The sequence below is a fragment of the Ictidomys tridecemlineatus genome, chromosome 2 (genome assembly GCF_052094955.1).
Source record: "Ictidomys tridecemlineatus isolate mIctTri1 chromosome 2, mIctTri1.hap1, whole genome shotgun sequence".
Classification (NCBI taxonomy): Eukaryota; Metazoa; Chordata; class Mammalia; order Rodentia; family Sciuridae; genus Ictidomys; species Ictidomys tridecemlineatus.
The window spans coordinates 100,717,295-100,789,383 of record NC_135478.1 but is presented as its reverse complement, the minus strand read 5'-3'; the positions used below and the strand labels follow the sequence as shown (position 1 = coordinate 100,789,383).

General features: G+C 44.4%; 1 pseudogene; it reads left to right on the top strand.

The window, feature by feature from the left end:
• Positions 1 to 18,359: 18,359 nt before the first annotated feature.
• Positions 18,360 to 21,874, top strand: LOC106145467 (transmembrane protein 132B pseudogene; annotated as a pseudogene).
• The last annotated feature ends 50,215 nt before the right edge of the window (positions 21,875 to 72,089 follow it).

The window sequence follows — 72,089 nt, the reverse complement described above, 5'->3', positions numbered from 1 at the left end:
ACCTCACCACAGAGCATTCCCCAGGCTGGTGGCAAGCTTCTGTCCAGCCCCCTGGCACTGAACCAAGGCCCTCACTGGCCTTCCTCTATGCTGCTGTGCTGGTGGGAGGAAGAAGAGGCTGCTGCAGTTCCTGGTTTAATGCACCCAATCAAGCCCCCATCACACAGGCTGAGCCTCGACTCCACCAGCAAGTCTGGCTCCAGGGCCATGTATTTCACCTCCCTTCTGAACTTCTGCTGAAGTGTCAGATGTGATTCTAGGGCCCTGGAGTCACTGGGGACCAGAAATGCACCTGTGTGTTCTGGTGAAGCTCACAGGCCCATGTTTGTAAATGTATAAAATGATAACAAATATGCTCTATTTAGAATTACAAATTCTGAAAATGCCATATAGGGAAAGACTGGATGCTAGGAGACTAATTTGGGGGACATTTAGCAAGGACAAACTGAGATGGTTAACTCTCTACAGTTCCCTGTTTTGGACTGTGTCTGGTGGGGGAGAGGAGATTGCTGGAATGTGGTGGGGAATCCTGAGGTGGAGATGTTTATATTCTGTGATTGGCCTTCCTTTATTTTGTTTTTGTTTGTTTGTGCATCTGTGCTTTTAAGTCTGAGCCAAAAACAGTGCTACATTCTACTCTATTGTAAGCTTAGCTGAGCAGATGGTCATTTCCAAAACAAATGTTCTGGAGCCATTTTGAAAAGTGTTAAGCAATAAACAAACCCAGGCTGATTGTGCGAGTGGGGCGCATGTGAGGATCGCAAGGCTCCGCAGAGAAGGTGATGGTACGTGCAGCAGGGAACCGGGAGCACCCCGTGATCACCCAGACAGAGCAGCCCCTTGCGGCCATCCCAGGTCATGAGGGGACACCATCCAGGGGCCATCGCTGGCCATGTACTGTAAGCTCAGGGACTTCACACACAGATGATCTTTAAACGCAAGGTGGGGATCAGACCATGTAGCCCCTGTATCAGCGACCCTCTCCCCACCAACCCCGAAGCTGCTAGGCTGCTGCCGTGCACCTTTCTGTTCTTTTCAGGACATGGGTGTTTCAAACGGGGTCAACTATCAAGGGAAAGGCTATTTGACTCTCTGAAGATCCTGGCCACTCGGGGAGTTGGCTCTGCTCTCAGATCAGGCTGTGGCCCAGGACATGGTCTGCACATCACCTCATGGCTCTGCCCTTTCTCAAAACTAGGCTGACTCAGCAAGCCCTCTGAGGAGCTGGGACCAGGTTGTGACCTTGCCCAGAAGAGATGATTGACAGCAGAGACTCTCCTGGATAGGGTGCTGCTGCTCCAAGCTGCCTGGAAAGGGGGCCCTGGTCCTTCATCTTGAGCAGCAGGAGCCTCCTGTGTGGCCCTCCTGATGAGGAGAGTGCCCACCCTGTGTTCACAGCCATGCCCCCAGACCCTCGGGCTGTTTCCACAGGTGATGTGCATGTCTGCTTTCTTGTTAGTTTTCTTTAACTTTTTAACTTAACAATAACCTTTAACTTAATTCCACAATCTTAAAATCCCTGGAACAATCAGAATCAGACTCCTTAGCTTTCCTAATATGTTAAAATAGGGGCTGGAGATGTGGCTCAAGCGGTAGAGCGCTTGCCTGGCATGTGTGTGGCCCGGGTTCAATCCTCAGCACCACATACAAACAAAGATGTTATGTCTGCCAAGAACTAAAAAATAAATATTAAAAAATTCTCTCTCTCTCTCTCTCTCTCTCTCTCTCTCTCTCTCTCTCTCTCTCTCTCTCAAAAAAAAAATATATGTTAAAATAGACAGCTTATTGATATGGTATCCGTGTCCTCACTTGACATTAATTTGAATATTAACACACTTCCATCTTGCCATAAGAGCGTCTGGTGCTTCTTGATTCTGGCTGACCTGGTTCCTGTGTGAATTCATTTGCATGTGATCCACAGTTCTCTAAGATTCTCAATGCTGTTTGAATCGTGATACTTTGTGTTTCTGCCTATTTTTTTAACACACTGGTTGGTCTTTTCTTTGTGTAGCAGAGAACTCAGAAGTGAGCTTTCCCAGTGCAGAGTGGAGTCCTCAGAAACAGCCCTCCTCCTTCAACATTCAAAAAAGCCCCTTGGGCTCTATCTCGTCATTCACCTTAGAAGAAAATACACCCAGTTCTGTGTTTCTGTACATTTCAGCTCCTCTGCGCACAGTCGAGTTTAAGTCTGCTTCTTTCTCAAGGACTTAAAGGAAGGCAGAAAAGCCTTAAAGGTTTCTCCTTCCATAGAACAGATCTAAGAGGGGTTAATTTCTACCCATAGGCTAACGTTAGGGCTGATGATTTAGGAAGGTGACTGCTGCTTAAGCTATAGTATTAAGGCGAGATTGCAATAAATCACCAAGTCGATCTTAAAGCAGGAGATGGAACTTTTTCTACTAGCTGGTGGTCTAGATCCACCAGCTGGTGGGCCAAGGGGCAGGCTGCAAGTCTGCACCCTTCAACCCCCTCCTGGGGTCTTAGTACACCTATTTTAGACCAAACCACATTAATCATAAGTGGCTGTTGCTATGATTCAAAACCATAAACAAATGTCATGAGATCTAATATCACAAACAGAAAAGGGACTGGGCCAAATGTCCTAGTTAAGTACAAGTTATAGAATGGTTACTAACGTCTGGACAATCAATCTCTAGACAAGGTACCTTGTCCAGGAAATATGGGATCCAAATAGAACACTTTTACATTGATTAAAAATTGCCACTTTTGTTGCCAAACCTGCCGAGCTAAGCCACTGTGGATGGGCACAGAGGCGGGCCTTCCCACAGGAGAAGCATTTCTTACCTAACGTGGAGTCTTGGGGTAAGATGGGTAAGATGGAATCTGTTTGGTCATTGCTGGTACAGCCTGGGTCATAACAATAGGGTGTCTTGGTACAGAAAAAAATGATCTTTCACAATCAATACTGAAGAATAATTTTACTTGGAAACCCCAATTGAGCATGACATGTTTTCTTGGTTGTTGTGACTTAACTTTGTCTTGGGACAAAGGTGAACTAACTCACCAGCTTCCTGGAGTCTCCATGAAGTCTCCATATCACTGCTGGCCTTCCACAAATGGAAGGGCTTGAAAATGAACCAGGTTCCAAAAGGTCTGAACCAGACTGCGTGAGGCCCTCTGCAGAGGTGCAGAGGCCCATCCACCTGTGGTTAACTAGTTGTTCTTGGCGCCATGGGAACTTACCTCACCCGAGGTGTCCCCTAAAGTTCCTGTGTTAATGTCAGAAGTGACATTGGTGAGTAACAGAAGTGAGCAGTGAGATCCTGAGGTTGAGGAGAAGGTACTACACTAGGCTTACTGTGCTGGGACTTCCTTTCAAAAAAACAATTTACTTGCAGCTCTGCCCATTCTAAGACAATAGGATACACTAAATTCCTCAGCAAAAACATATTATCTGCACAAGAAAGCAGGCCTGACGGGAGCTTTGGCACGTGCCTCTCATTCCATTGACTCAGGAGGCTGAGGCAGGAGAATCACAAGTTCAAAACCAGCCTCAGTAACTTAGTGAGGCCTAATTAACTTCAGTGAGACCCTGTCTCAATATAAAAAATAAAAAGGGCTGGGTATGAGGCTCAGTGGAACAATTTTAGACTCGTTATTCAGAATAGTAGGTTCAGTCCCCAGTGCAAAAAAAAATTCCTAAAAGAAATTGAGGCCTGAAAAGTTCTTTTCTGCCATTAAGATGAACGTAAATTGCTCCAAGGGAGTGAATATTTTATGACTTTTACATACAAAAGATTCCAGAATTCAGGCAGATATGATAATTAGAACCAGTCAGTATGGGTCACAATGACCCAGAGTTGCCTGGATCCTCAGCATGTCAAATCCCCCCTTGTGGGGTATGGCCATGTGCAGTGGGGACTTGAAGTCTGAGACAGTCCTGTTGTCAGTCAGAAATCAAGAGGTGGACCTGAGCAGGACTCTCCAGAAACTTCCCTGGGCCTCATTAAACCTGAAGAAGAGGTTTCCCTTTCATCTCCAAGAGGACACACTTTCTCCCTTGAGACTGTCCCTTTTTCTCTCCCACCTGATACTCAGGCCCACAGCTCTGAGCGCCACAGCTAAGCTTTCCCAGTGTGCTAGCAGAACTGGGGTCAGGACAGCCTCAGCAGCCTTGGCTTCACATTGGGCTGTTGCTCTGTAACAAAGTGATCTGCCTTGGAGAACTGTGGCCTCGTAGGATCGTCCTCATCTGAGTGGACTGACCGGGTGGCATCTGAGGGCAGGTGAGTGTGGCTGAAGTGGCGGGTCATGGGGACTACTCTGGACCTGTGGAGTAGGGCAGATGGACCTCCCCAGGCAGTGAGCGCCCTTAGTCCTTCCTGGTTGGCTACAACAGAAAGGTGAAAGGAGTTCACACTGACGTTCTCTGACTGCCTGGGCTCTGACATCATCTCTTGCCCTTGGACTTGGGCTGATGCCGTTGGCACTTCTCCTTCTCAGGCCTTTACTCCGCACTGGAATTTACACCACCAGCTTCCCAGGTCTCCAGTTAAAGATTCTCCATAGTCACCACATGAGCAAATTCTTCATAATCTATCTATCTATATGTATGTATATATATATATATATATATATGCATATATATGTGTATATATATGTATATATGTGTGTGTAGGTATGTGTCTATTTATAATTGTTGATACATAGGCTGTCCCCAACTTATGATGGCTCAATATTTCAACTTTATGATGGTATAAAAGGAATATGCATTCAGTAGGAGCTGTACTTCAGGTTGTGAATTTTGGTCTTTCCCAGGCTGGCAGTAGTATCTCAGTGTTGGGCAGCTGTGTAGAGCTCTGCACAATCATGAGAGTCCACACCATTCTCCATGGAGCATCATGGAGACCCCTAGGTCAGGTGTAGCAAGCACATCTCAACTTAGGTTATCTTTATGTCCATATTTTGTGGATGTAATCACATTATAAATTGAAGGGAATCTATTTATCTATTTGTTTATCTTTAATACACCTTGTTTCTATAATAGTCCTCCCTCAGTGTCTATAGGGAATTGGTTTCTGGACCTCCACAGACACCCAAATCTACAAATTCTCCTGTCCTTATATCAGACATTGTCATGTTTGCACACAACCCATTAGCATCCTCCCACATACTTTAAATCATGTCTACATCACTTACACTACCTACAAGATACAGAAGCTGTATAGATCCTTGTTATGCTATACGTTAGGGGATGAGGACAAGAAGGGAAAAAAAGCTATGTTCAGTATGGAAATGGGCTTTTATTGGTTTATTTTATTTATTTGTTTTTGCTTTTCTAAAAAAAATACTTTGGATCCACTGGTTGTTCACATCCACAGATAGGAACCTGAAGAGCCAAGGTCCAAATGTGCTTCAGTGTCTCTTGTGAAGCCTTGCAGATGCCTCACTTCAGAAGACAACAGCTCTTGCCTCCTCCCTTGTGCGCTGCATAAAAATGGGGTTTTCTTCTCAGCAGTCAACCTGGTGCTCAGAGGGAAATCCCCGGGTCTGTGGACCATCAAGTTCTGAGCATGTGAACACTCTGCTGAAGGATGCCCGATTGCAGACCCTGGGGCCAGTGTCAACGGAGAGGATCTAATTAATGAGCCACCTTGTCAACACTTTAATGTCCACATTGGTGGCACAGTATATGTGATGACCTGAGCATTGGGTGGGGTCCTGTTCCTCTTTGACCTCTCTGACCCCATCCTGGGCTCCTCCAGGACTCTGAGGTTCTCATCAGTGTCCTTGAGAAGGTCCACTTTTCAAAAGTGCAGCGACTGTGCCCCTCCCAGGGAGGGTTCTAGAGGCTGAGTGTCCCTGCACAGCCCACATAAAGAGAGGCTGCACGCAGTGGAGATTTGCACATTACTCAGGGAGGAAGCATCAACAATGCCCATGTCAATGGCAGTAATGGGAAAAGTGCATCTTTTGTGTGGCCCAGGATTATAATCCTTTGGGGTAACAGAAAAAGACATTTTAAGAATCCACAATTTGGAAAAAAGATTCAAAAGTCTGGGCTGTTGAGCCTAATTTGTAAAATCAGAAGGAGAGAATGCAAAGTTCAGGAAGCAGGTCCAAATAGAATGCCTTTGCAGTGTGAGAAGGGGTTTTGGGAGCTATTATGGAGTATCTATAGCTACTTCCTAACCCAGCTATCATCTAACTCATGATTTCAATAGACTAGTATTTATTGAGCATTTATTATGTGCTAGGCATTATTATACCAGCTATCATCTAACTCATGATTTCAATAGACTAGTATTTATTGAGCATTTATTATGTGCTAGGCTTGATACCAAGTTGTTTTTTAAGGGTTGAATTTATAGAGAATTTATAGACTGAATTAAACCATCTAACAAGCTATTAAAGGACCTAATACTTCTTATCACACTGTTTATAGTTGAAGGAACAGAGCCACCAAGAAGCTAAATAACTTACCAACGTCACACAGCCTGCTTTGCTAGCTCCAGAGCCAACATTCTTGACCACTAGGTATTAACGAAGTGCCACTTATTGAGCACAGGCCTTATTCTTATGAAATGGGAACCCAGTGTCTGGTTCCAAAGGAGCTCACAGCAAAATGCTTGTCTTTCCCCAGCTGGGCATTCAGAAGCAGATGATTGATGGCTTCCTTGTCTTTACAGGAAGAAGAAGCAAGATCCTGACTTCCATAATGTGATGACAATGTGTTATACGAACATGGACTTTCTGACTAAGAGGAGGGCTCATGTGTTCATGTATTAGCAATCGTATTGTTTATCAGCAAATCATGGCATTCAGTGTCTCAGAAGCCTATCATCCCTCATTAGCTGGGGACGCTCTCTTTCATTCTAATGGAGTGAGAGAAGTCCACTCCTGCTCACCTTGGCGATGGCATCTGCCAGTTTATTTCTGCAGTAACTTACTTTCTCAGCCTTCACAATCAGCTGGAAGAGGCACTAATGAGGTGCTCAAGGGCCTTTAACGAGCACCAGCATCTTCAGGCCATCCAGCCCCAGGAAAGCTGCTTGTTTCCAGCTCCATCTGTGACAGGTGAGGGGAGGCAGGTGTCTTCTGATGGATGTGCTGCCAGAGGACATCTGAAGTTGCCTGCTGTGGGCTGGAAGGAGACTTCATGTGGCCTTTGGTAAAGCATCACTGGCTTTGAGATAGCAGTGGATTTCCTGGGTTAACCTGTAGCAGCTTTAAGAAAGAGGCTTGGTACCAAGTTGTTTTTTAAGGGTTGAATTTATAGAGAAGATCTGCTAGAGAGCCAGAGCTGAGCCAGTTTTGGAATCCAACTCCACCTGACTCCCAAGTCTTCCATGATGAATGGCATCATCCACTGGCACCCGTATGCTCACAGATGGATCCTGTAGGGGTCGGGAACACATGCCTTCACCTCTGATGGTGTTTAATTGAGTATGCATAAATTATATTCTAAGTGCCAGGCAGGGTGACAGTGATGGACAAGGTCCTGGTCTCCTAGACCTGCCGTTTTTTGGATAAGGAGAGATCAGCAGAGTAATCAATGAGCACACCTACCTGGGTGAGAGCAGCAAAGCCTGGCAGAGTCTACCACCGCCCGTGGGATAGAACTGGGCGGGAAGAGGCAGATCTTGGGGAAGGAAGCCTGAGCACCCCGGGCCCCTGAGCACGGCCATTTTGGCTGGGAGAGTGTCCTCCACACAGGTCATCAGTGCATGTTTTCTAAGAATGTTCAGGTCACTCGACAGATGCTTTGGAGGGTATTGATGTGAGAAAGAAAGAACCAAGGCTCCCCAGAAGGGCCAGGTGTCTCTCTGAATTGCTATCATATCATTGTGGTGATTGTTATTGTTGAGTAACTAGAAGGTAATTTAAGAATTACCTTCAAGTGAAGCAGATAAATACCATTTCTGTATGGTACAAATAAAAAGAGAAATAAATGAGAAGGTAGACCTCATTCTATACAACTTCCTGGCTGTATCACAGGGGACACACACACACACCTGCTCTGGTACTAGAGTTTAATAAACTGAGCAGGAGTGGGGTGGCAAGGAGTGATGGAGAGGAGGAGGGCCTTGCCTCGACTTTCTGTCATGCCAGGAAATGAGTCTTTGTTCTAGAAACTTGCTCACAGTTGGAAGAGGACTTTCCCCATCCACCTATGTGCTGCTCCTATGCAAATATGCACACACACAAGGGGCTCATGCTTCTTGGGCCCCCAGGAGACAAGCCCTGAGCAGTCCTCTGTCCCCAGCTCTCTGGCATTCCTGAAAACTTGTCTGCACTCTGCCTCTTGGATGTGAATTTCAGCCCATAAATTCACAAGCTGCTATGACTGGAAGACTTCCTTGGCCCTGGACTGAAATAAACCCTTCAGACAGTGGTGTGATGGACCCACAATTTAAAATCTCCTGAGCACAATATGATTATAGGGAGACCTGATGTTGTAGGTCAAGGTCCTGTCTCAGACTTTCTATCTGAGTATCTCAGGCCCCTGATAGCCATTCCTGGTAGCTCCTGTATCTGCAGTGATAACCTCTCTTCAGATGCCTGGATAAACTTCTTGGCAAGTGTCACTAAGATTAGTACACCTCCAGCTTCCACCAGCCCCGAGGCCAAGGGTGCTGTCTGCTCCCATCTGCAACCTGAAGAAGAGCTCTCCCTGTCTTGCCCTAGTTGCCTACCTGGCCTCCCTCCAGTGTCATTAGCAAGTGTCTTGATTGACTTCCTTTTCTCACAGACTGTAAAAGTTTCCCTGGGGGAAAATGTCATGACTTGAACCCATGGTAACTCAAATCATGTTCTGGGTCATGGTTACTCGCACTTGGCTCAGAATAAACTATTTCCTTACTTCTTTTCAGGCAGATCATTCTACTTTTACATTTCCTTATGGCAAGAACCCCGTTCAGTATTTCCTCTTGTATCTCACTTGACCCTTCAAATCCATCCATCTGTGGGTCAGACTCTAACATCATTCACATTTCCCAGAGCCAAGAGATGACTGGGGCCAAGTAATTTTGGATAGTTCCAGAGGTCACGGGTCTGAAAGTTAGTCACATTGGCCTCATATTAAGTTGTCTGCAGCCCGCTCCTTCCCTGGACTGTCTGGGGAGTGTATTTCCTCATCTTTCCTCGCTTTGGTAGCAGCCCAGATTTCCTGGCTCATCAGGCCTTTCCCCACCCTAGAGCAGCACAGCCAGGGGCTTCTTGCTCCTGCCAATGGCCCTCTGCTAGTCTATCTTCCCCCTCTTTAGCCCACTTGATAGACACCTGTGACTGCACTGAGCCCACTTGAAAAAGGCAGGATCAGTGTCTTCTGATGAGGAACCTCAGTCTAGTCTGCAGTCTCAACACCCCAGGGCCTGGAAACAGCATTCACATCTCCTGGAGATTGGGACAGGAGGTAAAAACCTCTGGGTGGGGGCCAGAGGGCATTATTCCATGTGTCACAAGGAGATAACATAAGAAGTCTCTGGAATTCCAGGGGCAAGCAGAGCAAAAGAAAGATCAGATTTTGCTAAAGTTGGAAAAAGTGCACAAATGCCCCTGGGCTTCCAGCCTAACCACTGGCCACCTGCAGGGTGCCTACCAGTTGCATCCCAAGCCCACGGGTACTACAAAGGCACACTACAAAGAGCAGGCCCGGCTCTGTCAAATGTCAGCTAAGGCTAAGTCTTGAGCCAGGCCAAAGTGAGCTTCCTGCATACTCCCTAAATACACTTTGCTCTCAGCTTTGTAAAAACAATCTCCCTGTTGAAGAGAATAGTCTCCTAACAGAATCCGCAAATACCCAGGCACTGTTCTGAGGGGCTGGCCTGCCATATTGCTGCTCCATGGCCACCTAAAGTGTGCCCTTCAGGTGTCTGCTCTGCAGCTTCCTTCAAAGCCCATGTGCAATTTTGTGCCAGTGCAATGGTCAAGAGAGGTTTGACATTTCTGTAGAAGAGGTTAGTAGCCCCTTACAACAGTGTGTAAAAGGAGCCTAGGGATATCTGAATTAGCTCAGCCCTTGGCTCTACCCAGTAGTGAGGAGAAAAGTTGCTTTATTCAAATCACTTTGGAAATTTTCCCCTGGTGCAGTGAATGGACCTTGCATCTTGGCATCTGAGCAGCCTGATGAGGACCTCATGTCCTACTATGACATTGCACCCACTGGCTTGCTCATCCATCCGGACATCCAGTGCTGATCCATAGCCTGGTGACTTGAACATTCACTGATCAACTGAGTGTACAGAGTTTGTTATCCTCTATGGCAGTCCTGTGAAGCTGGTGGAATGAGCACTATTGGTATCTTTTGTGGCTGAGTGGGTGACTGTGCAGGCCCCAGAGTTAGTGACCAGGCCTGGAACCAGGGCCCCCATGCTGAATGCAGAGGCTGAGGTGGTGGCAGGAGTTGACTCTGGAGCCACGTGGCTGAGTACAGACCTCCCAGTACACACATTATCTGTGTTGAGTCATTCACCCTTGCTGTTCATCAGTGTCCTTGCCTGTCACCTAAGGGTGGTGATGTCACCTGCCCTGTGTGAGGATTAATGAGCTAACATATATAGACACAGAGAATCATGCAACAACCCAATCAATCAATGGGCATGGGAATAGTCTTGGACTAGTAGGTGGAATCCCAATACTCTCAATTAAATAGCACCAAGTCTGCTTCTCTGATTGGTGTTTCTTGTTCTGTCAGGAAACTGAACAGACATTTCTCAGAAGAAGATATACAAGTGATCAACAAATATATGAAAAAGTGTTCAACATCTCCAGTAATTAAAGAAATGCAAATGAAGACTACTCTAAGATTTCATCTCACCCCAGTCAAAAGGGCACTTATCAAGAATACAAGCAATAATAAGTGTTGGCAAGGATGTGGGGAAATGGGTACACTCATCATTACTGGTGGCACTGCAAATTGGTGCAACCACTTTGGAAAGCAGTATGGAGATTCCTCAGAAAACTTGGAATGAAACCACCATTTGACCCAGTAATCCCACTAGAGCATCTATACTTAAAATCAGTACACTATAGTGACATAGCCACACCAATGTTTATAGCAGCTTGAATTCACAATAGCTAAACTGTGGAACCAGCCTAGATGCCCATCAATATATTAATGGACAAAGAAACTGTCTTTGGAATGGAATATTACTCGGCATTAAAAGAGAATGAAACTATAGCATTTTCAAGTAAATGGATGGAGTTGGAGAATATCATGCTAAGAAAAGTAAGCCAATCTTAAAAAACCAAAGGCCAAATATTTTCTCTGATAAGTGGACACTGATCTATGATGGGGGGAGGCATGGGAGGAATGGAGGAACATAGGATTGGGAAAAGAGGAGGGTGAAGGAGGCGTTAGGGGGTAGGAAAGATGGTGGAATGAGATGGACATCATTACCTTATGTCCATGTATGATTGTACGAATGGTGCATTTCTATACCGTGTACAACCAGAGAAGTGATATGTTGCACTCCATTTATATACAATGAATTGTAATGCATTCTGCTGTCATGTACAACTAAGTAGAACAAATAAAAATCACCATCATCATCATAACAATAATAATAAAACGAAATCTAAAAAAAAAGATTGAGCAACAGTGGTATAATAAGTGCTCTGTAAACCTGGGCACTTGCTCTTTGCTGGCAGCTTCTTTCCTGTCTGATGGCTTTTTCAGAGTGATTAGACTTGGTAAAGTGAGGTTTTCCTGTCTAGCCTAATGTCATCCCCCTTTCTAGCCACTTTCCTAATCATTGAGAACAAATCTTCCCACTGTCTTTGTGGGGATGGGTCCAGTCTGGCCAGTCAGCACTCAGGTCTCTGACCAAAGTGATCAATTAAAAGAATGGGATGCAAATCAGGTCTTACCATCCAAAGACTTTGCAAAGACATTGCTAAAATTCTAAGGCAATGAATTTCTGGCTTGACATGTTCTGATTCAGTGGCTGCCAAGGAACCACCAGGGGAGACAGGACTCCATGGCGAGTCTAACAAATGTGAAGCAGAGACCAGGAAGGAAGGGCTGTGGAAACCTGAGCACATTGTTCGTAGCCAGGATTAGAGGATGCATTCAGCTCAGGGTTAAAGCCAATCATCTAATCTACTTCTGATTCTAATCCAGAGTGGTCTTCCTGCTTACTGTCCTTAACATAAATAGATCTCCAGGAGAACCCAGCCCAAGTGGTCATTCACAAGGAGTGAGAGCTGAGGTCCATTTGTTGGACCAGATCTCTGAGGATTAATTACCTTAGAAGGAAGCCGGGCGTGAGTGAAGATGACTGACAGGCAGCCTCCAGAAGAGGAAAGGAGCAGCCATGGCCACATGGACTTGGAGGGGAAAGAAGCTGCCCCCGGTGCCACATTAGAGGACTCCTGTGTGCAAGGATGTTCACAGAACATAACACCTTCATGGAGGACCCCAGGAAGAGAAAGGGATACACAAATTAGTAGTGAAACCACAAAGTCCCTGATAGTAACCAAAAGCTAGAAATGCACTCCAGAGATCTAATGTATAGGATGAGGACTATAATTAATGACATTGTATTCCATGCTAGAAACGTGCTGAGAGATAATATTTTAATATTATTCTTGATATATGAAGGAAAGAAAGACAACCAGGTGAGGTGACAGATCTGTTAATTTGCTTGACTGCATAGTCACTGTGTACATGTGCATCAAAACATCATGTGGTACAACTTACATATACACAACACAAATAAGAGCAAATGAAGAATTAGTCATACCTGGCCATCAGGAAATTAGGCAATCTCTAATTAGGAGTGATAAGAGTCTAAATTATTGTTGTAAAGAAAGAAATAGTGCCAAACACTTAAAATGCTACAACTAGAAAATTACTGTTTGTGAAATTCTTTTGAGAAGTATCAGTTTGGATCAAGTTTAATTGTTTCAATTTTAATAATTATTGTAAGACTAGGGGGATATATAAGGGAGTAAAATAATTCCCAATCTAGTCTCAGGCAGCAGGCTGATGGTCACATGGAGATCTTGGGGACTCAAAGGGAAGGAACTGTGTTTTCAATGGAGATTAATCTTACAAAGATGTCCTGGGCAAGGGAATGGTTTTTGGACTAATAGGTGGAATCCCAATACTCTCAATTAAATAGCACCACGTCTGCTTCTCTGATTGATGTTTCCCGTTCTGTCCCTACAGAGGCTTTTGTTTTTAGCTCCTGCTTATCTGTTTCTACCAGCACTTCATAGAATACTCTGTGCATATAATGATCTTAAACATTATTTCTGTGTTACACTACTGTTAGTTAAATTCTACCTGCACACAATCATCAGGGTTAGGGTGATTTATTACTGGTGTAAATCTAGATTTCCAATATGGGAGATTGAGAGCATGTAACAATTATAATTCTCCATAACACTGGTGAGTGTTGTGGGTTTTACTTCCCATATTGTTCAGGACAAGAATTTTATTCCCAGAAGCTGCAAATAACCTTTCCCATGGTGGAATGAACTAAAAGTCAAAAATAGAACACATTCCAAGGAATTATTTCTTGATACTTTGGGTCCTTGGGCACCAAGCCTGCCTCCAGGAGCCATTGGAGACTGGCTCTGCTTTCAATTGCTGAGTCTTTCTGCAAGTATTCACTAGAGTGTAAATTTGGAAATTCAGTGTCTTGGCTGTGGCCAACATTACCAGGCTTCCACCAGGTGTTTTTGACTTGGTCCTTCTCTTCCATAGAAGTCTGGAAAGCAATCCTGCAGATCTCCTTATTCCTGTGATTAATTTCCTATGAAAATCCAAATACCTAAGCTTGTTCCAGCATGTGTGCCAATGGTTCAGTGAATCCAGAGGTAGAGAAAGCTGCCTAGCTCCATATGTCCAGCTTTAACCAGGCAAAGAGGTCTTAATCCCTTCTGGGCCATTGTTTGATGCATCAGAATTGCCTGGATCCTGTCCTAAGCTAACATGTGTTGGTGCTATTTTTTAATCTCCAAAAGTCAGACATAAAATGTTTGAAATGAAAGAGCTCATGAAATGTGATCCTTATCTGGCCAAGATGGAATAACAGGAACCAAAATTTACATCCCAATGGCAACAACTTAAAAATGGACCAAGTACATAAAACAATGGTTTTTAGACATTGCTGTAGGCAGGGCCCTGTGCTGATCACTCGACCAGGGAAATCACATTAATTGGGCTCTCTGACCCATGTCCTGGTGCACTGCCTGGAGAACATTTCAGGCCCAGCACAGGTAGGGAATCCCAGCGGAGCCTGGCATTTCCCAGAGCTGAGAAGAGAGAGATGGAAGTTCAAAAAGAGCTCCCTGCTCTTGGAAAGGCAGAATTAATACTGTCAACAGGGCCATGTTACCAAAAGTGATCCACAGATTCAAAGCAATCCTTTCAAGATACCAATGGCATTCTTCACAGAACTGAAGAAATAGTCCTGCAATTCATATGTGAGAATAAAAAACCCAGAAGAGCCAAAGGAGTCCTGAGCACTAGAGGCTCCCAATACCTGACTTCACACTCACCACAGAGCCTTAGTAACCACCAACACAGTGCAGCCTAAAACCAGCCATGCAGACCAATGGAATACACTAGAAGACACAGAAACAAACCCTCACCGACAGTCATCTGGTGCTTGACAAGGATTATTAAAATACAAGTGATCACACTTCATCTGAGCTGATACTTCTCAAAACTACCTTCCATTTAAAATGACAGTCATCAAGAATACAAATTTTAGTAAATATTCGCAGGATTTGAGGAAAAAAGGAACACCAACACACTGTTGGTGGGACTGTAAATTACTACAACCATTTTGAGGACATTCCTCAAAAGACTAGGAATGGAGCCCCCATATGATCCAGCTGTCCAGCTCCTCAATAAGCATGCAGAAGAGTTAGAGTCAGCACACTGTGTTGGGAAGTGAATACACATGTTTACAGCAGCACAGTTCACCATGGTTGATCTGTGGACCAGGCTGGGTGCCCACCAACCCACAAATGGATAAAGAAAATGTGGTGTATATAGACGATGGAGTTCTACTCAGCCACCAAGAAGAAGGAAATGTGTCTTTTGTTGGTAAATGGATAGAACCCAAAGCATTACACTAAGTGAAACCACAGCCTCAGACAGTCAAGGGTTGTACATTTTCTCTCATGTAGATGGGAGGGCCAAGAAAAGAGGAAAGAAGGGGATCTTATGAATATGGGAAGCAACAGAGCAGAGGCAGGTGACCGTGAGGAAGGAGTGAGGGAAAGAGGAGGTACCTGGTACCTCAGGCCAGTCACTCTGTGTGTGTGCATGAAGACATCCTGGTGACCTCCACCGTGATGTGCACCAAGTCAAGTACACCAAGGCTGATAACAGGGAAGGTAGTGAGGTCTGAGAGGTCAAGGTGCCAGAGTTCACAGGCCGAGTGGAGGTCCACCCCACCAGAGAGACCTTCAAAATCAACCAAGGGATCAAGAATGGCTTTGTTGAACTGAAACCCTGGGAAAAGCTTGTGGCTGGCTCCAACTCCAACTCAGTCCTAAATTCCTGAAAAACTATTCCATGTGGAGTCCCTGTGTGAACACCATCTGCCCTTGGAGGCTGGATGTGGAGATGGAATGCAGAGTTCGTCATGTAGCCTCTTTGGTCTGGAGGCCAGGTAGGCTCTACATGGCCTGTTTGATACTATATTTTATATTCTTCTCAACCTCACTTCTTGCCCACCAAAACCTAGATTTGCCTTCTCATATTGAAGGAAGTCCCCATGATCCAGTCTGCAGATGTGAACTTGGCACCCAGTTAGCAAATGGAACTCAAGGGAGGCTCAGGGAAGGGTTTTCTGGTTGACAGTGTAAGCCTTGGCCATGAGTCTGCCTCTGGGTTCTGAGAGGACAAGGCACCAGGACAAGGCTATGCACCAGAGCTCTGTGGCCGTGTCTTGCAGCCAGAGGCAATATGTTAAAAAAGACAGCAGAAGTCTCAGGATGACAAAATGCAGAGATGGGAAGTGACATCCCTGAACTGTGAAACCAATCAGGAGCCTCCTCTCTTATCACTGTGTGAGAAAATCTGTGGCCATCACTGTGTCTTCCATAGTCAGAGGAAATGACAAAAGCTGGGGGTCACAGCAGCTTCTCAGTGGAGAACCAACAAAAACCTCAAAGATCCTTGAGGCCAGGTGTGGATTGCTGGATACGGGAGAATCCCTGAGTGCCTGGACCTACAGGGCCTGAGAGATCCCCTTTGTGTTCCAGGACCAGGTTCTGAATGTGAGACAGGAGAAGCTGCCTTAGGTGACAAGCTTCAGGATCCATGTGGAGACAGGTGGTGGCAAGATGTTGCTGAGCAACAGGCACACCACGAACCCAGAACCTGCACCCTCTCCAATACCCCAGCTAAGTCCTCTGCCACTAGGAGGGGGCAAGGAGCCCATGCAGGCGTGGTCTCCGAAGCTGCAGGGGTATGCAGACTGGTGTGGCACGTGACCTCCTTGCTGATCTGTGAAACTATGATGGCACCCCCACTTGGACAGCAGCTGGCTCATTGCTTTGGAGGTCATTCTAGAAGTGAACCTGCAATCTCTTGCTCCCCAGCATTGTACTAAAAATTTTTTAGCACCAGCAACTTACTTTTTATAATGGTATTTCCACAACAGTATTTCAGAGAGACTGATGAGAGCCCCATTGCAAACACTCTGAAGGAAGGGGAGGATAAAATAAAGATAAAACTTCTCTAAGCACCACAAAGAGCTAAGTGATCAGTGCCCCACCCCCAACACACACACTTGACTTTAGAAATGGTGTGGGCTCAAGAAATGGAATGTTTGAGTCAGCAGATTCCTCAGTGTGTGGGCTTAACCAGATTGCAGAACTGGGTGGCCTGGGGGCTGAGATTCTGGTTTTCCAGAAGGAAAAGAAGTGCAAATGGAGGTGTGTATGTGGCCACCTTTGTTCCCCAGTCTTGGGATCAAAGACTGAATGAAAGGCTAATGAGCTTATCTCTATAAATAAAGTCCTTAGCTTCTGGTGTTGGAATCTGAGAGTTCCTGATTGGGCTGATGGCTGCCCACCCTGCCCATCTTCCCTGTTAGGAAGCTTCTCAGATCAAAAAGAACCATAATAATAATAGGAGTGGGAGAGAACAGAGCCAGGCTGTGTTAGTAGAGCTTCCAATGGGGGCCATGAGCCAACGTGGGGAGTGCCCATGGGCCTGCTCTAAGATGTCTGTGACATTGAACTTGCTGAATTAGGCAGTAAAGGCTCTCTCCTTGTACACAGCAGCATTGACTTCAGAAATAACATGAAAGCACAATGGAAGGAGAGAGGGGGAAAAGAATATCCCACCAGGTTGGTGAAGCACCAACCCCTGAAGCTAGGTACGACCTTCTTCTCAGGGTCCCGACTGGGGAGTCCTGGGAGAGCGTCCTCTCCACCACTGAGGCTCCAAAGTTCTTGCTTCCAGTGGGCCTCTTTAAATACCAGCAAATAGAATACAGAAGACACTGCTCCAACAGCCCTCAGGATTTAGCCTGGCTTCATCCCCCCAAGGATGGGCCAGACCCCCAGAGGATGTGCACCTGGAGATAAGAGAGATCACCAAGTTCCCCTGAGCCAGCCACTCCCAAAGAAGCCAGCATTCCCAGGATGTTTTGTTGGGGACATCCAAAGGTGACTACAGGCAGGGGACAAAGAAGGTCTTGATATTTTCCTCAACCTGGAATGTTCTCAGTGATGTATTTGCATGAATTAACTCTCTTCACTCTCACAGAAACATCATAAATGACTTTAGGCCTGGTCACTGTTTTGCAGGTTTGGGCCCGTGGCTTCTGTGATGCACCAGGTAAGGAAGGAGTTGGGCCTAGAGTATATTCAGCTCACTGACTCCATGCCCACCCCAAGCAGCCACGTGACCCCCTAGGCAGGCTTTTTGCCCAGGTCCAGACAGGCCAGGGCCTGGGGTTCCAGTGCTCCCTGCTAGGTCTGAGCTTTGCCTTCAACCTTGATTCCCAAAACCAAGATGGAGTTGGAATGAGGTGGATCTGGTGTCTGCTGCCCCTTCTTGGAGGACTAGGAAGCCCCGCATGGAGGTCTCTTTTGCCCTCCTGTCCACAGAAAGCAATTTCCTCACTTCTCTGGGGAGCCATGATGGTCACCAAGAGGTGTCCAGTGAGACTTTGAGTGCATGCTAATATCTGCAGCAGGAAGAAACACTAAGACAATTCTGTGTCCTGGGTTTTACTGGAGCCTCTCAAGTTAGGAGGATCCTGATTTTGAGAAGGAGCCACAGTACCTGATGTGCAGCCTCAGGAATGAGAAGACATTAGAGGCACTCAGCTGCCCACGGAATGTGGACTGTGGCATCCAGTCACATTCCCAAAGCTCCTTGGACTCAAGGAAAATGAGTGCCCTTCAGGAATGTCATGATGGCTCAGATGGCTGAAGGTGCGGACTGAAAGGTTGGGGAGTGGAAGGTTTCCGAGGCCATTTGGTGTATGGGTAGCACAGGCAGGAACCCTGACCCCTCAGAGCACGTCATTGTCTGTGAGGTGAAAACAGTGATCTGCATTTTTCTATCTCACAAGGCGATGCTGAGAAAAAATAAATGAACATCATCAATGTGACCTCTTTTAGTAGAAAAAGCTAAGCTGAAAAATGAATGAAAGCTGTTTTCCTACAAATATAAGCCTACACTTTCTGTGTTATTAACTGAAGACAGAGAAACCTTAAGGATTTTATTTTCTAAACTTGAAATTGAATTCTTTAACTGTATTGGACATGGGCAGTGGTTAAGAACATGAAATAAATTATTTCTTGCTGAAAATATGAAATTACCAGATCTTGTATCTTTCCTCATGCACCTGTGGTAAGTATTTTCTAGCTAATACTGATGGAATGATATTTTGGAAATTAAGCAACAGACATTCTCAATAAAAACCCTAAATCCTCACTGTAAAGTGTTAGTCTACAATTGAGTTGTTTTCTAATGTCTGTTTAATACATGCAGCTTTAATGTCCTCTAGAACTAAATTGCAAATAGAAGGTAAATTGGACGAATTGATAGTTTTAGGCCATAAAACCCCCTTTCCTGCTGTGCTTTCCTGGGGCCCTCAGATCTATCATAGGGACTGCCCATCTCTGTGCATGAACATGGAGGCCATACTTGGAGGGTTATGGGGTGGAGGGAATGATGGAACCATCTTCTCAACAGCTTTCCTATCTTTGCACCGCCCTCTGAACACAGATTAATTTTTTAATTCATGATTCTTTACTCTGAATATCCAACACCAAGATCTGCATCATTTTTGTAATACTGTTTACTGCTAAATCAACGAAAATCTCTTTGAAAGCATACACACAATTACCACTCTTTAAAATCAATTTATTCTTTAAGTCAAAGAAAAAATGCTGCAAGTTGTCCTTTTTAGGAATGCTTTAATTGGAAGGTGAAATCAAGCAATTATTGAAAGTTTTAAAAATCATTTCAGCAAACGTTTTCTTTTGAAAGTGAATTAGGAAATGTTTTGGTGTAAACATTAAGTACAGTGTTTTAAGTGATTGTGATAAAATTTTAATTAAAAATAAAACATGCTTGTAATTTAGTGGTTCATTTTTCTTACACCTATTTCACCTTTGGTGCTTTTTATTTGGTGGTACCTTAATGAGCAGAGACAAGAGTTCTTGGTGTCACTTTAGAATGTCCTCCAGACAGAAAAGACAGTGAATTTCCAGTGTGGCTGGTCCACAGCAAATACTAGACATGTACTGCTTCTCCCTCCTCACTCTCTTCTCAAGTCTCCACCAGAGGTAAGAGAATGGTTCCCTGGGAGGTTCTTCAAGTTCCTAAAGAGATGAGTTCTCAGAGACCTTTAATATCCTGGCTAATGGAGAGAGCTTGTCCCTCTCAGTCTTTGTGTCCCAAAGGTGATCAGCAGAGGGCAGTGCAGCCGACATCGCACCTGACATGTCTCCCTGCCTCTTCCCCAGTCTGCCCCCAATGCATGGGGAACACTTGTTCTCAGATGCTCTTTAAATGTCCATCACAGGTCCCTGTGCCATTTGCTCGGCAGCAAGTTCATCTGTGCAATTGACTGTCTACCGTAGACCATGACAGAGAATTGTATTTTTCCATTTTTATGAAACCAGGCAGCTTTTGACATTTAGAAATTCCATTTCAGCTACTGTAAGTAGGCACCAAATTGCTGTCTACTTACTGTAATTATGGACAATTCTAAAACTTTCACACATTTTCAGAGTTTTAGTGAATCACTTTAAGAAGATATCAGGGGCATTGTGTCTCTCTAGTGGGATGGGATTATAATGCATTTTTCCCCAAGTACCTTCAGCCAGCACTGTGTGGCTTTATCTGCATTGAATTTCTAATGTATCATAGTTCAAATGATGTCCTGGGTGATGGCTGATTAGTTGCCCTTGGAAATGACTTGGATGTATGGCCTAATTTTTCAAAAAGCTTTAAGAAGGGTCACAGCAAAATTCAATTGTAGGACATGAAATAAACTATGTGTATTTTCCTGCCCTTTTTAAACTGTATTGTTTATTTGTCATGTTACTGGGATGTAGATCATTATTAATGACAGTCCAGTGTATCTCAAGTATGGATTAAGGTTACAGAGCACTGGGGCTTATTTTTTCTAATTATATACACTTAAAGAATGTTTTAGAATTAACATTTCTATGATAAAAATTTGCAAATGTGAAGAAGAGTTATCACAACAAATATTTTGTGTTTTTTTCTTTTAATTTTGTTTAATTCAGTAAGTAACACTTAGACATTTATGATCCCAAGGATTTTTCCATAACTGTCTTGTCATTGGATAAAATGGTGGTATCTGTTCAGCCAAACCTGCAGTCCCAGTGGCCAGTTGTGGTTGCAGAGGGCAAAGGACAAGGGCCCCTGATCAAGTTGGAAACGATGATCAGCGAGTCTTGCCAGAAGACCAAGAGAAAAAGTGTTCTTGCTGTGGGTACAGGAAGCATCAAGGTCAGGTTTGCACAGGGCATTGAGGAGGAGCACCAAGGAGGCAGCAATGACATTGAGGGCATGAATCAGGAATACAGAGATCACCTGAGCAACTCCATAGAGCCAGAAGGGAGCCAGGAGTGAGTGGTCCTGGAGTGGCTTCAGCGTGGGGGCCCTGCTGGCCCAGAGGACAGGACCAACAGGAGCACAACTCTGACGCTGTCTGGGGAGGGGAAGGATAAGAAGCTGCTCAAGAGTGGTGGTGCAGACGCCTTCACCAGCTTCCCGACCCAGGGGAAGTTTCCAGAATCCAGTAACCCTAGTGACCTTACAGTGGCCTCCAGGGGCTTGACGGACTTGAAGATCGGCATGTATGCCCTGCTCTGCATCTTCTGCCTGGCCATCCTGGTCTTTCTGATCAACTGCATGGCATTTGCCTGGAAGTACGGACACAAAAGGCTTGCGGTGAGCGAGCAGGGCAACATCCCCCACTCCCACCACTGGGTCTGGCTTGGTAATGAGGTGGAGCTTTTGGAGAACCCAGTGGACATCACTTCACGCTCCCCTCAGAGGAGTGCACAACAATGATAGACAGGGGGCTGCAGTTGGAGGAGAGGAACCTGCTGAATGGAGGTTTCCCAGAAGCCCTTCCACAATCAGCTGCTCAGAACTTCTGACTATGTCTATGAGAAAGAGATGAAAAACGAACCTATAAACTCTTCTGGCCCAAAGAGGAAGAGGGTCAAGTTTACTTCCTATACCACCATCCTCCCCGAGGATGGGGGCCCGTACACCAACTCCATCCTGTTTGACAGTGATGACAGCATCAGGTGGGTCTGCCAGGACATGGGGCTGGGGGACCACTCAGACTTGATATACTGTGTTATATTTGAATTCACTGATGTGCCTTCTGTTTTTCAAACAGCTGGTGTTGTGTGCTTGTTCAGCAACAAAGGGTGATTTAATAAGGATTTATTTGTTGAAGCCTGGTGTTGGGGGGTTGGGGGGCATGGGGCAGGGTCCTCTTCTAAGCACATGGAAGTGGCCTGAAGAGTTAGTACAGCTTGTGTGTAAGCCAGGATGAGCACCTGGCATGGCCTCTGTAGTACTGTTGCAGCACTGGGTCAGCAGTCCAGCACCACCTGGTACTCGCTCATTACCAGTGCGCCGAGTTATCCATGGAGGATTTTATCCGCCAGTTCAGGACAAACAGATGTTTAGAACTGGGAGGAGTTTAATGGTTAATTTTCCTATAGTTTGACATCAGTCAGGTGCAGTGGACAATTCTTACTCTGGGCCTGAGAACTCTTCTGTGACAGGTGAGTGAATGTGGCCACACTTATTGGTGATGTGCTCTGCTCATTGTTTTTATGCACATTTATACCAACACCTATTGTTGTTTTGTTTGGGGGAGAGTTGTTTATTGTTTTGTTTTTTACTTCTGAGAAGCTTTTTGAAACATACGTGGTTTGTCTCCTTTAACTGACATTTGCTTGGATGAGACAGGAGTTGGGCTCCCTGGAACCAGCCTTGCCACATCCAGATTGAATTCCCAGGGCCCTTCTCTGCTTCACTCTACTGTTTATGGATACAAAGTAACTGAATCCTCATTTTCTCTAGCCCTTGTTTTCTCATTGACACATCTTAATTCAGCATTGCATGGCAGATTTTTTTAAAAAATATTAACATTCAGTGAAAAAGATTCACATGAATTTTGCAAAAATTGGGGAATATCTGTGAACTACAAAAAAATTTTGTTTTAAATACATAGTATCTGAAAATCCATGTGGGAAATTATAGAGTCCACTCCTAAGGGGAAAGGGCCCACTTAAAACACCTAGTTACATAAACATTTTATGGAAAACATTTCACTCACTACACTCAAATATGAAACTGGTATGGACATTTGAGAAAAGAAGATTCCTTAAAAACATATATAGACTAAACTGCCATTTTACTCAAGAAGAATAGAGAAAGTACAGATGAGATTCTGTTTATCAGGATGGAAATCCATCTATTCAGTGACCAGGAAAACATTCACATCTGTGTTGCTAGCCAAGAGAAAACATCACAGAATGTGTCCTGAGGTAGGAAAGCAATGAGCACACTCAATACAGTCATGAAAATAAATGGCCACTCTAAACCTCAAGATACAGTTGTCAGAAAATCAAGGGTCAGAAAAAGAAGGGGAGGAAGAAAAAAATCAGTCTTCAATTCTTTTTGAAAAAATAAACAGCAGTTGGAACAGTGGTATGGAATGGAGTTAGAGCAAGCTTCTGAATAAGAGAACGAGACAGCTTGTCAATTAAATAAATTGAAATGGCTGCAAACAGATACTGGACATCTTAGCTTCCTTGGGAACATCTTTTAGCACCAGCGAGGGGTCTCAGGAGGTCTCCCAGAAGAGAAGCCCTTGCAGAGTCTTGACACACCTCACAGAAAAATCCAGGATGTGTCAAAAACAGACACAGCAGAGATTTATTTAGGAAACAAGGAAGGTGCACTTGGACAGCCTGAAAGTGCATGCTAGCTCGAGAATAAGTGCTTTCAGGACCTTGGGCTCTTATTTTAAGGGAAACTTTGTGCTTAGAGACCATGTCAAATGTGTGGGTGGCATCACCTGGTGGGCCCAGTTCTCTTTCTCAGGGAGCACAGGGCTGTCAAGGTGCTGTGTTTCTCTTAGGGATGTCTGGGTGCATGTCATCCAGGCTATAAAGTTTGGAAGGTACCCACATTGTGGCTCCTCCAAAATCTCCCCTTTGGCTCTGTTCTGGCAGCGCCTGCAGGCATTAGTGACTAGACTCACAGTGCTCCAAGGCTCATGGGCCTCTTAGGAATCCACATCAGGAGGAAAATAGGCTGGGCCCATAGATGGGACAGGGCCTTTTAGCGTTAGACTCACAGTTCTTCTATCTTGTCTCACTTTGAGCCATGACAGACCTAAGAACTAACTTGGGAAGACACAGAGGAGGCATCTGGGGCTCTGTCATGTCTCTGATTGGCTGATGGCTGAGCCAGTCAGAACAGACGTGTTCAGTTGCGCCCTTGTTGTGGTAGACTTCCACGAGGGTGAACCCACTCTCCAAACCCATCTGCTCTGAGGTTTCCTCAAGTTGGTAGCCAATTTCATCTGCTTCTCTCTCATGCACAGGGCTGGAGGGTTTGTAGAGAGAGGGTAAGCCTCATCACAGATGTTCTCTGGGTCCTTTGCTGTTGGAATGGTGCTTAAGATTCGAGGCCCTTGGAGGCTGGGAACCCTTGCCGTGGTCTGGGGAAGGAAGCATTTGCAGGATGGAGAGTCTGCAAGACTGGCTGACTCCTGGAGGAAGGGCTGCTCAGGAGGCCCGAGGAAGTCGTGCTGCATTTTTCTTTACTATTCTTTTACTTTTAGTTGAGTATTTTGTGTTTTGCCACAGTTTGGAGGTGAGGTAGCCCCAAACCCACTTATTAGATAAGTCCACAGGTATGTTAATGGAGCACAACTAACAACTAGGCCTGTGATTTCTAGAGGCCACTGTCCAGTTCTCCCCACTGTGTCCTGGCTGGACAAACAATACAGAATATATATATATATATATATATATATATATATATATATATATATAGATAGATAGATAGATAGATAGATATAGATATAGATATAGATATATAGATATAGATATATATATATATATGTATATATATTTGTATTCAAATATTTAGCACTCATCAATGATCTCTGTGGATTTGTAAAAGTCATATGTGTTATAGAAATCTCTCTGTTCTTTGTTTTTAGATTTTTTTTTTCATAGAGAAAATAAATAGAATAAAATACGACCTGGGTTTCAGTGTTTATGTTGGACAAGCTTACTCAAGATGATCAGGACACTAGGACTTTCCCGATGGTAAATAAGAACCCCAAAGCTCTAGAGTCCACTAGGGAAATTATCTTCCCACTCCAAGAAAGCAGTAATGCCATCGGTTCCCACACTGGGCAGGCTTCATGTTCTGTGCCCTGCCTTCAAAATATTATTGCTACTCAAAGTCAGTTTTTCAGATTAAAAAAAATTCAATATGCAGAATTGTCTTTTTAGGTTCTGTTAAATATTTTAATGTATCCAAATATTCCTCCTAAATACAGAACTTTGCAAATAGTGAAATTCCATTTTTCATTATTAAGGTTAGAACTAAAATAGCTCACTATTTGATTTCTAGAGAGATCACAGACCCAAGGGTTAAAATTAAAAGAATAAATCTTTAAACAGAACCTAGAAATGAAAAATAGAATCTATTTTGGATTTAACAAAGACTTCTTAATCATGTTTCAAAATTGTTTAAAATAAAATAATAAAATAATTGCCTTTTATAAAACATTTAAAAATATTTTGCAGATGAAAGATATAGTTACAAAATGAATTGGCAAACATAAATTGGGATGAAAAATTGTAGTACATCTAACAAATTGTATACAGATAAGTAATTCTGCTATTGTTCCAGAATAAAATACAATCTAAATTTTTAAACAGGCAGAAGAAAATGGCTTTGGGCTGGAGTGTAACTCAGTGGTGGAGCTTGCCTGTGGGCACAAGGCCCTGGGCTCCTCCCCAGCACTGCAAAAAGAGAGAAAAAAAGAAAATTCATTTCAAAACTACAGTGACTTAGCTCTACTTAGTTTCTAGAACAACCAAAATTTTAAAGTCTGAAAAACTCCAAAGTTAGTGAAAATGTGGATCAGCTAAAACTGTCTAATATTGCCAATTAGTTGGCAGTTTTTATAGCAAATTTCTAAAAAAATTTACACTTATTCTATAACTAAGCAATTTTTCAACTTAATATGAATACAAGGGAAACTATTCATATGTAAATATATAGTAACACATGTTTATGTCACACAAAGGCCAAGGAAACCTGATGAGGACATTTGTAGCAACTTCAATTACAATAACAAAATTCCAACTGGGAGCAATGTTAATGTCAATGATGAGGTGGATGTTGCTCAGCTGGGTAGATCTACATAGCAGAATGCCATTCACAGCCCAAATCATGACCTCCTGATTCACCCAGCACAGGTACCCTCAGAAGTGCTTTATGATGAAAAAGAATGCAGGCTGAGGCAGTGAAGCAGCATGGTGCTGGAGCTCAGGACTGGGAAGGACACAGCAGGCAGGATGCCTGCCTAAGTGTTTCTCATCCTGGTCGGGACCAGCTAACTGTGTGTTTGTAGTGATCAACTGCTGTGATCTACTTATTTTACCATGTTAATGACACCTCAGCTGCAATACACCTCAAGCATGTTGTGTGACCATCATATGCAGAATCATTGACCATCATGGGGAAATAGGTAAATAAAGACCTTCGTATGGTCCATTATTTTTCAGCCCTTATGCTTATAACTGGACCAGTGACAAAGTAACTCCTTAAACACTGTATGACACTGAGTGTGCCATGACTCAGAGTAATCGGAACAGCTCCACCACATTTGTAAAGAGGAAAGACAACTTCTCAACAGACGTACAGACAGTCCCAGTCTCCATGGTGGGTCTTTATATGGCTCATAGTTAGGACCCGTCATGGTTCTTAGAAGAAAAAGCTGACAGTTCTAAGACATGGAGGGATAAGTAGCTTCAGAGCCTGGCGGAGAGTGAATGGCAGCAGAGGAAGGACTGGAGGGCACGTGAAAGAAAATGCCAGGCTTGGCAAAAATAATCCACTGTTATTCTCAAAAGTAATTGAAGATTATTTATGAAAATTAATTACTTTCACAAGTAAGTTGTAAGAGGGGAAAAAAAAGAGAGGTGATTGGACCCCCGCCCCCTCCAAAAAGCTTTAAATCGCTAATGAATACGAAACACAGCGACTAATGGGCAGACTTGTTCCGAGTTCCTGATAGAAACCTTTCTTTTATTTATTTTTTTCTTTTTAGTGCATTGTAGTTACACATAATGGTGGGTTCATTTTCACAAAATCATGCAAGCATGGAATAGAATTTGGTCCATCAAAGTCCCCTGTACTTCCCCTTTCCCTCCCCTCTGCCCTCCCTTTCCTCTGTTCTCCTGATCTTCCTTCTATTTATTTATAATCTTTTAAATCAGTGCTTTATAGATAGACATAAGGTGCAACTCACTGTGGTACACTCACGTATGGGCATAGCATGATTTAGTCAATTTCACTCCAACTATGTCCTGTTCCTCCTCCCACCCTGACAAGCCCCTCCTACTCTAGAGATCTCAGTTTTCACCTTCTTTCCTCTTATTGCAGTCTCACTCATGCATATGAGAGAAAACAATGGACTCATGGCGTTCTACTCATTTCACTGAGCTCCATTCATTTCCTACGGATGCCAGAGTTCCATTCTTCTCTGAGGCTGAGTAAACTCCACTGTGAATATCTGCCACATGTTCTTTATCCATTCATGTGTTGATGGGCATCTAGGTTGATTCCATTGCTTGGCTCTTGTGAGTTATGCTGCTGTGATCTCTGACATGGCTGTGCCCATAGAGCATGCTGATTTTAGTTATTTTGGAAAAATACTGAGGAAAGGGACAGCTGGGTCATATGGTGGCTAGTCTTTGGAGGAATCTCCATACAGCTTTGCAGAGTGGCTGTGCTCATTTGCAGTCCCACTAACAATGTAAGAGTGGGCCTTTCCCCACATCCTCGCAGCACTTGCAGTTGTTTGTATTCTTGATGACCACCATTCTGATTGGAGCAAGGACCTCTCCTAAGGTGACCCATGCACCTGCTGCCCCAAGAGGGCACGATGTGGAGGGTGGAAAGCTGGGGATAACACAGAGAATAAGTGAACATTGAGGACCATGGTGCTTGTCAGGCAAGGTCGCCTTTAGAAACCATCTGGACTGTTGAGGGAAAGGTTCCTCCTGACAGAGAAAGAGGAAATGAAGCGGATGCACTCAGTGAAGAAAACCCAGGAAGTGAAGCTCCGGGACTCAAGGGGCATGTCTCCAATGGAACAGGAGCCTCACATCCAGAGGAAGCCTCGCTGGCCAAGAGGACCCCAGCCTCTGCAAAGATGTAGACTATCGTTTGCCCTTTACCAAACACATGCCTCTGCGCACAGGAGGAGAACACTCAGGTGTGGAAGGAGGCCTCCTCCGGAGCTGGAAACCTAAGGGAGAAACAGACTCAGGTGGAGTGCAAGGGGCATTCTATTTTGTGAAAAACGTCTTGTATTCCAAAAGTAAGGCAGCTGTCGGGGACGGAGGAGCGGCCCTGTGCACTGAAAGCTCACTGACCTGAGAAAAGACACTCGGGGAGAAGTGAGTCTGTGCTAAATTTGAATGTGAGTTTTCCCAAATGGTCCTTAAGAGGACCAGGCCACCCTCTGATTTCCAGGTCCTGGAGGAGAAGCACTAACCAGCAATGGGTCACCAACTGGTAAAACTAGGACCTTTGCCTGTCGCCTCTGCAAAATGCATCGCCTTTTATATGGAGATTGGTTTCGGGAGCTCTGACTTGTCTCTCAATGGGGGAAGGCAGAGGAGAGTCACATCTTAAGGGCAATCAGCATGTACCTTCAACACCACTTGAACATTTGAGACCCTCTTCTCCAAGCCCAGGATTCATCTAGTTTCAGCAAATGGAAACCAGCAGGCAGTTCAAGGCCAACATAAGTGCTGTCATTTGTGAACCAAGGGCACACCTCTCTCCCTGCCAGCCCTTGCTCTGCTTCAGGACCCGGGGAAGGAGGTGACCTGTGCAGGGTGGCCAGGTCTTCCAGGTGCTGGCAGGATGCAGCACCCAGTGACTGCCTGGTACAGAGCAGGGTAAGGTGACAAAGTGCTGTGTGAACAGGTCTACAGTAGCATCATATTACGAAGAAGTAGTCTCAGTGACGAATCCAAGCACCATCCAAGCTTGGGTAGCTCTGTGGTGCTGGCTCCTCCGTGATGTTCAGAATGAAGGAGCTGGCATTCCTTTTGCAGTTTTCATTCCAACTTAAACTCTACGAGAAGCATCTGTTGCTGATCATGGCACTGTAGGAGAGCCATGATTGACTGGGTTCTATTAATCCACTAAAAAGTCCTGAAGTTTGGCTTCCCCCTAAGAAGATGAAAGCTGCCTGAGAATCTTGGTCTCATATTAACAATTAGATGGCAAATTGGTTAATCAACATAACCACAGGACTTTTGAAAGCCAGAATGTCAGTGGACACTATTGAGCTAAATTCAGAATGACAAGCCCCACTTAAGAGAGTGGGAGACACAGCCTTTGATAAAGCACAGCAGGAAAAGGAGACAGCCATAAAATTAGACAAAAAGTTAATTAATCCTTAAAAGATAAAACTGAACTACTGCAGCAGTTTAGGAGACCTCAGATACCCCAAGCATGGGGAGTGGGTACCAGCTCACTGGCACTTTGCTGTGGATCTCTAGTGGGTGCATATGAGAAGAAACAGGTGACCCATGTCGTGGGTGATGTACAAGGTCACCTTGGAGGCAAAGACTAGCAGGTGAGCAACCACCATCACCAGGCAGAAATAAAACTGCCCATGTCTCCAGCTCTTCTCATCAATGGCAATGTGTGAAATGTAGGGGAAACAATACATAATGTTCTCCTGCCTTTTAAAATGGCTCAGCTTGGGCTATTGACTAAATAAATTTGCTCCCTTAATTCCATATGGACTGTAGGTGAAATGCATCTGCTGTCCAGAGAGGGACAGAGAATTCACTCAGGCCCAAGAGACTGCTCTGATGGGATGGAGAACATTGTCATTGCTGGTGGTGCAGGACTAGCCCCAATGGTCTTGGTTTGCACCAAGACCCAACATCTATGGGAAAATAGTTCCATGTTGGTGCCTGGGAAGGAGCGGGCAGCAAGGCTGAGCAATTCCTCTAGGGGACTGAAGTGCACAGGAATGTCCTGCTTCTCAGACCCGAGCAGCAGCATGTGAAACGCCCACACCAGCACAGCTCACTTTGCTCCAGGAAACAGTGACAAGTACCAGCCACGTGGAAGGGTAGGCACAGACAGAGACAGGGGTGAGGGCTGAGGAACTCTGAGATGATGGCAGTGCACAGAGAAGCTCCTGGCGCTCCAGGTCTTCTGCTCCATGACAGGGTGGCTGCGAGACCTGAGGGCTGTGAAGGTCTCTGGGAAAACCACCAAAAACCGATGCAGTTCCTCACCAAATCCACCCAACCCTGCTCACAGCCAGCAAGATGAAGAGAAGGGCTCTTCCTAGGCTTCAACAATGACTGCCGTTTTCTCTTCTGCCACATTCCATACAATGCCTGATAGTCAATACAGAATCATGAGAGACACAAAACACCAAAGGAAGATGAACACATCATGTAAGCAAAACAAGCAGGAGACAGAAAGGCGAATACTGCACGATCCCACATATGTGGAATCTAAACTTGTCAAGTTTGCAAAACAAAGAGAAAAGAGGTCTCCAAGGCCTGAGGTCAGTGGGCAGGGGAGAGGGGCTGCTAACACAGGATGCAGCTTCAGGTGTGTAAGGTGCCTATCCAGAGGCCTAATGCATAGCTATGTGACCACCCTGCACACTGGGAATTTGCTGGGGAGATGAATGTTAATTTAATCTTCTTGCACACATGTGCAGGCAGACGATAAGCATTGTGGTGATGGTGTATTGTGACATTTCATGACTTGTATCAAAACATTTTTTTGTACACCAGCTACACGTGGCATGTACACACATAGAGTACAAGGTAGTACAGGTTTTTATTCCAGGGAGATATCAATAATATTGCATTTAAATAAAAAAAATCTTTGAAGTTACATAAGGAGTGGAATTAGATTTCCAGGCTTATATCTTGAAGAACCTTTTTTGAGAAGACTGGCAACATTGCAAAATGGATAAGGATATATCAGCAAAGAAAAACTGTAAAAACCGTTCAATAATGTTAGAATGAAAAAGACAGCATTGGGTCAGGAGAAGATCCTCTGAGAGAGTCACTAGCAGCCTGAAAAAATCAGCAAACTCAAAAGTAAGCAACAAAATTTATACTTCTAAAGCAAAACCGAAACACAGGAAGATAAAAGTGAATAATTTCATGGAGAATTTGAAAATTGTGAGACCATATCAAACTGTGCTAAGTATGTAGCACAGAAATCCTAGTCAGGGAGGCACAAGAAAGGAGAAATAAATGTTTGAAGATATTGTCTGATAATTTACTACAATTTAAAAGTCACAACTCCCAGGTGCAAGGAATTGAGAGAATGCCATGTCCACAGATAAACCCCACTGCACACATCCTGTCAGCCTCTGAAAGAAAATACAGAAGGCAACTGTAGGAAATGGAGATGTTACATCTAAGGGACAGAAATGAGGAAAGTAGCAGGGCCATCAGAAGCTATGCAAGCCATGAGATGATTTGTGAAAAAGAAAACACTCAAAAGTTGAAGTGAAAGTACTTTTCAAACAGTAGAGAAATAAGCAGTGTTTTCTTTCCCCCAAAAAATATAAATAAATAAAATGAGAGTATCCCTTACTAAAAATCTTGCACTATGTGAAACTGAATAGGCTACCGCTGTGCAGGAGAGACCTGCCAATGGTAGGCTTGGTGCTGGGGGTGGAGCACAGGGCCTAGGGCATGCTAGGCAAGCACTCTACCCCTGGGCGACGTCCCAGCCCCATAGCATGCTGATTCATGAGTCAAGGGAGGAAGGACAAGTGATTGTCCCTGGTGAGTACACCAGCCAGGCCACCACTCGGTGGAATTGTCCTCAAAAGTAAGAAGAAATAAGACACTACCAGGACTGGCTCTGACTCCTGCCACTTGCTAGTGTCTGACCACCAGGGTCTCTAGCACACTCCTGAGCACCGAGTGTACGCTTAAGAGTGTCCTAGAGACCCTTTTGGGGACGGAAAGTTTCTTGTCCCTCAGGAAGGTTAGTGGCAGCAGGGAGTCACGTTCAATCTTAAGAACATAGTGTATTGTCAGACTAGTGACGTCCATGAACCTGCTCTGCCAAACCAGCATAAGAAATCCTGGAAAAATCAGCTTCTTTGGGAACTCTGAAAGTTAATTGAAGATTGCCCACAGACTGAAGAGGGTTTGTTCAGAAAAGAATTGTTGAGCCCGAGGAAAAGCAGGGTTGGTGGCATTCTGACCTTGGGGGCAACTGTTCAAAACCCTTCATCCCCAGAGCCTGCCACTACTTGACCTGCTGACTGCTCCCTGGAAAATCCCATGCACGGGGCATTGACATCAATTGACTTGGACTCGCCCTGAAGCTCACTTCCCAGGAAAGCCCTAACCCCAGGAAAATAACCAGCCACAGTTTAGTATCACAGAGGCCCAACACAAAGACCCCAGGGGCAGGGGGCCAGGGGTGGCAGGGGACAGAAATACATAGCCAGAAGTGCCTAATGGCATCATCAAATTCAAAGCTGTTGTTCCGTAAGCTACACCATCTAAAAATGAAACAAAAGCAAGCCACAGACTGGGAGAAAATATTTGCAAGTATATATCCTAAAAAGGATTTATGATTTATAAATGACTCATATCATAACAGTAAGACACACCTGTAAAAAATGGGCAAAAACTTGTTAAATTATATGAATGGCAAAATGTGCAGACAAAGGATGCAAGACTTGGTGGATCATTGACAAAAAGTAGAAAAAACCCAAACAAGGTATCATGTGACACCTACCAAAATGGCACGTTTCACCAGGGAGATGATAGAGGGTGCAGGGAGGCTGCAGAGAAGGGAGGACCCAGGAGCTGCTGAGGGAAATGCAGGTTAAACTGCCTTGTTTCCCAGAAAGCTGATCCTGGGTATGTCTCACAGCCCTGTATCCACCCAGCACCCTCTCCAAGGCACTTCACCCCTGTGTCACGTCCCCATCCCTTCTTACTGTTTATGTTGAGACAGAGCCTCGCTAAGTTGCTTGGGGCCTTGCGGAGTTGTTGAGGCTGGCCCTGAAACTCATGATCCCCCTGAGGTCCAGCCTTGGTCCACACAGACGCCCCCCTGAGTGTGTGGGCAGCAGTGGCACTTGCAGCACACCAAGCTGGCAGTAAAGCTGCCTGTCCCCACGTGGTGGATAAGCAAGCCTGGCTGACCGTGTAGCAGAACGTCATCAGAAACTAAAAGAGCCTCGGATTCATGTTACCGTACATGTGACCTCAAAGCATTATGTCACATGGAAGAAGCCAGCCTTAGAAGAATCATCTCATATGACCGAACAGATATGAAATGTCCAGAAAAGTCAAAGTGTAAACCAGAAAGTAGGTCTGCGATCTGCCTGGGCCAGGGTCCACATTGTGGGAGCCCAATGGGTGCAAGAGTTAGTGAAGTACAGAAATGTTCTGATTCATCTAGGACCAGGGTTGCACCACTCAGTACAGTTACTAAAAATCATTGAGTTGTGCCCTGGAAATGGGCAAATTTTATGCTATGTAAAAATATATTTCAATAAAGCTTTTTAACTAAAAAAAAAAAAAAAAGGAAATTAACCAATCAAAATTTCCTGGACAAAGCAGGCAAGAGTTGCTTTGGAAAGAGGTCCCCACACTGCTAAGCCAACTGCATCTTAGAAGCCCAAGGAGGTGACGTGAAGGGGGTGCTGATTCTCCTGGGGAAGGCAGACCTGTGGGCCTGCTCCTGTGGCATCTTCTCCTGGACAGCAGTGGCCCTTCTCCTCCTCATTTCTCTAATAAGCAGAACAGTGTTGGGAGATGGCAGTCTCTAAACTGGTATCGATGGGGAGTATAATCCTGAGGTTGACGACCATGTGGTAGAAACTCCTCTTATTCCTATTTTGGAGACAAGGAAACTGAGCAGGAAGCTCTGATCACACAGTAAGAGGTGGAGCTGGGGTTTGATCCAGGGGATCTATTTCCATCCTAAGAACCCTCTAAAGACCTCCCAGGGATTTGGGGCAGCCCTGCCTCTGAAGGCAACCAGGCATCCCTGTAGCCATTGTGACTTAGCTGAACAGATGCTTCCGGTTGCTTAGCAACCTCTTTGTCAAGCTGCCCCACCCCCACCTGTACAGATCTTGCTCCTCACAAAAGCTGCAGGTTCTTAGGAGTGTGTCAAAGGTTTTCTCCAGCAGGTTGGATTGGAAAGTAGTAGGACTCTCAGGAAGAAATACCAGCTATACTGGATCCTCCCTAGAAGCAGAAGAGACAAAGGAAAGAGGGTCCCCAGGCCACACTGGGCTAGGTGGGGTCTGTGCAGTAGCTGCCTATTGACGTGCTCCACAGGTGTTCCCTGCACACCTGCTCTGTGACCACCAGCACTCCAGGGGCAGGGGCTGTCCTGGTCCACAGAAGAGATAAGTCTCTGGATGCTCACACTCTTGCAGAGGGAGGAAGAGGGTCAGATACTAAGCCAGTGTCCCAGGACGGGCCATGTGATAAGCCAGCAGCCTGTGGGGTTGCTATTTCAAACTCATCCTCAGTAGACTCTGATGATAAGCTGTCACCTGAGCAAAGACTGGAAGGCAGCAAGGTAAGGGCTCACACAGCTACAGCAGGGAAAGCACTGTTCAGAACTGATGGCAGGGGCTTACAGCGCCCTCGGACATGCCCCAAAACACCCAAACTGCAGGACATGGGGGCCCCTGGGGGTTGATGGCAGTCCATTCCCTTCCATATCAGGAAGTGATGGCTGCCTTTCCAGCTGAGCTCGGAGTACTGTAATACCAGATTTGTGGGACACCAAAGACCTCTAGGAGCCGAATCTGATGCAATCACACACAGTCTTTATTGCAAGTTCGAGCCAGGACTCACAACCATTTCTGGTGCAGCCAGCCAGAGAAGTGAGTCCTTACCCTTAGTTCAGTGAGGATTTATAGTTGGGGATACTCTATGCATGACAACATCACAAAGCAAATTATTTCATACTGCGGGAAAACCAAACAACAACTCTTAACATTGATTAGCACATTCACTGGCGGGAACAAGTTGGCTAAGGGTGCTTGGTTAGTTCAAGTGGCAGATACATTTGAACTGATTGGTTTAAGCCATTAGGGGTGTACGTGCTAAACTACATGGTTTCCCAGCATGTTATCAAACACCATAAACAACTGGGAGGGTCACCAGGCATTTCAGATATTTTTCCTGTCTCATGCTGATTGGTGGTTGCTAGGGGGTTGCTATGGGTCCTCACCTAGCATAACTGTGTCAGGGACACATGGCTCCACAGATCTCTCCTGTTATTTGCAGACAAAGAACTCAGCAGGGTGGGTATGTGCCTAGGAGTGCTTTGTGGGTTTTTCCAAGGACAAAGGTCATGCCTCCTCCCTTTGGACAGACCTTAAGGTAGAAGCTGGTTTCTCAACAAATGGAATCACATCAGTTTCTCAGTGCCAGGGATGGACACTTCAGGGCCCTGGTAAGTGACAACATGAGGGTGGTATTCAGAATGACATGATTCTCAGTGACTCCAGGGGGCCACAACAGAGGGGCACCAGGATTATGCATCCTCTCTGTGTTGATCTAGTGCCTTTGCTCACAGTGAGGACCAAAGGCAGCCCTGAACCATTTGGATTATCATCTTTCTCTTTACTTCTCCCCCTCCCTCATTTCTCTGTTTCTTTTCTCTCTCACTCTTATCCTACATACCTGACTATCTGATTTCTGGCATCCCTATGTACTTGAAGTTGGCAGGTGAGTGAGGCACACATTTACTTTAAATTTGCAAAAGGCAAAACTCTAAAGAGCAGGTGGAAGCCCTCGAGAAAGGGTTTCCTAAACAGAACCCCGCAGGCTGAGCTGGGCTTCCCTAAGCGCTGAGCTCCCAGTCTCTGTTGGACACAGGGACACAAGGAGCTCCCGCTGTGGTAGAGGTTGGCAGACTCTGACTGCCTCAGCAAGCAACAGGGCTGTGCAGCCTTAGCAGACATTGCTTTTACCAAAAGTGAATGGTAGTCACCAGAAGCCAGGAGAAGAGTAAAAGGGTGGCTGGGGACCCGCGGGCCCAATGGAAGCTGATGGGTCTGCACGGGAGCCCTCTGCTGTCTTCAAGGCCCTGCTCCCAGATTCCAAGGCCAGCACCTCTTCCTGAGTCTGAGCTGGCAGGAGACAGGCAGGGAGTTTCTGATCTCACCTCCCAGCTTCTAAGGGATGTAGAACCTCCCCCTCCTCTGCCGCAGTCCAGCTGCAGCAAAATAATGGGGGGGGGGGGTGACGAGCAACTTGTCTACATTGATACAGCAGGAGTGGGAGCCATTTATTGTAGGACAGGAGTAGTATTATACATTCCACACAGCTTATCTTAATTAACATAAACTTGATACAGCCATCAACCAATAAGAAATCTCCACACTTAATGGCTCGCTGGCGTTACTTCACAAACCACTCCTTCTGATAAAATGCCAGGCACCATCCAGACTTGTTTAGAGACTCTAACATTTGCTAGGCGCCATCCTGACTTGTTCACAGACCCTAACACTCCTCGGGATTCACAGGAGCTGTCTGCCTAGCAGAAGAGCGTGACCTGGCCCAAGCCAGTCCCCAAAGTGTGTGGAATGTCCCTAGAGATATTATAGAAAGAACTACTGAATTGAGTGATATGTAGAACCAGACAACCTTAGGAATATCTTTCTATGTCTAAGATTCTTAAGTAAAAAGTGTTATGGAGCAAGCTCCTAGGAGAGGAATCTGAACGAGCTCTCCTGTTTTCAGAGAATAACACTCTATACTGACACGTGTCAAGTTCTAGATTGCTTGGGCTTCATTTCAATTGACCAGATTGGTCAGTTCACAAGCCCAGCATGTGCTGGACCCTGTAAAGCTTGTACTACATAGTTGCGTGTGAAAGAGATGACCTCATTCAGCAAAGACCCAGGAGGACTGTGGTGGAAGCAGGATGCCATGGAGCACGAAAGAGCAGCCACTGGGCTTAGACACGGAACTGCAAAAGGTCCTGGGGTTGCCTTCCTCAGCTCCCCCTCATCTGCATGCTTTGATCTTCTTGGCAGCAGATGAAGTCTTCTTTAAACAGTCTGCTCCAGTGCTCAGGCCGACCTCTCTCTGTGCAGCTGTTTTGTTTTCCATGGAACTAGGTGTACAAGACATCATCCAAATCTTGCAGAAAAATAGCTACCAGGAGCAGGTAGCAGGCGACATTCAGATACCCCTTGTCCCAGGGTATACTGCCTCCTGGGACATGTCATTTCAGTTTCAAGCCACAGTTAAACTTGACCTCCAATTATAGCCACTATTGGTTCCTAACACAATTGCACCGTAATTAACTGCCACTAACAAATCCAGCTAAGTAACATAAATTTCATCTCGTTATGCATAAATGACTGGGGAAGGACAATGAGGATATGCATAAACAAGTTTTCATGTTTGAATAGCAAGTTATTCTCCCATGCAAAAAGCAACATTTTCTAATAAAGGACTCTTTTGGGGCTAAGAAAGAAGAAACTAATTTTACACCATAATCATCTCAATCATTAATTTAAGTGAGTTCTTTTTCATGGTGATATATTGAGGTTATCATTTTGGATTTTACAAAATTCTGGATGTTATAAATTACAGATTACAGGGTTTGAGAGGTTTTACTACTTTTTGTTTATATTTGTTTACTTTTTGAGGTATGTGGATTATACTGTTTTGTTTTTAGAGCGTGGACCAATAGTACGCCTGTGTTTATTTGCCCAGGAGCATCTGATAGCTGAATGGATTTGGAGGAAGTTTTGAAGCAGAATAACAGTCTGTGCAGAGCCTGTTCACAGACACATCTGTAACCAGGATGTCCGAAAAACAGAACCTGGTTCACATTCCTGAAAAGCTCATGCATCCTGCAGGAGTGTTCCATGGTGGAAGGCTCGGAGGATGAGCTCTGATCTCACCAGGGCCTTGATCCATGTGATGGATTAATAATCTGAAGGAACTGCCGGGTGGCAACTGTAGGCAGGCGAGGAGGGCCTGGGAGAAGCAAGTCTCTGGAGGCATGACTGGGACTACAACTGTCCCTGGCTCCTTGCCCCCTCTCTGCTTTCTGCTGCCCTGAGCTCAGCAGCTCTCTCTCTCTCTCTCCACACCCTTCCACCATGATGTTCTTCCTCACCTCCACCCACAGCTGTGGAGTCAGCTGACCTGGACTGAACATTTGAAACTATGAGCCCAAAATAAACTTTTCCTCCTCTGGGTTGTTCTTAGCAGGGGTGGTGGCCACAGCAAGGAAGAGCTGACCAGCACACATTCCCACCAACAGTGGGTGAGAGTCCCCTTTTCTCCACGTCCTCAGTAGCATGCTGTCCTCTGTGCAGTTGGAGTGAGGTGGCATTTCATCATGGTTTTTATTTGCATTTCCCTGATGAAATGAGCAGTATTTCACAGTTCTGTTAGCCATTTGTCTTTTTTGAGAAATGTCTATTAAGCCCTTTAGTCCATTTTTAAATTGGCTTATTTGGTTTGTTATTGAGTTTGAATCATTTACATATTTGGAATATTACCCACTTCTCAAATGTATAGTTTCTAAATTAACTTTCTAAATATTTTCCCATTCTGTACCTTGTCTTCTCATCCTGTTGATTGTTTTCTTTGCAGTGTCAAAATTTTTGAGTTTGATGTAATCCCATTTGCCAATTCTTATTTTTGTTGCCTTTTTCTTTCTTCTTTCTTTTTTAAATTGTTTTTTTTGTTATATATAACATTAGGATTCATTTTGTCATAATTGTCAAAGCATGGATTATAATTTGCTCTAACTCAATCCCCAGTCCTTCCCCTTTCCTCCCCTTCTCTCTTCTCCTGTTCCATTCTCTCTATTCCACTGATCTTCTGCTATTCCCATATAGTTTTTTTTTAATGAGTGTCTTATGAATATACAAATGGTTGCCTAGGATTTCAAGGTCATATTCAAAAAACCTGTTCCCAGACCAGTGTCCTAAAGTATTTCTCCATGTTTTCTTCTGGCAGTTTCACATGTTTTGCACTTAAGCTTTGAGCCCATTTTGAGTTGATCTTTGTAACTGGGGGGAGCTGAGGGTCTCATTTGTTTCTTATGCATATCCAGTTTCCACAGAGCCATTATTTAAGGACTGACTTTCCTCCATTGTGCATAGTCAGCTTTTTCGTCACTGTGATCAAAAGACTTGACAAGAACGATTTTAGAGGAGGAAAGATTATTTCACACTCACAGTTGCAGAGATCTCAGTCCCTAAATGGTTGCCTCCATTGCTCTGGGACAGAGGTGAATAAGGATGTCATGGCAGAAAGATGCAGAGGAAAGCAGCTCAGGGCATGGTGATTCAGAAGCAGAGAGGCTTTTCTCACCAGGGACAATACCTACCCAAAGGCGAACCCCAAGTGACATGCTCCTTCCACCCATACTCTGCCCACTTACCACCCGGTTAATCCATTAAGTGGATTAAGGTACTGATTTGGTTAAGGCTCTCTCAACTCAATTATTTCATCTCTAAAATTTCTTTCATTGCCTCACACATGAGATTTTGGGGGACACCTTATACCTAAACCATATCTGTATTCTTGGCCCCTTTATAAAAATATCAGTTGACTATAAGTGTGTAGAATTATTTCTGGGATTCCTTCTCTGTTTGGGGGTCTGTGGGTCTGCTTTTATGGCAGTGCCATGCTGTTTTGATTAGTATGGCTTTGTAGTACATTTTGAAACCAGGTAGTTTTATACCTCCAACATTTTTCGTTTTGCTCAATGTTGCTTTGGCTATTTGGAGTTTTCTGTAGGGTTCCATAAGCATACCAGGACTGCTTTCCGAGCTCTGGGAAGAATGACATAATTGCATTGACAGGGATTGCCTGACTCTTAACTACTCATCAGTGGACAAATGGATACAGAATACGTGGTGCATATACAGAATAGAGTACTACTCAGCCATAAAAACCATGAAATCGTGGCACAAGTGACAGCATGGATGGACCTGGAGGACGTTACATTAAATGAAATAAGGCAGGTCCAAAAAGACGAGCACCACCCCATCTCACTCATGAATGGAATCTAAAAAAGTGGGATCATATAATTTTCGAGTAGAATAGTAATTTTCAGAGACTGGCAGGAGAAGAGGGTGGAAGAGGAGGGATTAGTCAAGAGTGAAAGAGGAGTAAGCAACCCTACGCCTATGGCATGGGAGGGTGACATGATGTGAATCTCAAAATAGAAGACTTTGAATGTAGTCACCATAAAGAAATGATTAAAATTCAGGTGAAAATATATTAATTATTCTAAATCCATCATTACCCAATTAAATATCACATTATACTTCCTAAATATATATAAAAATAATGTATCTGTCAAAAAGTAAAGTTAGTGCTGAGGCTGGGGCTCAGTGGTTGCCTGGAGCATCTGAGGTCCTGGATTTGATACTCAGAACCACAAAAACAAAATTTAAAAATAAAGTTAAAATTTGAATAACAAATTAAAAATAAGCATTTTTAAATGAATCCTTGGTTGCAAAGCTAGAGAAAAAGAGACAGGGAGATACAAGTAGCCCAAGGGCCCTGGATGAGAGAGAGAGGACAGACACACATGGAAGGGAGAAGCAGGGAAAAGAAGAGATGGAGCCTTTCTTGGGGCTCGGGGGGCACGTGAAGGTGAAGTGGGTGGCTGGGTTGCTTCCACCTGGGTGGGCTCTTACTAGGACTCTCAGCCCAGGTTCAGGTCCTGGAGGGAGACAAGGCTGCACACAGTCTGAGTGTCCACCCTGGAGAGACAGTTGGGGGACATTAGCATGGGGCCCACTCTTCCCAGAAGTCCTGAGTCCCACCAACAGGGAAGTCTGAAGACTAGTGGCAGGTCTGGCTTTTAGGAGAACAGGCTCCTCCCCTGGTTCCTACAGCACCTTGAGTCCTGTGCAGGAAAACCTTTCCTCCTGGTCCTCACCCTTGGCTTTCCACGCAGAGCTGACTGCCCTTGGCAGGCGTCATAAAAATCAGCAATTGACTGTCCCCACACAAGCACATGGGCAGCCAGTCAGCACTATAAGTCCTGACATTTGGTTAAAGGAAACTCAGGACTCATGTTCTAAGTGCACTACCTGCCCACACTGTAGGGCCTCACAGGACCAGCTCTGCGGAGCCGACATCAGTAGCTTTCTAGTCCAGCAGCAAAAGATGCTGCAAGTGGCTTTTTTGGGGCCCAGGCTGCGAAGGTATTTAGAGAAAGTGCAGCAGATGTTACTGAGAGGTGTGTAATCTGAGAGCCACTGACCTAGAAGAGACAGGTTGAGAGCTGCTGTTGTCATCAGGAGAGACACCTGAGGCATCTTCATCTGAAAAATACTCTTTTCTGCATTGGAGCTTTGAGACCAAAGCTGATGAGTTAAAACTATCAAAAACTCTCCTCTGGGAACAATCCTGTGCACTGAATATATATATATATATATATATATATATATATATATATATATATATATATATATATATATATATATTCTGTTTCCTCCTTTGAGATCTGAAGGGAATTTCCTGTTCTCCCTGCTGGACTTCTGAGATGGTTTATTCTGTAAGATGCATCTAAAGGCGAGGACCCCTGCACAGTCTCTCAAAGCTGTGGACAGGTCCTTCCAGTCAGAGCAGCACATCCCTGTTTTCCAGCAGAGTCTCTGGCTGGAAGTGAAAGGAGACTTTCAGAGCAGGAGGTCAGAGCAGGAGGGATATCATGTTGCAGAACAGTCTTGGGTGGTGAGTGCTCCTGGAGGATTTTCCCTGGAGTGGGGGCTTCTGGGTACCTTTGGTGGTCTTGATGGGCTCGCTGTCTTTTGGTATATAACTGGGGGCCTTCAAGGCTGGATGGATTTTCCCACCTCCACTGTTAGGATCTCAGTCCTGAACTTGAGGGTGAGAGTCTTGCATGAACAATTAGTCGGCTCACATCTTCCTACCACTTGGAGCTGAGGAGAGGTGCCATGTTGAAACAAGAGTCATGATATGTGCACTCTTTTCTGACCCAATGTATCAAGTCTGTCTATTATCCTTAAAAATTAAAGTGTCTGTTTAAGTCTTTCACCATTTATTTATGGGGCTATTTGTGTTTTCCTTGCATGTATGATTTTATCAAAATGAAGCCAGTTTCTATGTACGATTATGATGCTCTAATAAAAACTTAATATATCTCCTTGTCTCTCCATCTGCTACCTGGCTATGATCTTTTCCTACCTGCACATTAATCCTAGAACAATAATTTAGGGACTTGGGGGAAATCAAATATTGGTTCTCTAGGCAGTTACATGATCAGGGAGCGGATATAAGTGCAATGTCTACACTGCACAGAGAGGCATCATCATCCATGTTAAACAGTCTCTACAGAGAGGAATATGAACTACTTTGAAAAAATGTAATAAATGAGTAAATAGCTACATTATTGCCACTTATGGCTCCTGCTCCTACATCAAATGCTCATCTATAAAAAGATGAATCTGTGTGAGAACATGGTGTTGGCCTCAGCAACAATGTTTCCCAGCACAGGAAACATTGATATATGTCATTTCAAGTCCCAAGTAGTCCTAGGAACACTTTCAAATCTAGTTCTCACAGCTAATGGCGACAGTGTACATACTAAGCCCAGCCCTCGGGTACTCCAAGTTACAGGAGTAAGCACTTAGCCTGTGTCTGTGGTTCTCAGCGAGGTTAACTTTGCCCCCAAGGAGATGTTTGGCCATAGTTAGAGCCTGTGTGGGTGGCACGACTGAAGACATGCTGCTGGCACCAAGTGATGAGATCCAGAGTGACTGTTGAAAATGCCACTGTGCAGAGTGACTGGCCCTACGTGGCAGCAGCCCGGTGGCCAGGGAACACCTGTGTGACTGCGTTATCTCCTAGCATCCTCTTAACACCCCCACACCAGTGAGTGGGTCACACTGTCTTAGCACGGCTGACTTCACAGTCAGGGGGCTCTCTTCCTTTTCCTCCTGGACCACACCTGGATGTTTCTCATTGCTAAGATTGATTTCTGGCCAAAGGGAACGTGCGTGGAGTGAGACTGTGGCCATCATTGTTGATTTACCAGGCCTTGCACTTGGTCCTTCACATTCCTGCTTGCCTGGCTTCCTGCTGGCTGCAGGAGCTTCAACAGAGCACTGAGTAGCCCACAGCACACAGAAGGGCCTAAACCCAGAAGAAGCCCTTGAGTGACCACATGGTCTTCTTTATGTTAAGCCAGGAGGTCTGGGGTTGTCTGCTTCATTTGTTTTAACTGACACAACTATTATATTTTTATTTATTTATTTATTTATTAATTTATTTATTTATTGTTGTTGGTCGTTCAAAACATTACATAGTTCTTGATATATCATATTTCACACTTTGATTCAAGTGGGTTATGAACTCCCATTTTTACCCCGTATACAGATTGCAGAATCACATCAGTTACACTTCCATTGATTTACATATTGCCATACTAGTGTCTGTTGTATTCTGCTGCCTTTCCTACCCCTCCCCTCCCCTCCCCTTTTCTCTCTCTACCCCCTCTACTGTAATTCATTTCTCCCCCTTGTATTATTTTTCCCTTTCCCCTCACTTCCTCTTCTATGTAATTTTGTATAACCCTGAGGGTCTCCTTCCATTTCCATTGATTTTCCCTTCTCTCTCTCTTTCCCTCCCACCTCTCATCCCTGTTTAATGTTAATCTTCTCCTCATGCTCTTCGTCCCTACTCTGTTCTTAGTTACTCTCCTTATATCAAAGAAGACATTTGGCATTTGTTTTTTTTAGGGATTGGCTAGCTTCACTTAGCATAATCTGCTCTAATGCCATCCATTTCCCTCCAAATTCTATGATTTTGTCATTTTTTAATGCAGAGTAATACTCCATTGTGTATAAATGCCACATTTTTTTTATCCATTCGTCTATTGAAGGGCATCTAGGTTGGTTCCAAAGTCTAGCTATTGTGAATTGTGCTGCTATGAACAACAATGTAGCAGTGTCCCTGTAGCATGCTCTTTTTAGGTCTTTAGGGAATAGACCGAGAATGGGAATAGCTGGGTCAAATGGTGGTTCCATTCCCAGCTTTCCAAGAAATCTCCATACTGCTTTCCAAATTGGCTGCACCAATTTGCAGTCCCACCAACAATGAAGAAGTGTACCCTTTCCCCCACATCCTCACCAGCACTTGTTGTTGTTTGACTTCATAATGGCTGCCAATCTTACTGCAGTGAGATGGTATCTTAGGGTGGTTTTGATTTGCATTTCTCTGACTGCTAGAGATGGTGAGCATTTTTTCATGTACTTGTTGATTGATTGTATGTCCTCCTCTGAGAAGTGTCTGTTCAGGTCCTTGGCCCACTTGTTGATTGGGTTATTTCTTATCTTATTGTCTAATTTTTTGAGTTCTTTGTATACTCTGGATATTAGGGCTCTATCTGAAGTGTGAAGAGTAAAGATTTGTTCCCAGAATGTAGACTCCCTATTTACCTCTCTTATTGTTTCTTTTGCTGAGAAAAAAACTTTTTAGTTTGAGTAAGTCCCATTTGTTGATTCTAGTTATTAACTCTTGTGCTATGGGTGTCCTATTGAGGAATTTGGAGCCTGACCCCACAATATGTAGATTGTAGCCAACTTTTTCTTCTATCAGACGCAGAGTCTCTGATTTGATATCAAGCTCCTTGATCCATTTTGAGTTAACTTTTGTGCATGGCGAGAGAAAGGGATTCAGTTTTATTTTGTTGCATATAGATTTCCAGTTTTCCCAGCACCATTTGTTGAAGATGCTATCCTTCCTCCATTGCATGCTTTTAGCCCCTTTATCAAATATAAGATAGTTGTAGTTTTGTGAATTGGTTTCTGTGTCCTCTATTCTGTACCATTGGTCCACCCGCCTGTTTTGGTACCAGTACCATGCTGTTTTTGTTGCTATTGCTCTGTAGTATAGTTTGAAGTCTGGTATTGATATACCGCCTGATTCACACTTCCTGCTTAGCATTGTTTTTGCTATTCTGGGTCTTTTATTTTTCCATATAAATTTCATGATTGCTTTCTCTATTTCTACAAGAAATGCCATGGGGATTTTGATTGACATTGCATTAAACCTATAGAGAACTTTTGGTAATATCGCCATTTTGATGATGTTAGTTCTGCCTATCCATGAACAGGGTATATTTTTCCATCTTCTAAGATCTTCTTCTATTTCTCTCTTTAGGGTTCTGTAGTTGTCATTGTATAAGTCTTTCACCTCTTTTGTTAGGTTGATTCCCAAGTATTTTTTTTTTTTTAGGATATTGTGAATGTTATATTTTTAAACTAAAGGACAAAGAAGACTCTGGAGTCTAGCCCAAGGCAGGTTGGGTGTCATGAAGTTCTCTTAGCCTGTCCTCCCCACCTCCCTTTGAGGCTCAGGTCTGCTGCAGTACAGGCCTCCTGGAACCACACTGTCCTGAACATCCATGCCCCAGGACAGGGAAAGTTTGGACTTCACCAGCTGACCCGGTTGGGTTACCTGCAGCCTCAAACTAGTCTCTATGTCCAGGGCAATGCTAAGCACTGATTGGCTTGGGCTATCTGCTTACTTTATCATGGAGACCAGGTCACAATGAAGTTATACCGGTTCAGTTCCAACCTTGAAGCAAACCTCCCAGCTCCTGGCCTGCCTGCCATAGGGCTCTCCTCTCCCAGGACATGCATGTGATGGGTGCTTTTGTGTACTTAGGCCATCAAGAGCCTGGAGAGCATTAGCTGTCTCCTAAGGCAGCAGGGACCATGCTTCCCACAGCCCAGAGACAACATGCTACATAAATGGGACATTTATATTCAAAGGTATTGAGCAGGAGATGGCACATCAGATTTAACTAGAGGAACTGTGTCCCTGCACCTGATCCAGCTGCTGTGTAATTGACATCCAAAGGAATGCATCCAGAATCAATCCTGATCTTGCAGTGGTCCTGCTCCAGAAGTGGAAGGTTTATCCCTACCTACTGGAAGCATATCCACTGCCACTTTATGTAAGCATGGATAGCAAGAATATGAACCCCCTAGTAATTGGGACTGAGGGAACAAAGACCAGACCTGCTGCAGTCTGTCCAGGTGAGGTGCTCACAGGCACTCTGTATCTGACTGTGACTGTTGAGTTTATGTTTCTGAACTGCTCAAACAGTCATGAAGCAGTGTCCTTTGAGCAATCTGTGTTTGTTTGTTTTGAAATATTGAAGATTGAATTCAGAGCTGCTCCAACATTAAACTATACCACCAGACCTTTCTAAATTTTTAAAATGTTGAATTAGGGTTATACTGAGTGGCTGAGGCTGACCTCAAACTTGCGATCTTCCTGTCTCGGCCTCCCAAGCCTCCTGAGCAGTTGGGGTTATAGGTGTGCACATGGGCCCAGCTCCATTGAATCATTTTATCTAGGTAAAATTTTCCCAGGTGTCTCTCCTGCCTGATTTAAAGTCACCACTGGAATTAACACATGAAAAAAGATGGAATTGAGTGGCCAGAAACTTGGACTTTTGCAAGGTTCATTAGATGACATTTCCTGGGGACCAGGGGAATATTCTTTATGTGAAACTCTTTATATAATGACCAGTGTTTCTAAACCTTGCCACACTTGGAATAATAATAATAATAATAAATCTTTAGCTCTTATCATGACCCGTACAGCATCAACAAAGGATTCTCGAGTAGGGATGATGGGAGATGAAAAAAATCAGACACAAAGAAGACACAGAGATGTTTTCATGAAAAGCTGGGGCCAGGTGGGAGTCTGCACTTTGAAGGAGGAACAGTGATCCAGAAGTAGTTCTGGGGTTTATCATAGAGGGTCTCACAATGAGGAAGTTAAACTGTAGGGGCACCATAAAGTGTTCAAGGCTTGTGAGCTGACAGAGGCTTCTTTGTGCATTAAAAGTTTACAGAACTAGAAACATTTTGCAGTTGTTCATTGCATAGGGGACCCAGGAGAAGGAATAAGTGAGGGACAGCCTGTGGCCTTCAGGCCTTGTGTTAGGTTAAAGATGGCAACACACTCTTCTTCTCTCCTGCAGAGAGATAAGATCCAAAGTGCATATCCTTGAACGTGGGCCAGTGTGTGGTTTGTCACACATATGCACTAGCAACATCTGGAGCTGCAAGCCACACCTACACCATCCAAATCCAGGCTGTGGAGCTTCACCATGGGGACGTGCTAGCTGTGAAGCTGATGAAAAGACTTCCAGCAGGCGCCTGGTCTCACCCTGACTGTAAGTGGACAAGGGCCAGAGACTTAGGACTAAGCAGACCCCCGTTGTCTCACTTGCATTGTGGAAATCCCCACTCGGGTAAATGTTCTCAGTTGCATTGGTGACATTTAACAGTTTTGCAACCTCCTGTGACATTTCCTTATGCATGAGAAGGAATGAGTGATTAGTACCCAGAGAACAATTGGACAAGTGAACTAGAAATGCCAATCTCAGGGAAAGGTCAATCATGAAAGCCTCCCAGAACATTTTCTGACCTGAAGAATGGGGCATTTTGGAGCTCCCCCCTCCTGCACCATTAGACAGACCACTGACCACTCAAGCACATTTATTTGCATTAAGTACATATTAGAGTGAATGGCATCTTAGGCATTTATTTTGCATCTTCTTAGTTTAACACAGGAAAGTAAATGACCCATAAAGAAAAGAAATATTTTTTTTCAATCATAAAAGTTGTAAATATGCAAACAGCATGATGCTTATTAAAGCCTAGGGAAAAAGGGGACTTTACTTCCTTTTCTTGATGGAAGTTTCACAAGCTTTTACAGGCACGAGGATTACAGAAGCAGTTAAGCTCTTGCTCCAATAGGTCTTGTAACCTGTTCCTGATGAACCCTCTCAGTTTGTCACTAGTGTGATCTTAAATGTTAAGGACACCATGGCAGAGAATGAGGGGCTTCTGAAACCTTAGTGATTTCCCTTGAGATCACACTCTTGATGACGTCAGGACACTCCCCACTACTCTGGGCTTATGATTGTGTATTGTGAGTGTCATCACGGCACCTGGTCATTAAGGCAAGTTGACCAGCAATAGCATCGATTCATGGTATCAGTCAGGGTCCTCAGACACCACCTGCTCTGCTCTGCAGGGTCACCTGGGGACTCAGCCTTCTCCTATTCTCTACTATGACAACCCTGAGACCTCAAAGGCACCCTCAGTTGTGACATCATCTCTCTTTTTGACATCGTGACATCTGACTTTCATGTGACAACCAGTTACTTGGGCTTTTCCACACCAGTGATTTATGTTCCAAGGACATCACTGTATTTTACATGTCTTAGTGGGGGGCCACGAATTGGTCCAGTTTGGGAAATACCATGCAGGCTGTGTCCATCTCTTTCCACACCTGCTTTTCTGATCACTGACACATTCCAAAGCAAGCAGCTCGGCCCTTGAGCTGTTCTGAAAGCGACTTCTCAGAGCACAGAGCTGTGGCACTTCTTTCTTTCTCCTCTTGTGCATCAAGGCCAGTGTCTGAAAAGTGAGTCATCGTGTGAAGATTATCAATGTCCAGTACCAGACCTCTACCAAGGGTCCTCTGAAGTGTGGAATCCATATCATTATTTGTAGTTTTTTAGAAGTGATTTCCCAAGGGTCTTGATGAGAACAGTTTCTTCAGCAAACTTGACTTCTTTATGTCATGACAGCCCCGTTAACAGTCCTTCACTTGCTGATGACATTTGAAGACCAGGGACAGTGCTCTCCCTTCTGATATCTGCATACTTGATGTCTTTATTCTGCAGGTGGTATCCTTTGGGGCAGAAAAATAAGATCTCCGTGGAAGTTTCCAGGCTCCTTGTGTAAACTCTCCCAATTTCTCAGGGTGGTCAGTTAACCCTGGTTCTCACTGTCACTCTCATCTTGCTCTTACCAAGCCCCCGCCCTACCCTCCCTCCCTTCCCTAGGCTATTTCTTCCGTAAAATCTTTCCCCAAAGTCTTCTTCTGTTTTCTATGAGCCACATTGTCCTACCATGGGTGATATGTGGTCTGGAAATTATTTGGTGTAGCACAGTGGTATAGCATGTGAAATAGCATGATGTAGCATGTGTTTAGCAAATGTGAAGCCATGGGTTTAACCCCCTGTACCCAAAGGATGATGATGATGGTGATAGTGATGATAGTGATGACGGTGGTGGTGATTGTGTCCTAATATGCTCTCCTTTGGAAGGCATCTTGGAACTTGGATCTCAGGAATTTCCCTCCATTCCCTGAGAATGGTTCACAGTGTCAAAATTATTCATGCACACCCTGTGGTTTATGGTGACCTCTTGCTTTTCTTTTGAGAGTCTGGGATTTTGGTAAGTTCTGACAGAGGCTGACTTGGTGACCAGCTCACAGTCAAGTCCCTAGTACTGCGTCTGTAATGGTAGATGCACTTCGGATGTGCTGTTGTGAGGCAGGAGGAATTGAGAGCTGGTGTGTGGCCCTCTGGGAGTGCTCTGGAAGCTCATTCCTGATTTCTTCTGAACTTCTCCTCATGTACCTCTGCTGTGTATTTTTTTCCATAAAAATACAAGCCAAGCCCTGTCTTCAGAGGTCTTGTTGTCATATATAAATTCATGCACACATTTCTGTGTGCCAAATCCTGCCTAGTGGACCTGGGGATCCTGACACACTGGAAGGCGCTGTAATTGCAAACCTGGTTAATGTGACAGATCCAACACAATCTCCGCTCTCTGAGAACCTCAGCAGAGAGCATGTGTCCATGTGCCCTCAGATGTGTCCACATATGGTTTCACACCAGCCGGATTTTGATGGTGTTGCTGTGCACTGTCCACAGGAACCATGATACTGAAGTGCAGGAAGAAAATGGGCCCCAGACTGGAGATGAGGCCTGGTCAAGTGGCTATATTTAGACATGTCAGGCAGTCAGTCAGGGTTTCAAGTATTTCAGGGTGGTGTGGCTGGGGAAATCAGAGTCTTGGCCAATCAGCTTGGGCTTCCTGGGAGCTGATGGGACCTTGTCCTAACAGGAGGAATATAACTGTCTCTTAGGCGCGGACATAGGGTGGCCAAAACTCTGCTCTTGCCAAGCATCCCCCTCAGGTCCCTGGAGTAAGCGAACACTGTGTGAGGTTGACAGCACCCCAGGATCCCATGCCAGGCTGCTATTGCCTCCAAGCCAAGCCCTGTCTTCAGAGGTCTTGTTGTCATAATATAAATTTATGCACACATTTCTGTGTACAAAAGTCTGTCACTTGCTCAAAGGCACTCTGTGCACTGATTGTCTGGGCTCGAGTTATGTGACCATCTTGAAGGCTGGGCATTAGGAGGGTGTGGCTCAGGCTGCCACCCTTTAGGAATGCAGCTGAGGAGTGGGTTGAGGGTCTCAGCTCTTAGCTTGAGGGGTGCAGCACCAAGGCTCCACCTCAGCCATGCCTGGGGCCCCTGCTGTACTGTGTAGAGCAGAATCCAGCACCATGAGGGGGTTCCCCGGGGCCCCTCCCCAGTTGCATGCCCTGCATGGGGCTGCATGGGGAGGGGGCCTGCAACCCTCCCTGTGGTTCTTGCAGGGGGCTGAAGGCTGTGGGCCTCCTGCTCCCGACCTGCTGCTCAGCATCTTCTCCACGTTGTTTGTTGTTTCTTTTTCTGTTGTATTTTCTTCCCTTCCCTTTGTCTCTTGAGTTTATGGCTCAAAATATTATCAATATTTGTATTTTAGTGGTGTTTGGGAAAGAGTCAGGGGAGGAAACCTGATTAATTTGTCATCTCACTAAATGCTGAATTCCCTGAATTTAAAAAAATTCCATCTGAATAACTTAATGTTGTGTAGACAACATAATGGGCTTCAAAATTCAAGCTCTTAATTTAATTTCTGCTCCATATGATGATTATCAATTTCTTGATTATTCCATTACGACCCATTCTCAGTTTTTAGTGCCATCTAATTGCCAATAAAATACAGAGAAATTCAGCATTGGGAGTTCAAAAGATGACAAAAAATAAACTCTTTTTCTTTCTTTTTAATTGTGTTAGTCAATATAGTTTGTTTGTGAGTCAAGCTTTTATGGAAATGGGAAGAAAAAAGAGAAAACATGAATGCAAAGATCTATTAACGTATAATTTTCCTGCTTAGACTTGGTAAGTTTTGATTCTTTTTATCGTGAGTGCCTGAATCCCCCAAACCTATTTTAATTTAAGAACCTACATAACTTTACTCCCTGGTGGAAAGAGGAGCAGGCAGGAGGCCAGAATGCATCCACCCTGCGCAGGTTCTCTCCTGAGCACGCATTTCTCAAAGAGATTTTATGCCAAGCAGTGATAACTAGAGCTCATCCCTGGGTCTTAACATGTTAGTGTCACCAATATTCGTGACTATGAAACCAAGTCATGCCCCCATTTTCTGTGTGACACCAACTCAGCCGGAATGGGAAAACCTTTCCTCATTTAGCTAAGATAAGGGACAGGATCACTGTGTTCTGGTGACAGTAACCATCGTGCGTCTTGATCTCTTCACACTTTTTCTCTGTTCTGCTCTTTTTATTTGATAAGCTGACCCTTCATAAAAAGTGACACCCCCCCTTAACCCCAACCAACCATTGTCAGGATCTGCAGCATTCACAGTAAATGATTAAAATTGCATAATTTTACTGAGAATGTTGAAAGCAATGTAGGGCAACTATTCCTCCCTCCTCCTTCCTTCCCCTGTTCCTCCCCGCTTTCCTTTCCCCTTCCTTCCTTCCGGCTTTCCTTCCTCTCATTCTCCCTCCTCCCTTTTCCTTTCTTTGCACATATTTTTATATTTTTCAATGAACAAAGAGGGAGAAGAAGAAATAGCTGAGGGGGAAACCAGACTGAGCTGCAGCTGGTGGAGTCCTGGGTCCTAGAGCAGCTGCTGTTGGAATTCGCACCCAGCTGTAGGGCTCCCAAGGGCCCCTCTTTCACTCCTGGCTTCATTGGCTTTCCCTAAGCTTTCCTCTCCTTGACCAGGTGTCGCCCTGATGACTTACTGGTAAGGCAGACCTTAGTTCCACGATGATCCTGATGATGCCCCCCAGTGAAAAGGCAGCCAAAGCCCACCCCAGGGACTGCTCTCTAACCCACTTGGAGGAGGGGCTGAAAACCCTGAGGAGGGGGAGGAGACAGGCGGCCTCCAGGGATGGGCCTGTACCTTTGCAGAAGTGTCCTCACACAGGGCGGGCCAACATGCTCCCCCCATGGAGTCTCAGAGAGCCTCCTGAGTGGTCAGCCCTGCTCACTTTCTGCAGATTTTAGGAGCAAGAAATGACACAGAAAATTGGTTGCTGTTGGACACTTTGCAGTTTGGTGAAGGGGAACTCATTCTGCTTTCAACTCCACAGCGCGTTGCTGAATATCAATCTGGTATTTTATTCAACCAGCAGAACGGTCTCCTCTAAAGCACCCACAGGGTAAAGCAACAGTTCTGCTTCGAGAACTGCCTATTGACTCAGGATCCAGGATGGCATCTTCCTGCCACAGACCCTGTTTCTGATGCCTCCTCCACTGGAAATTTGTTTCTTTCAAGAGTCCAGAGGTCACCTGTCAGGTTAGTGTTCCAGTTAGCAGCATGTTCCACAGAGACAGCAACCCTGCCCACCACCTGGCCACATGCATTTCCTCTGCTCCCAGCTGAGCCTGGGGAATGTCAAGATGGCCCTGGTTGATGTGTCATGGAAGGATCATTGGGTAACCACTTTTTGACATGGTGGCTTTTATTCTTGTAATTGTGTCTCCTAACGTCTTCCCTAAAAGTGAAGCTGATGTCATGGATCAGTTCTCCTTCAAATCCCCACTCTAGATCTTAGTTCCCATGTGACCAGCCTCTGTGGAACTGTCCAGAGCTGCCCAGTGTCCTTGTGCCTGAGTCACTGACCAGAGCCTACACAATGAGAGCCCACTGGGTAAAAATCTGGGCAGGGGATAAAGCAAGCAGAGACGGGTGAAGGCTGAGGAGCTCACTATTAGATATACATATACATGAACTATATTTAAAGATCAATTATTTCTTTTTTTTTAACAAAATTTTATTTCAACCATTTGTATGGGTTTCTTATAAACTGTACTTAATTTATTCCTCTTTAAGCTTAGAATATGGTGAACATATGATCATGTGTGTTTGTGTGTGTATGTGTGTATGTGTATGTGTGTGTGTGAGATGCCTTGTTGAGAACTATGATCATAAGAAAAGGCTATTCTGTGAGTTACCATCACTGGCTTCTGAGGGTTTAAAAAAAAAAACTCATTGTTTTTCATATGTTGAAGGTATATTTTCTGGTTTTAATCCTCCTATCTTATTCTCTCCTCCCTCATCTCCCTGCCAACTTCTGGGTAATTCCTCTCTGCCTCGTCTGTGTGGGTCCAGGGAGTCTTTATGGGTTAACCTTTGGGAAACATCTATGCAGGGAATTCATTTGAATTTCACTGTGTCGGCACTTAGGAGTACAAATCTTGAAGAAATACACTCACTTCCTCCTGCACAGCGTTCTGCTCCCCTTGACTTTAATTGCCTTGCCCTTCTTTAAATTCTTGAGCGCGCACCTGGTTTATTTGCAGCTGTTTTCACCCATTTAAATCTCACATCCAGAGTCCTGTTCTGTCCTGATGATTTACCGTCCCAGCTGATTGAGGCAGGTTTTGCAGTTAATCCAAGGTCTGCCCTCGTGTTGCCCCCAAGCCTTCCTTGGGCACACACTTCCCTGCCTCCTAGTTGCTCCAGCCCTGGAGAACAGCAGGAATTGACCCCGAGGGCAGGGATGGAGCATGATGGCCATCCCTTCTGTTGAACGGAAAGGTGCCTCTCCAGTGTTCGTGTCCAATTCAATATGAGTTATTTGGTTAAATTTAATTTTTTAATTGCAGTAGAACATCCTTCTTAAAGTATTGTTCATTACACAAAAGATGATTGAATCTGATGCTCTAATAGTCACTCCTCTCTTTAAAACCCTCAGTAAACACCCAGTGCATTTTGATTGTCAACCAGCTTTGCTCACAGTTGCTGCTGGTCATATGGTGTCTCAGGGTTCGCCTTCCCTCCTCCGACTTCACAAGACGCTAGCTGTCCAATTGTTTGGAGGGTTTTCATTTTAAAATATCATTTCTCCTTATAAATTACCAATTCTAAGCTTCCTTATTAAGGGAAATGAATTTGAGTTGAGTGATGGATTATGTGTGTGTACTTGTTTGTTTTCTTGGTTCTTTGAGAATGTAGTGACAGAAGACAGACGTAGCAAGAGGTTCTGTAAATGTCTGTCCTCTGAATCTTATTCTCTGAGACCCATCTTCTCAGATGGAATGAGATGGGTATCTAAGTTTCCAGGTGATGGCTACAGGATGAGGAATGACGAGTGGGAAATGTCCCACAGTCTGGGGACCACCACCCAGCTCAGGCTGGACAAGGGTGAGATGGGCTGGGTCCTGTCAGGGCAAGCACACGGGATGCCAAAGTCCACTGCCCATGTGTGAATTGTGCTTCTCCTTGGGTGTGTATTTTGTGCTAATTGACTTGCTGCTACACCTCTGTGCTGATTTGAGCCCCTGTGTCTAAACACACTTGTCGGACCCTGGGGAATGTTGGGAGGAAAAGTGGTGTGAGGGGAGACAGTGGGATTTGGAGTCTGGGACTTTGGGTGTTTCATCCTGACTTAGGCAGAAGCATGGTCTTGGCAAGCCATGGGGCCTCAGTATTTACAACTAGGAAGTGCTCACCATCCTTGCCCACCTGTTCTCAGGAATTCAGGATTATTGTGAGGATTAAGTTATTGGATGTGACAAAACAGATATTCTATAAATGGAAGGGAGCATGTTAACATATTATCTGAAGGAGCTCAGAGTACACACAGAAATTTTCGGTATTTTTCCGATATTCTCATGACCCTCTGGATAGTGTTGGGAAACCAGGTTCAGGGAGACAGAAGCACTGTGCAAGATAGAATCAGGTACTGGGACAGTTCCACACAATCTCTTGGGAGGGCCCAGGGCAGTTTTCGGAGGCCATGTGGCCACTGATGATGTCACTTCTGTGAAGAACATGGGATTGGCCTTGTGTACCCTCTGTTTCTGCATCAGCTCAAAGCAAACAGTGTAGAAAGGCTGCATCTTCAGCTGGCTTTCAGTACTGAGTCGGACTTTACCATTGTTGTGATTTTGTGTGAAGTGCAAACCTGATGTCCAGTGCTGCAACTTCAGAGGGCAATGATTAATTAGATTGAAAGAGGTGTCACCTCCTCAGAGGATGAAACCTCCATTATGGATTAACTGGGTGTAGCTATAGGCAGGCAGGATGTGGGGGTGTCCCTCTGGGGTTTATATTTTGTTCCTGGCTCTTTATTCTCTCTTTCCCTCCCTCTCTCTCCCCACTTCTCTCCCTCCCTCCCTCTCTCCCTCCCTCTCCCCCACAGTATCTCCCCCTTCTTTCTCTCTCTCCCTCCCTCTCTCTCTCTCCCCCTCTCAGTCTCTCTCCCTCCCTCCCTCTCTCTCCCCCCTCTCTCCCTTCCTCTCTCTCCCTGTCTCTCCCTCTCCCTCTGTCCTTCTCTCCCTCTCTCTCCTTCTCCCTGCTAGTCTCTCCCTCTCCCTCCCTCCCTCTCCCCCACCAGTCTTTTCCTCTCCCCCACATTATCTTTCCGTCTTTCTCTCACTCCCTCCTTCTCTCTCTCCCTCTCCCCTCTAAGTCTCTCCCCCCTTCTCCTTCTCTGTCTCCCCCTCTCCCTCCTTCTCTCTCTCTCCCTCTCCCCACCAGTCTCTCCCCCTCCCTCCCTCTCTCTCCCTCTCCCCTCAGTCTTTCCCTCTCCCTCCATTCTTCCCTCCCTCTCTCTCTCCTTCTCCCCCCAGTCTCTCCCTCTCCCTTCCAGTCTCTAGCTCTTCCTCCCTCCCTCCCTCCCTCTCTCTCTCCCTCCCTCTCCTTCCCTCCCCCCCCCCCGTCTCTCTCTCCCTCTCTCCCTCCCCCCCCTCTTCTGAGATGCCATAGCCAGCTGCTCTCCGCCGCCCCCCCTTTCCACCATGATGTCCTTGCTCACCTCTGGCCCAGATCAATGGAGTCAGTCAACCATGGACTGGAACTCTGAAAGCATGACCCCAAAATAGACTTTTCCTTCCCTGAGTTGTTCTTGTCTGGTGTTTTGGTCATAGTGACAGAAAGCTGGCTAATATCCTGCCATCTGCAGCTCTGCCTGCTCAACTCCACAGCCTTGTTATGGGCATAAAATGCTATTTGAAAAGCACAGAGGTTTCCTTGAATCTCTGAAGACACAATGTTATGATTTTATGATATGATAAATTTTTACTGTAGAATATGAATTGTATTCACATTATTTTTTTCTTATATTTGAAGCTGGAAAGTTGAATTTCAAAAGGGATATTTGAAGACCAATTTTCAGGAACTAACACAACATTATCTACATAAAATGCTGGGAAACAATACAATGGCTCATGAAATAGTTCTCTATCTCATCAAAGGGAGAAATTGGCTTTGAAAAATCTACTTGGAACTTTGAGGGGAAAAAATGTAACAAAATACTGCTTTCCTTTATTTTAGTAAGTCTTAATTTCTTGCTTCTTATTCACAGAACATATAAAATAATAATACAGTCCCATACTTGAGCATCATTTTGTAACTAATCCTTCAGAGTTTAGAGAGGAAATTGAATATTTTAATGGAGATTTTATATGCTAGCTGAAAGTCAAAGGTTTTTGTTTTTGTTTTTAAATTAAATGGGAAGAAAGGCACTGACCCTTTTGGATAGATAAATTACTGAGTTGCATTTGCCCTGAGGATGCACACTGGCCAGAGAACATTAAAGCTCTGCACAGTTGACGTTGCTGGACGCTTGCTGGGTGAGAACCGAGTGCAAGGAATTACAGAACTGGAATTACAGAGCTGCCGCTTTCTCATGATGCTTATCTTGCCTTAAAGATTTAGCTGCCTACATGAAAATCAGTCAAGACCCCATACTCAGAATCACATGCTTGCATTAAAATTGTGTGGCTCTGCTAATGTGGCGGGCTTGCTGTCTTGCTTATTTTTTATCTGGGCAAGTTCCCAGTAACCATCCAAGTTCTTCTTTATGTGATTGTTTGACAGAAAGCAAGAGTAGCATTGAAATGGACATTTGAAAACCTGTCCCATGGTTTATCCTTGACCAAGTCTGTTGGCCTTGCACTAAAGGTGGAGAGTAAAACATTGGGATCCTTGGCATGGAGTGTGTGTGAACCAGTGGGCACAATTATCCCTGATGATGCAGTGAATGTCCTTAATGTTACCAAACCTCAATACTTCATGACAGATCTCTTTAAATATTTTGTGCAGGACATGAGAAGGTTGCTTAAAACAGCACTGCTTCATACTGAGCAGGATGGTCTTGAAGAAATAAGTGTTGTTAGTATTTGAGTTCTGGTAAGTTGAACTAAGATAGCTGCTCTCCTCCTCCTCCTCCTTCTCCTCCTCCCCCTCCTCCTCCCCCTCCCCCTCCCCCCTCCTCCTCCTTCTGTCATGAAACTCCTTTTGTTTCCATGAAAGATCAGATGATAAATGGAGTTATTCCAATTTTGATGTTTGGTATATATTTTCTCAAAAAATGGATCGAGTTTGTCACTTCAAAGAAAATAATTGACAGTACTTGCTTCCCAGGATAAAATTTAAGTTTTCAAGTAAAACTGAGAGCTTCAGAAATTTTCCATGAATCCTACCAGCTGAACAGCTTCTCGGGGCTCAAAAATGATGCTGATGAGGTCAGTGGAGCTCTGAAGGAGAGGATTGGGGGTGTATAATGAAAAGCGTATGTTCTGCCTTCCAGGCAGCTTCCAAGTGAGGACTGTGTGGCATTAAAAATCATGAAGAGCTAAAATAACTATTCTACATGCAAGAAACTAACCATTTTTAATATAGCAAAGTATGGAATGGGCATTGATATGGCTTCAAATTCATGAATACACCTGATATTTAAGAAACCACCACTTGTGGATTTGGAGTGCAGTATCAAAAAATGGATTTTGACTCTTATCTGAAAAGATTTTTCAAATGCTTCCATTTTTCCAACTCTCGAATATCTGAGAAAGCCTATGTATTTTTCATAAATTTCAACCAAATGACACTCTTGCATAGTGAATGCAAAGGCAGAGCTGAAAATTCAGCCAACTTCTATAAAGCTAGACATTGTTGATGTTGGCAAAACCTTAAATATTTCTTTTTCTTTCAATCAGTTATGGTTTGGAAAATATAATTCTTTCATGAAATATGTTAACCTGTAATGGATTTATATCACTATTTTAAATGATTTTTTTTTACAAAAAAAAAATACCCCTAGTTTTAATTTCTAATGTTGTGAAGGTGAACATACTAAGTCACATATACAAACTCTTTGGGGTCATTGGTCATTTTAAAATTATGAGAGATCTGGAGACAAAAATGATTCAGAACCAGCACATTAGGAAATCAAACAGTAAACTCTGTCCATAGCCCTTGGTAGAACACCTAGCTCATACTAGGTTTCCAGCATCACCTACTGAGCGAATAAAAGATAACTGTGTCTCAAGAACTAGGAAGCCATAAACAGGTAGAGACATCTACAGGGCTCTAGCTATGAGTATGCATGTGTGTAAGGTTTAAGCTGCTGCTGGCAGCTGTAAAAAACACCCCCCAAAATAGAGCTCAAATTGGTAGAAGTTTTTTTTTCCATTATTCCTAATATGAAAGCAGTTGTACTGATTGTGTGTGATACTTCTGAAAATGGTAGTTAGAACTCAGCACTTTGTATTTTTCTATTTTCCAACATGCCTTACTCAACATGCACAAGCCAGCAGTAAGAGAGGATGAGAAGACGGAGGTGCCTCTGCATTTTGAGCTTCCTGCTTCATTATGACACAAGTCACTTCTGCTCACATTCTGGTCTGAGGACCCATTACAGAATCCACACCATCATAAAGAGTTTTTGCATGCCAGGTTTTAGGGACAGCACAATGTGAAGTGATGACAGCACCCATTTTTCAGGGGACAGGTCAGTCTCTGTCACAGTGCATAGATGGATTAACTCACATGTCTTGGCTAAGATTTTATTATCTCTTTAATGCACTATCTAGTTGGTGTCATGACTTGTGTAATGTATTGTATGTAAGGAACGTAATTTTAAGTGTTTAAAGGTATATACTTAGCCAGTATTGTTCATATTTAGTATGGAATTTCTCTCTTGTCAGTTTCAACACTGAACCCTTCCCAGACACATGGATTCCCCCAGTCCCTGAACCTGTGGAGCACTTTCCAGCAGTTGCATGATTTAGACAGCCTGCAGGAGGACAATTTCTATATAGGGTATTTGGAAAGAAAGTTCTTGGGTTTTGAAACTGCATATTCCACATACACTTAAGAATACTGCGGACATTCATTCTCATACTCAATAGATGTATCCATTTTTAAAAGCTTTAAATTTTGAACTGTGTGTTTCATCACATGGAATTCTTAGTTGACATGAAAGTAAAGTAAAACAATTTAATTTAAAAGATAAGTTATTGGATAATGTATTGGATGGACTATGAGATTAGCTGGTAGCTGGATATATTGACCCAGAAGGGAAGTAGGAATCAGAGACCACAATGGCAGTGGTCTCTTGTCAAGCACCATCTGGAGGACAGAGCATCGTCTTGGAGAGGATGGAAATTCAGCCATTTGAGGTGTTTGCCTCTTTGCTCAGAAAATACCTCCTCAGTAGGGTTAGACGTTTTTGCCCACTTCTCTGGCGCTGTAAAGTAGGGGCTGTGTTAAATTTACACAGATAGTAAAATGAACCAGGGTGCTCTTAGGAAAGGGACAAGGGCACTACAAGACCCAGGGAAGAGGATCCGCAATACCCGCATCCTGGGCATCACCTGATCCCCTTCTTCAGTCAAAGCACCGTCTTCTTGCCCATTGTACTATCACAATCTGATTCGTCTCGGTCTGTCTGCCAGCTCGTTAGCAACTTTGGCCTGCTCACAATTGCATCATCAGATTTCCACATCCCAATAGCACTAGAAGCATGGCAAGAATTATTTTGTCAATACTAATGATTTACAATCAATTGTTTTTTCATAATGACCTAAACTGAAGCTAAACTGATTGAAGTCAATTGCTAGAAGGAGCTGAAGGTTTCTGTTGCAAAAATTTCTTTTTTTTTTAAACCAGTGATATAATTGAACTTAATAAATGTCCAAGAATCTAAGTTAGAATTTTTATGCTTTATTCTTTCAGCATTCTCATTTCTAATATGAATATTCTACTATAAATAAGACCCTAGAGAAAGAGAGGGGTAGGAATACATATTACCAGACAAACACTTCCCTCTCTCTCTCTCTCTGTACACCTTTAGCTGAAAGTCTTAGCTAGAAAAATGTGTGTGATATTGCTCAGTAGGTTTGATTTTATAATAAAAGACAAAGGCTAACAAATTTCTATTTTTTTGTTTTGTTTCTCATTATTAAGCAGTGTTTCACTCTGCATTGGCATTTCTGTTCAGACAGTTAAATAATTCTTGATAGCTCACTTTGAAAAAGAATTGTGCACAGTTTCCTCCTGTCTAATTAAAGTTACCAGTGATCTGGAGCCTCTGCTAACACCGTGTCTGCTCATCTTCATGCCAGAGTCGCCTTACGTGTTTGCATGGGTATATAAAATGAACTGCAGGTTTAATCCGATTTGCATTTCCCAGACTCCGTAGAACCTAGGACTGGTTGGGCAGGTCTATCCAGGGCTCTGATGTACACAGTGAGATTTTGAGGTTTAATATGTGAATAGCACAAAAAAATCATTTATGATCACATAAAATCATTTCAGATGGTCAGAGATTTCTCTGCATATGCATATGTATATAGACCTATGAATATACATACACACTACATATTAAATCCACATCAATTATAGTATGTAAAATAAACACAGTGGTACTTCTTGAATCTAGCTCTTAGTTCTCATGTTCATTACATTCATCTCTTTTCCCATAATTCAGTCGTCATTAACCAGACCCTCAACAACTACATGGACCTCTTTACTAACCCTCTAGAAATGAGACTTGCTACCAACAGACCCTACATTTGCTCTCACATTGTGCACACTTTTTAACAGACAGCATTTTTTGGTTGCACACTTGCTAATGTGATTGGGTAATGGCGTTAAATACAGTTTGGTACGTGAAACATGAGTGGGGAAAGAAGGAAGATGTGGATGCTTAGGAAAGCCTTGGTAGATATCAGCTATTGAAAGAAAAGGCTGTAAGATTCGTAGTAATGGAAGCTCACTGCTAGAGATAGATCTGAATGAGAGAAGAGAAATTCTTGCTCTGACTGATTCTCCCGCAACTCTGTCCTGACTGCTGTAGAGATGGTAAGCTACAGACATACCTGGTGCAAGAAAAAGGCAGCACCATTGTTGCAGTTCACACCAGCAACAAGCCCAGGAAAAGGTGCTGGCACCCGACTGTGAACTGAGACAGACCTGCTGGCAGCTGGTCATTCAAGAGGTGAAAGTGAAGCTACGGGAAGATAGAGTAGAGTAGGCTGCGGGGGGGGGGGGGGCGGGCACCACCGGGCATGTCTTTATGTTTGGTCATACTGTGGGTGAGTGGGGTTTTCTGAAACTCTGTAGAACACATTTTGTAATTTTCCAATCAGAAGGACTGGAAGCATGTCTCCAAGGCCACTCACCTCACTCATCTGGGGATCCACCTCCCAGATGGTGTCTGCCTGCCCCTCCAGACTGCACGTGTGCACAGGCAGCCGCTCTTGGGCGTGTCATCCTAACCCAGGCCCTGTGATTGCCAGAGCCCTACAGGAAAGGAATAGGATGGTGCTCATGTACAAAGCCTCCAATGAACTAAGGTGCCTGAAGTAAGTGTGTAGCGTATTGTTACTTGTTCGCCTTTTAATCTACTTTTATCATCGTAGTGCCAACAGGCTTAAGGTCTTGCCCTTTCAACGCAGGTCAGAGCAGGTTCAGAGCAGCTTGGTGCATGCATGGTGCATGATGAGTTCCCTGAATGTGTGTCATTTCCTTTTCTCCAAATCTCCTGTGTTTTTCACTTTCTTTTCTAACTTCTCCACATGGGTCCCTCCCCAATTGCACCCATAAGCCTTCCCATCTTTTCTGAGGACTTCAACATCACATCCTGGTCTTCTCTGGAGGCCCCTGAGCGTCTCTCTGCACTTGAACTCTCCACACTCCACACTCACTTTTCTCCAATGGTGCTCAGCCTGTTCCACTCCTCCCCTGTCCATTGATTTCTCTGCGGGTCATGGAGCTGCAGCCAGAGAGGCTGTGGTGCATCAGGTTTCTGATGGCTCTCTGTGACCCCTGAATGCTGACTCTGTATGATCTTTTATGAAGTCTGGAAAGTGCAGGAAATGCAAGTTGACAAAATGCCATAATATTTGTGCAACCTCTGAAGGAAAAAAATCCAAAAATGTCATTTATAATAATGTATTGAATAGAAATTCAAAGAACATACATACAGCCAACCATTTTAAAGTCATGTTAAGAATCTCTGGAGACACAGAAGGAACAGAAAATGCATAATTTTAGGAAGGGATTTATTAGGTTGTCTTATAAGATCAGAGGCTGAAAGGTTCTGTAGTGGCTGATGCCTGGAGGGCTAGGAATACCAGTAGCTTCTCAGTCCAGGAAGTTGGTAGCCTCAAAACAAGAGGGGGGCCTATGTGGAGCCTCAGTTAGAAGCTGAAGCCTCCACAGTCCCCTGAAGGTCCATGGGTGCAAGCCAACACATTCAAAGTTCACCAACCTGCAGTCTGATATGCACATGGGACAAGAGCAGGAAAGTCACCTGCCCAGGAAGGGTTGAGTGTGTGCCAGCAAGAGCGCACCCCCTCCCCCCCATTCTATCCAGGCCCTCAGCCGATTAGACGGTGCCACTTGCATTCAGGGGGACTTCCCCATTCTAATGCTGACTCTCACACAAGTCTTCTCAGGAAGCACCCTGTTTCTACCAACCTACCAATTTGGCAGGCATCCCTCAATCCATTCTGATTGCTGACCAAATTAAACACAGAGAGAGTGAACTATGTGGTGGCCATCACTATACCAACGTGTTGAGAGCCAACCACTCTGCCTGGTGTTAAGTGCTTTCACATTCCAAAGTAGACCCTTTAACTTTGGAACAGTTTATCCTCAATTCCTTCACTTTCCAATCCCTGCATACTCCATTCTGCAGTCTGTGTCTGTGCATCTGTCCACCTGGACATTTCACCCAAACAGAACTGTACATTATGTTTTCTTCTTGGTTTTGGCTTGCACTCAGCACAGGGCTCTTAAGATTCACCCATGTTGCTATGTATATATCAAGCCTTCCATCTTTTCAAGGCTTAATAATATTCTATTGTGTCAATATAATTAAATGTGACACATACAAGGTGTTATTTACATATATTCAAAAGTATTAACTTATAAACCACAACTTCTATCATCCTGTGTTCACTGTTCCCCATTAATAAACCTCTGTACATCCCTAGACCTGCTCGGTAAGTTTTGATAGTAAAATGCATGGGGGTGCACATCTGTAATCCAAGCGGCTCAGGAGGCTGAGACAGGAGGATTGTGAAATCAAAGCCAGCCTCAGAAATGGCAGGTGCTAAGCAACTCAGTGAGACCCTGTCTCTAAAAAATATCCAAAACTAGGGCTGGGGATGTGGCTCAGTGGTTGGGTGCCCCTGAATTCAATCCCCAGAACCTAAAAAACAAAAAAAATTAAAACATGGCCAATGTCAGTAAAAAGACTTAGTGGGATGAATCTGGAAATACAGCGTGATTGCTCTCCCTAGTATAACCCATAGTCGTGATCAAGCACAGGTCCCCAGATCTAGGAGATCACAGAACCTCAGCCCTCACCAGTCTCAATCTTGAAGAGAATCTTCCTTCCTCCTCCCAAGTCAAGGCTGACCTAGGTGACAAAGGGACATTGTGAAAGCAGTGCACATCTCCATCTACCACACATTTGAGTCAAGAGCACAGGGCACTGGTCTGGGAACCAGCAAGCAGAGTGCTAAGGGCTCAGTCTCCAACACTGCGCTCCTGTCCCAAGATGCCATGCTGCCCGCTGGGCTGCATCATCTCCACGGCCCTCATGGCCCCCAGGTTTAGACTCACCTGCCAGACACCTACATTAGCACCGGTCACAGCAGCCCGACATATGGACAGATGCCTACGTCACTCAGGTGGATCTGTCTTATCTGTTACTAAACATCATACACCTGTGAGCACCCTGATAAGGCAGCCCAATGTCTCTAAGCATGATGACAACTCTTCAAAATAAATGAAACACTGTCAGAGCATCTTCAAGTGTAAGCATTGAGGTGGGTAATGGGGAGCTGTGGAAAGACCCGCTGCTGAGTTTGGCATTGCTTTCATGTTCTGAGAAAGGATGTAATTTCTGGGGTCTAAGCATTAATTGAGGAGAATATCCAATATTTCCAATCATGAAAGTATTATAAAAGTTCAGTGTTATTGGATCCAGTGGCCCATGAAAGCATTTTCTGCCCATTTCCCTGTGTCTCTCAATTACTAAATAGCAGTGTGCCCGATAACAGAACCCCAGCAGTCAGCCTTCTGGGAGTTAAAGAGGAATATTGACTTTGCTGTCAAATGAGTCCCAAAGAACACAATTTTACATTCTCTGAAGCTTAAATAAATGCTTTCCTTTGAGCTAATAAGAAGGCCAAGTACTTTTAAGATATGCCTTTAAGGAAGTCCAGACCCCATAATGAAAGTTACATCAACCTACCTCTGAGCTGAAAAACATTCAGAATGCCATTACACCCCCCAGCAAATGACTGGGCCCTTGGCTAGCTAAAGGACTGAAAGACAAGACAGCCCATTTACCTCAAAGTCGCACCCAGAAATTTAATATTTTAAAACACATCACCAGTTTCTGCTTTACCTACATGGATGCAGAATATAAATTTATGGTTTTAATCAACTCATTATTATTTTATGGCATACACCACCAACAATTACAAAATTCAAACAGAAATCTTATGTCCCTATTTTCAAGTTAAGCAATAAGAGTTCTTGAAGCTTTCTGTTATTCTAATTTGCAATTCACTTATTTCACTTCTCCTGAACTTTCCCACTATTGAGTCTTTCATTAAAATTGTCTGTAGCAATGTGCTAGCCCTGGTTTAGCATTCCCGATATCTATAGTTAGAGGGAATTAAAAACTTTTTTGCACTCAAACAAGACTTGTTTTTCGACACAAATATCTGTCCCATTTTAAACCAGGATTAGTTGTGAGTTATGAATCATTTACAAGAATACACCACCCATAGTCGTATGGTAGCTACTGGGACTCTTTCCAAAGTTGGGGTGAATTTATGACACGTTTGATATTGACCAATTATTTATAAAGTCTATTAAATTCATCACTACTTCTGGTAAGAAAATATTTACTAGAACAACTATTATAAAATGTAATGAAATAGATTAAGTCTCCTTATGAAATATTAATATCCACTAAATCTGGTAATTAGAAGTCTATATTTGCAGTCTCTCAGTTGTGGCTACTTCCAATTCAGGTTGCAGATGGCAGTTTCAGCTTGCATGCCCAGGAGCGCCAACACTAAAAATGAAGAATTTCTGAGAAACATGGCCATTGCCCAATAGCAGGGGACCACACTGGGAATGACCATGGACTTGAGCTGCGTGCACGCGCATGTGAGTGTTTGAAAATGAAGTCAATGTTGGGTTCCCAGTATTTCTCTTAAATTCTTATCCCCCAAACGAGGCTGGATAAGGGATTGGTTTTCGGCTTCAGTGAACAGCAGGTAAGAAGGACATCCATTTTCCAAAACGAGGTCATAGGAAACCACTTGTAAAGACTGTTAATGGTACACAAAGTTCACAAGGCGGCAAGTCCAAGTGCTTGGGTGGGCATTAAGGGGAGCACGTCTTTAGAAAGCTACTTGTGCACTTTGGTTCCAGTGTCCTCCTACTCTGGGGGAGTGTTGGTGCTCTTTTCTAAAAATTATCCAAGTGTAGGATGCTCTTCTATGTAGCTCTTCTCTGGTCACTGTCTGCTAGAAGCAGACAGAAGTAAGGATTCCATTCCTTTCTTTGGTGGGTGTCATTAGAAAGCAGAAGTTGGGGTGGGGGAGGGAGACAGGGAGGGAAGAGCATGTAAAAGGAGCACTGCCAACCTGGTCTCCACGGGGCAGCCAGCTGAGATGGGCAAGTCTTGGAAAAGTCAGGACCTGGAGCTCAGGGCCCTAGAGGGTGGCCAGTGGGACTCAGGTCCTTACCCACCAATCCTTACCAGTGCTCTCCAAAGACAGCTGTCAGGAGAGAGGAGGTGTTCATTTTCTGGAAAAGGCAGAATAGGTCCTTGTGTCCAGAAAGAGCCCTCAATAAAATGTAATAACTTGAACGTTTCTCTGGCAAACCTGGCAAGGGAGAATATCCAAGGGAATGTGGATGGAGAGGGAGCGCAGCTGCTCCAGAATTCAGGGAAATGCCAGTGCAGCGACTTGTGCTCTCTGGGATTCATGGGCACCAGGCATGGATTCTTCACCCACTTCTAGAAATGCCTGGCAGAGGTTCAGGCCACCCAGTCTCCATTTGGGAAAGAAATGCTTTGCTGCAGGTGCAGGAGAGAGGTCTCAGGGTGCTACCACTGGGATCCGCAGACTTCCTCTCCCCATCTGTTCATAGAAAAACATCTACTCCCCAGAGAGATTGGTACTTTGTTCCCTGCCCAGATGGACCATTTCTACATGTACTCCTCACCAAGGGCCCAGGAGGAGTGAGGTATCTGTGGAAATGGGAAAAGGTATGTGGCTGGACGGCAAATTTAAATACAGATGACACACTCGGAGTAAGAGGAGGATCATAGATAATGACTCGGATCTTGCTTAGAAATAGGGGATGTTGATTTTCAACAGATGTCTGAGGAGGAAGCATGTCATTTACCCATCCATCTTGGGTGGGTGTGGGCTAAGCACCAAGGCTTGGGTGAGCAATCACAGGCACGTGTTTTTAAAATCTGACGCTTATGTCACCTTGACTAATTTTGCATGGATCAAAGCAAGTCCTGTGGCCAGGTTCAACATCCAGAGCAACAAAGTACCCCTGAGAAGAAAGAAAGCAGGCTCTGCAGGCCGAGGACAAAGAAGTTGCAACAGGCAGTGGGGGCTGGGGAACCAGAATGTGAGTAAATGGCTCACCTTGAGGTGGGTGAGTAGTTCACGGTGACTGCCACACTTAAACCATCCATGCTAATGCCCAGGGCACCACTGTCCTCAGAGGAAGATGAAGTGTCTCTGCGTAGCAGCCAAAGCATATTACCCAGCTGGGTGTTCATGGCACAGCCCTCCCAAACCATCTGGTGAAGAGGTCCCCAGCCCCTGTCCCTCCTGCGGTTTTACATGCTGAATACCAATGGTCTGAATTCAGAACTGAGGCGGCCAGATGGCCTGGACTGATGTAAGTTGCAGAGAGCAGAGAACCATTCCTATAAGAAGTGCTTTAGAGAGCGTCATAGCCAGAGAAGGCAGTGGTCTCCTGATGGTTGGGGTGTCCCATGAGTCACTTGTGTCACCTGCAGATGGTGGCTGTCTTTCATGCCCTAGCCCTCGTGCGTCCCTGCTGTTTGTCACTTCACTCTGAACTGGGGGGCACTCAGGCACAGTCCAGCCTTCTGGCCAGAGAGGACATTTCTGCTTGTGGTCCACCCCAGGCATGATGCAGGATGGCTTCGGGTGGGCCATCGAAGTGACCTGAAGGAACTTCCTATACCATCAGGGTATTTGCGGTTCTGCTCCTGACTTTTTATTCATGAGGATTTTTGATGATGAATGTGCTGGATATTAAGTTCTGTGCATCATGAGGCCATCTGATCTGCTTTGCTCTCTCACTGATGGGTTTTTACTGATGTTGGGTTTTGCACCCCTGAGATACACCTTATTTGTTGGCAAGAAAATAAGTTTTACATGTTACTATAAGATTTAATCCTCAGTACTTACTTTGGAATAATTCTTTGTCTTTATTTTAACTTCTCAGATTTTGGGTTTTTTTTTCCATTTCTTTAAGAATTTTGGAAATATTTCTAGAAAATTTCTACATTTCTAGAAAATTCTCCACTTGAAAACTCTCTGCTCTGAAAGTTCCCTCTTACTTCATGCAAGGTGACCTCATCTGCCCTCTCTCTCAGCACAGACTGTCACCATTCCTTCTTTCTCTGGAGCCCAGGCATGAAACAGTGTCCTGTTTGTCCTGCCTTCTCTTCCTGGGTGTCACTGTGAACCGTGGTGCTGTGGAGGACATCTAGCCAGGGCTGCATGTCTTTGCGGTAGGAAATTTGCACAGTCCACATCACCTTCCTGTCAACTTCCTCCTTCCATGAGGGCTGAGCTCCTGGCTGGCTCTCTCCTTATCCCTGTTTTTGGGGGCTTCACTTGCCACACGGATGACCTTTCACATTGGGGGCTCTTGGCTTGCTCCTTCTCCTCCTCTAGAGGTCCCCTCTTCCATCCTCATCACCACAGATGCTCAGAATCTAATCTTCATCCTCCTAGTGCCAGAGGTTACAGCAGATTAAATCTGGGAGGAAACGACCAAAAGTGACATGCTCCCTTTGAAGAAAAATAAAGAGAGCATTTCAGATGGCAGCCATGTTTCCAAGGGCCACTCTATCTTCTGGGTTGGGGCAGCAGATACAAGTAAAAGTTTTTCCCCTGAATGAAGAATTACATTTGGAAGAAGTTAGTATATTGCAATATTCTGCTTTGGAGAAAAACAAAAATAAATATAAAATTACATTTAGATAAATATAAAACTTATTTTCCCTAGTAGTCATTTTTCCTAGTCCCAAACTGGCATATTTTCTAAAAACCTTCATCAAAATATAAGTATCTGCCACTGTTTCTGATAGACAGATAAATAAGAAATTTTAGAAAAACAAATTCCAAAGATGTGAAATACCTGTGTTTTAGAGAAAATCATTCTTCTATTGCTCCTTCCCCGAAACCCCATTTTAATGCTTTGGAAATTTACTGCATACATCTGAAAGGAGAGAAATCAATCACTTGGAACCATGCATGTGGCTCATTTTGTGGGGAGAAAACAATTTAAAAAAATACAGTTGGTGTGGATGGAGCCTGCGGCCCTGCGTGTGTAAAATGGGCGTGCATGTCACATGAAGCAGCTGTGGGACCTGGGATGGTCAGGGGCATGCGCTCCTCATGAACAGAAGCCCCGCTGCTAGAACAAACATGCCCCCAACTTTCAATTCCCAAAGGGAGATTATGTTCCACACTGATACCCAAGCTCCTCCTCAATACCCATGACAGGACTGCAATGATGGCCTGAGATTAATACTTGAATTCACTCTGAGACCAGTGCACTCTGACCTGATTATGGGGGTCACATGCACACTGCCCATGGGTCTCTCATAGCACGGGCTGGGCCGCTGCCCATGACCTCCACACTCAAAGCACAGTGCTCTTGAGCATTAAAGGGGGGTGTCTTCACAGACCACACTTGTGCTTTCAGAACATGAATCATTGCTCTTAAAAACGAGCATGAGTTGGATAAAACATGTTGATTGTTGAATCCTCAAGATATATAGTTATCAAGCTGTGTCAAATTTACCACTCTGCAATTAATACCATTACATATGTGGACTGGATATTTTTTATTATTGAAATCAGTAGAGTTATGACTACTCAGATTAGAGTGTACCTCTGTCTGTACACACACACACACACACACACACACACACACACACACTCACTCACACTCACAATTTGCCCTACTGAATTCACAGGTTCCACATCCATGGATTCAACAAAATGCAGACAGAGCATATTTGAATCCTGGTTTTCCCAGGATCACTGGCTCCTCTGGCTTCCAAAGCTCCATTCTGTTACCTTGGCCCCACTATGTCTAGAACCCTGGTTGGAAATTTAAGTCCTCATTAGATGTCCACACCAACACACTGGGAATGTCCATGCTTATGACTTCTGGGATCATAGCTGTAGGGTAGGAACACTAGCACATGTAATGTCTGTCATGTGGTGACACTGACAACCATATTTAGTGGAGTCTCCAGAATTATTAGGCATTAACCAAGGCAGGAAACATTAACCACTCACCAAACAGGTGAAAGCATGGCAGGCTTCAGGCCCTCACCTGGGAAGCTTTCCTAAGTCCACTTCTAGGGAGAGGTGACTTTCCAACCTGATCAACCATACCTGGTCATCCTCCCAACCTGACCAACCTGCCACTCTTCCTTCCCTGCTTGGCGGAGCACTCGTGTGTGTTAGGTGGCCTCTGCCACGTGAGGCTCTGGGAGTCTGTAACAGTCCATCAGAACTGAACAATGTTGCTGAGCCAAGCCACCAGCCTTACAGAACGGGAGGCTGAAGGGAGAGCAGCCCGGGCTTGACTGTGGGCTGCACTCACTGCATGTGTCAGTGAAGAAGAGTGGCCCCTCCATGCAGGGGAGGTGGGAAGCTAAGTGAGGCAAGGTGTGAGAGTCACACTGCTCAACCGACAGAAGCTGTTACCATTGGGCCTTAAACTCCAGGGCAGGAGCCTCTTTGTTTCACTTTCTGCAATGGCAACAGGAGTTACCTCAGTTGAATCTCCATGATGGCTGTCCTCTGCACAATCACCAGGGATCCAGGCTGTTTCTGATTTGTTATGCCAGTGTCCCTTGGAATTATCAGACCTACCTGGATACACACCACACTCCAGGGCACCTGGCAGGTGGAGCAGTGGACATGGCGGGGGGGGGGTCTTCAAGCCAGGTCCCATGCTCATCTTCTTTACATCTCATTGACTGTGACATAGTCACATCATCACGAATCTAGCTGTGATGGTGGCCCCATACATAAATGTCTTTCTTTAATGGAAGGGAAGCAGGAAAAAATTGGGCACTTTCCAATTTCCAAGTGGGAAAAGATAATGGAATCTGAGACTACTTTTATCTCTATGACACCTACATGCCAGTGAGAAGAACATAGTTCACACACACACACACACACACACACACACACACACACACACTCTCAATGACCACTATTAAAACTATGATTAACATCTCACACTGGAAGATAGTAAGTTTTACACCTTAAATGATAAAAGAAAGACTTGCATTGTTATCTACCAAAGATTTCTGAGGCTGAATCTATTTTACTAAAGAGAATCACATCACATAGGATTTATTTCACAATTATAGGAAACCTGTGGTCTCAAGTGGAGATGCTGTGATTTCAGAGGTGCCCCTTCCTGAGCTGCTGGGGAGAAGGCAGAGCTGAATGACCTTCTTCCAGGGTGAGGCTCACAGGACTCAAGACATCTGGAAATGAGCCCACACATTATAATTATTCAGGAAGAGCTTTCATGTTCTGTCAACATGGCTAACACCAGGGCCTGGTCCATGATTTAAAAGTGAAGGAACCTGATTATTGAGAACCACCCAACACTCCTCAGCCCGCAGCTGGACACTTCTGGAACCGACACACTGGAGGCCAGCAGCAAAAGCAGAAGAAGCTGCCTTCACAATGGTTACTTGAAGTCAGATTCCCATGTCAGCTCTTCTGCTTCCAAAGAATCAAATGAAGTTACATTGTGAATAAATCTGTGTTCTGCAAATACAATGACACTCATCATGCATCATCTTTAAAATTGTGTGGCTAATGCAAAATCTAATTGTGTTATAAGTTACTACTGGTTATTTTGATGACTCTAGTACCTTTTGGTACCTTTTAAATCAGGGAAACAAAGCAACTTTTAAAACAAAGTACTCGTAGCTAGGAATCAGAATTGCCCACCTGCCAAACACGTGTGACTCTATTTTTAAGAAAAAGAAAACCAGCAGCTACCTCACTTAGCTGAAATCACATGGTAGCTTCCAATAAGTGTTTTGTTAGGTTTTTGTGTTGGAAAAGCAAAAGCAGAAGTATTTGTGAAATGTTCAGATTAGACCACATCAGCAAGATTCATTTTCCACTGTGTTACCCAGAAACACAGTTTTCAGATATGAATGAGTGATCTTTTATACATGTAATGTTGTCCTTTGAGTTACCAACTGATATTAAATAAAATATGACCCATTTCTTTAAAATATATTTCATTCAAAAGTTACAATGTTAATATCTGGTGATATATGCTATGTTAAAACAACTTTATGATCCAGAAGACCCACTTTAGGTGTGCACCCCAAGAAACAAAATCTGGACCCTGAAGAGATAATCTGCTTGCCCACATGAAATGCAGCACTCCTCACAATAGCAAAGATGCAAAAACAGCCCAAGTGACTGTGGACTATGAGTGAATTAAGAAAACACGATGCATATGCACAGTGGAATACTGCACAGCTTTGAAAAAGAAAGTGTTCCTGCATGGA